This window comes from Rhyacophila brunnea, unplaced genomic scaffold (genome assembly GCF_057557595.1).
Source record: "Rhyacophila brunnea isolate RB1 unplaced genomic scaffold, BYU_Rbru_1.0 scaffold_14, whole genome shotgun sequence".
Lineage (NCBI taxonomy): Eukaryota > Metazoa > Arthropoda > Insecta > Trichoptera > Rhyacophilidae > Rhyacophila > Rhyacophila brunnea.
Genome location: NW_028232796.1, coordinates 20,866,406 through 20,938,494, shown reverse-complemented (window position 1 = coordinate 20,938,494; position 72,089 = coordinate 20,866,406). Strand labels below are relative to the sequence as shown.

Below are 72,089 nucleotides of genomic sequence, written 5' to 3'. Positions count from 1 at the left end.
GGGTCTGCATTCAGCCAACTTGATTACTTTCTTACCGTATTTAAAGGTGGTTGTTCATAAGCTACTGTTTATAAAAAAAACTAATAATTACCTTACTGTGTAATCTGGCGTCTACTTTAATAATCATTTCTTTTTGTATCCGCCAATTATTGGTACTAATACCATAATAATATGATGTTAGTGTTCTATCTGGCATGCATTGTAAATGGTAACTTGTATTAAATAAATTAAAAATAATTATCTAAGTTACGAGTAGATTAACACTCACTGGCTAAAAATAGTCGTTCTTTCAACAACTGCCGACATATTATTATTGTGTTCTGAATAATATCTTTGCATCCGGTGAACGGACTGCTCATCGGCCATTTGTTTTTCTCGGTTTTCCCGCCAAACAGCACGAATCAATGGATGCGATAAGAGAGCGCAGTCGGGGGTGCACCGCCCGTTGATTGCAATTTAATTTACCCGCCATTTTCACCTACCCACTCACGATATACTTTTTCTAGCACATAATATATCTTCACCCCAGTGGCATTAATACAGAAACATTCTCAATGATTAATTTTGTAGTTGTGTAGGTATAAATAGTATATAATAATGTGGAGTTTTATCATTGTCTATACTTTGTCCAATTTCAGTTACTTTAACTATGCAGTTTTTAACATGGGACATGTTTTACTCATGATCTCTGACGCAAAAGCGTTACGAAAAATAGACGTTGAATAACTATAGACGTGCAGCCCGCCCGCGGCCCACGCCCCGCCCCAATTACTTATGCGCGCCGATTATTTTCATTTTACGTTCAGTAGCCCACATTCTGTGCGACGTATTGTTCGTCTTTTATTATTATTTCTTTAGTTTTATTATTGTAATTACATAATTTTCAGAAAAGTTAAATTGTTTGAATCTTTTGAATTCTGTTACTTTGACAAATAAATTTACTTTCGAATTTGGACAACCAGCATTCAAATAATCAGTAGGCAAAGCATGTTCCATGATAAATAATTTTAGCCGTCAGGGTTTTTAAGTAACCATCATCTGAGGGGGTTGGGGGGCTCCGCCCGAGTTTCTTATTCATGGTAATCATTATTACATAGTTTGTTACACAAAATTATTATGTCGAAATAGGCAAGCATGTCGTTGAAGTTAATATTGCATTTTACATTCATACACTGTGAAAAAAATAATAGTGTTTTCAATTTAGTCAGCGTCAATTTTCACCTATGATTATTTAAATATCGTTATTTTTATTTTATTTATTTAAAAAAGACACATTGAGCAGATTACAAATTATTCATTTAACACGTTCACAACATGACATTTAGAATAAAAACTACAGGTAAATCAACTTAATAGAGAGAAAAAAACGACTTAAACAATAAAATAGAATTTTAAAAACAAAATATACCTACATAATGCATCGCTAAAAATGTATTCATATCTAGGGAGTGCATTGACAGTTTATTATAAAAACAGTTTTTTTTATATTTTAAACCTGACCTTTATTTGCTTATCATGTTTTGTATTTTTATCGGAAATACTATATTTTCGAAAATTTAAAGAGTAATATTTTTATATAGATTTAATTATCAAAGATATTATTAAATTAAACCACCAACACCCAAGTCTGATTTTTCATATATACTAACTACCTCAAATGCTCCAAAAATCATTTATAATATTGTAATACATAATATATATTGATTGACCTATACAAAGATTGCTCAAAAATGGCTGACGTTTGCCTCGCAGTCAACTGAATGCCATTTAGCGAGAAATTCAAAATGAAATTTGCACCTTCATTTTTAATGTTTTCCAATATTACTTCGCCTTTGTCTTTGAGTTTACGAATACAAAAATCATAATAAAATTGACAGCTGTCCGGCGACTTTTCTTCCCATTTCCCTCGATGCAACCGAAATGTTTTCACGGGAAGTATATTTTTTTGATGTCACGGACTTGTCAAAAATTTATGAACTGGATTATTAAGATTTTCAATCAAAATAATATATATAATTTTACATATTTTTAACGTCGATAAGTAGAGTCTATACGTTTTATAACTTTCCACTTTTTTGCACATTTTACTACACCGATACGCTTATTTGCTTGATTACCTCTCATAAAATTAGATTAAATGATATTCACTTGCATTAATAAAATATTATGTAGTAATAAATAAATAAATAGCTAATATGGTATGTAAAAAAAATATTTTTAGAATATATTATATCATTTTCATACCTGAGCCGGATTGCAAAGTTATAAAGCATATAACCAACCGTTTTCATTGAAGAATAATTGTCAACGGACATATCTTTCCACCAACAATACTGACAGTCAACATCAATAAAGTGTTTAATATACTAAAATCACAAATTATGCACGCAAAATAGGTATTATATTTTTATGTAGTTTTATTTGCTAAATCTTGCTGAATTGACAAATAAAATTGATATAATTGTATAAAATAATATTGAATCATCTTGGTTTATATGTCTGAGAAAGGAATCATAATATTATAAAGATACTTATTTGGTTTTCATTCCAAAACTATTTTTATTATTATTAAAAAGAATTTTATTTACCAAAAATATATCATAATATCCGAATATTCGTGTAGTTATTTTAATATTTTTAATTTATAAAAATTAGCCTATTTAGGAAAAAGAAATGTAATATGACAAAATGTTATAATTTATGACTTTTATTTTGTATCGCGAGGAGCTCAAAATCAGTCAATCCGTCGACCTTCCACATCCTCAAACCCGCCACTAAGTAGGTAGGTATACATGATTGTTATAAAATTTGAAATTATTCAGCAAACGCATCAGCATCATTAAGTTGGTAAACTTCACAAATATTAACATCGCTTATTTTCCATTACGATTTTCCTGTTCACGAAATGGCTACCATTTTTTATGTTCAATGTTATTACACATAAACGATTTTACACAAATTCTACAGGATTTTTCAACTGAATATTAATTGCGATCGGCTCGCAACATATTGTCTTTTCATATGCCCTACAAATTGAGAAAGGAATTTCACAGCAGTAGTGTAAATTTATCTACCATTAAATTTGTAGTTAACTTAATCAGTGGACCAGAGGTCCTTTTTTGCTTAATTTTAATACATTTAGACACTGTATGAATGGAAGAAGTTTTTTTATTCAAAAGCTTTGACCATTACGTATTCACAATTACTTAATCAATTGGGCTAATAATTTTTAATTAAAAACTATAAATCGCAAATAATTATCGCTTCTTGTGAAGAAAGTTATTATTCTCTCTATAGTATTCCGTGCAAGATAGTTTATGGCTATACGTAAACCGTTGTGCAGTAGATGTTTCAGGTATAACTATCTCTTTGAGCAGGTGAAGTTAAGGTTGTGTAAAAAGTGAAGTAAAGTCTCGCTCAACTGAAAATCAACATCACTCCACGACTGATGGACCAACTTTCTTCATTTTTACGCAACTTTGGTTGCCCAACGAGACGAAAGTTTCTTAAGTCAAGCTTCCTGCTAACCTCCTCTTCCCTGACTTCATTCTGTTTGAACGCTGGCAGTATTTTTTTACAAGTGCAGTTTGTTTTTTATACGTTCAGTATCCACATTTCTTAACAGTGACTACAGTGGAATTCGTGGATTTTAAAACTTTAAAGTTCACTTTACCTATCTTATGTATCAATTTATTACACACAATGCTGACAAAGTACGCTTTGATTTCTTATGCCGTGTCCACCTCGATAAATTTCGATTAAAATAATTTTTGGTCAAACAAATTTTGATCGTCACAATACATCAAATGGTCTCATTAGAGGTCGTCCATAACTGACGTCACATTATTTTTATTTTATTTTACCTCTCCCCCCTTCTCTAATCCGATCTTTACAATTCGTCAGAAAAAAACCTTTTACTCCCTGTCAAAAATCACTCAAAAGTCACATGTTTTTTCTTTCTCCACATAAGTCGATTTCATTATAATGATAAAAAAATAAATAGCAAAAAATAGTTTATAATTTGTTTATCACAAATCATCATGTCTGTCAGACGGTTGGAGCGGACTCTTTTTTGAGTTTCTCTGCTCCAGCTACGCTCCAAAGTCTGCTTCACTCCGGGTAAAAAGTTTTAATAGGTATTATAGGTATACAAATGTTAAACAATTTAAAAAATAATTAGTTTTGAAATAAGGTTGATTATTCGTCCTTTTCGTTATTTAACAAAACCAACATCAAATCGTCTTTCACGATCTGCCTCTTCTGTCAAAAAAGTGAGATTATTATTTATCACTCGGTGGTGTTGCTATATTTCAAATAATTCCAGTGTCGCAAAGTGTAAGATATAATATTTTCATTGGTTTTTAGGACGATAATTTTATAATCACACGGAGCAGTGGAGCACTACCAATTTTCGGTGCTCCGGGTAAAACCCCATTGCCACTCTGCTCCTGCTCCAACGCTCTGATTTATATCATGCCCCTCGTTTGTAAGCATTTTCTTTCGGACATGCTATCATATATGGACGACACCTCATTTTATAACGTAAGTAGGTATGTAAAATTAAGGATTTGAAATACTATTTTTTTATTATGCATTATACTTACTAATTTAGTTACATTTGAGTCCATCTAGTGCTAAAAATCGACAAAACGTAAGCGTGAACGTAAAGAGGTCAAATTATTCATAGTAAAACAATTTAGATAGTTATCAAGAACTTTAGGTGCGTAAATAACTGGCCAGGCTAACTAGCCAACTAGAGAGTAAAATTAAACAATGCATGTAGATAACTTATCCATGCCGGAATTCCGTTGCTGGAGCCAAACTCTCTAACAGACTGCTTTAGATGGTAGCATCGAATATTTAACATACAAAAATATAGTTAATTTTGTTAAATAATAAGTAGGTAACTTTAAACAGTAATTATTATACTAAATATGCAGTTAAATTTTCTGTTATATACTATTTATATCATAATAATACATAACAATCATATTATATTTTAGTAGTATTCACTCGTTTCATCTTTCTAATGGTCTTTATTCAAATTGTAAATTTAAATCTTTGAGATACTTTCATATCTATTACAAAGGTAATTGAATTCGAATGCCCACATATATTGAAGATAACCTTTTATACTAAGTATCTGAAAAAACAACTGTTCGGATTCATTTGTAGTAATACATGAGTAATACTCTTTGCTCTCTTATAATGTTGCTAACCGTACTACAATTTTAATCCGCGTACCACGTGTACGTTATTTAAAAGGTATAGTTAACCTTCGCTTAAAATACTATAATTTTGAATATCGGGAAAAGGTATTTTTTCTTGAAGATTTAATTTTTACTTTTAAAAAAGCTTTTCAAAAAAGGTAAAAACAGAATTTCTCAAACCCCCGTTATATTTTTTGTGATAAACAAACAATCTGTACATTTTCAACATAAGGCAACACGTATTATAATTTTTACCGAAACACTATAATTCAGTGTCAAAAAGGTGGCAACACTGCTCTAGTCTGTCAAAAACCCAAAACATGTCAACTAAATTTTAACACAAATTTTCTTTAATTATTATTAATTTTTGTTATGCCCAATTCATGACGTTACCGTATGTATGTAGTTTTAACTTAAAATGGGTAATATTTTTTATTTCTAAAAATCAAAACAAAAATGGCAGCTATGATTAGGTATGTCTCCATGTTTCAATTCTATTGTAATGCGCCAATGTACGAAATATAGTTTTTTTCTCCGGCTAGTAAATCAATAATATGACAAATATTACAGAACTAAGTGTTCTAATACTAAATCTTTATATGGCTCCATCTTGTTACGATCAAATTCTTCGCGACGTTTACTTTAATACACAAGAAGCTCGTACGCATATGTGGTAAATTTATTTGTGCATGTGTGGTGGATTTTATTTTAACAAAAGATTTAAGGTACCTACATGTTTTTATTTCTAAAATGAAAATATTGTTGACAACGATTAAAAGCTTTATACAGTTATACTTTACCAACTCATAAACAAAAACAAAAAATAAGTCTAAGTACATGATTGAATTCTGTGAACCACGTTATTTGTGTATATTTATTTGTGCAAAAATTGCAGTGCGAAATAATTAATGAAATATTAAATGAAAATCTGCGAAAAGCGACATAAGACGTTTCTCTTTGGGGTCTTCAATAAAACTCCCTTCTTGCGAAGTAGTCTGGTTGGTAGGTGAGGTGGTGGTGTTGCCCTGTTTAATAACGAGGAAAATCTCTCATTAAAAACAAATTTGCGCGGGAAACTGAGCGGGCGACAGTAAAACACCGCGGATGAATCCGAGGCTAATGTACGGGCGGGGGTGACGGGGCTAATAAGAGGAAGGGTAAGGCGGAAATGGCTGACAATGTATTTATTTATATATTTTAATAAGACTCATTTCTTCGTAAGGATTTTAAACTCTAAAAAATTAAACATGCACAGTCAAAACACATTTTAACGATCTACCTACGTAAGAAATTAAGAAATGTTTATGAAAGCTTTTGAAAAGGTAGCTATTCTATTATTCGCATGTTTATATGAGCATCACTTTCGTATGATTATAAGTGAAGAATCAAGGTTCTGCTATATTATATAACATTTATATTTACAAATAAACTAATTATAATTATATTGATAAACTGACTTTTGATTGGTACTTACATTGAAAACAAACTTGGCTACAAAATTTGATGCCAAATTGAGAAATAAAATATTTCCTATTTTTGACCGCGATTATTGTATGTAGGTACTTTTAATGGTATAAATGTATGTTAATAGAAAAAAATGGTGTCCTGAGATGTGCTTACTACTAAAATGTAAACTTCGATGGTGGTGCTAAATATTGCTCACACTTCGAATGCAATAATGGTAAATCTGTTCGTAGAAAGTGAAATCTTTGCGCATTGAAATAAATGGCTAATAGTTTTCCGCATTAGATTCGAAAATAAACAATATCTAGCACTACCATCGTAATTTACATAATTGACATTGGCTTATTATACTAATTGAAACAACACTGACATAAACCTTCCACAACAACCGCCCCGCAGGACACTCGGTCTTAATCGAGCATATCACTGAGCTCTATGTTTCAATGTAAAGCGCCATCAGTTAATTACGGCTAGTAATGTCTCAAAAGCATTTACCCAAGACCGAAGCCGCCACGCACATTAGTGTGCTTTGACTGAGTTTGTATTAACTTTTATAGTATCCATAGGAAAGAGGATCACGGTATACCTAAGAACTAACAATAAACTAAAAAATATTATATTATAGAAACAAAGCTAATTTAACAAACATTTTTTTGAAGAGATCATCACGACCGCACTAAAATGCCGCAAGCAATTAAAAGAATGCAATATACTCAAGCCTCGTATAAGTATCCTATTTTGCACCCCATCCCTCACCAATCTTATCCAGTTTATCAGTCTTTCTCTATACTGCCCTTCTAAGGAAGAAGGCAGTAACTGACTCTCACACACTTTCGAGATAAATGACATAAAGTGTTTTTTCTCAAACTTTAGTACTGTGAATTAATAAAAAACGGTGGTAATTTTTATTAGTAGGATGGTAAAATACAAACAAAGTAATAATAAACAAGCAGTAACTGCAATGAATAGGTGCAATTACTGCCTTTTTGCTAAAAAGATCTATTATTTTAGAAGATGTCTATTTTTTGACTAAAGATTTTAACGGTATTTTAGTTATAATACTGATTTTGAAGTGAACAGAATATATAGCTTTCAAAATTACCTAACGGGTGGCATTCATAAGTCAATTTTACAAATTTTGCGAGTTACTGCCTTCTTCCTTGGAAGGGCAGTATACTGCCAATCCAACTCTTTCGCGATTTTTTTTTCGAGTCCCTTCCATTTAGGTACGATTTCCTCTTATCACGTTAATAAGTTTTTCTTCAAACTTCAAATGTCCCTAATAACATCCATACTACATATGAGAAGCTTCGAGATTACAGTGTTGCCAACTGACAAAACACTTGTGACTGACACAACTGACTTGACAAAGACATGCCAGACGGCGTACTAAAACAAGCTATTCGGCAGGAAATAACGATAGAAAAAAATGGATATACTACGGGTAAAAATCACACTACATTTTCCCAGAAACTCTTTTCAAAATACAAACAATAATTTATTTATCTAACAACCTACGATAAGTAATAATTAGATAGATAATACCAGAGAGTTGAATCCCCGATAATCGTCAATCCGATGCCACATGCCTAAGCACACATTAAATTATAATATCTGATACCATTATATCAATATAACGCCAAGAATGCTCCTATTGTTTCATTGTGTTTTTTTAATTTCTCAAGTACAGACCTACCTTCATTAAATATCTATCTAGCGTTCAGAAATTTGATATAAACTATATCTAGTATATTTTCAGCACATTCAAAGCTGTTGAACGCATCAAAAAACGCTAACAAAAACGCCATAAGCTAGATGCATTTTTTGCAAGCTATATGCCTATCGAACAACGTTAGACCTGGGATGAAAAACGCTAAGTTGGCAACGCTGTTCGAGAATATAATATTTCATTGATATATTATTTCGCTATTTATGATTAACTCAACGGTATACTGAAACCCTGCTGTTCTATCGGTAGGTAAAGTATGCATTACATATTTTTAGAGATACGTAGGTACAGGGTGACACGACTTCTGCGATAGTTCTTACGAGGACACTTCACGTTTGACGACCTCCATACTGCGGTTAACTTTTAGTATGATTAGATCGCCTTTTTATCGGTCGGCGGTAACTTACAGTGCGTCCCCTTCTTTCCTTCGTAATTAATCGGTGATTGATTTTTAAATACACTGTACAATCAAATCAACTTCAAATTGAACTAGACTCAGAATTAATTATTCAAAAACGTGTTAATTAACAAGTCTGGATTTAAAACATAATTCAATAATATTTACCGGAAATTTAACCAATGAATTATTCTTCCCTCAATTTATTGTAACTTCCCAAATCTGTTTTTAAATATGTTATATTAAATTTATCGAATATTAATGTGAATTAAACGACGAATATTATTTTATATGTGTACCTACATTATTTAATATAGATTAAGGTGAATTAGATTAATTATTTCGAAAATTTACAATAATTAGGAGTAGGTAATATTGAAAAAAATTCTCGGAATCTTAGTGTAGATATTAATATAAACTAATTATTTTATTAAGGGGGGACATGCTCGTCGAAGGTCAAAATTGAGTTTTTATTGTATTTTCAAACCATGATCCTGGACACTCCTTAAACGTTGTAGATAATCTATTTATATAATTTTGAAGCCTTATTATCCTTTATAGTTATTTTAAACATTTGATGACTGCATAAAGTATTTTTGTTACATAAAATAGTATTCTTTTAAACCTCTCGCTCTAATGTTTTAGAATATAGTCATATTTCGGTACATAACTGTGCAGTGGTGTTAAGATTTTTTACATTTATTAATTTTTAAACGCATTTATAAAACCATTAGTATAATTTATTAGGAGATAATTTTTGTAAAATATTCACGATTAAAAATTATATTGATAATCTCTGTGATCCCAAATTTGACAAGAATTAGTCATTTTATTATTCAAAAAATCGGCAAGATTAACACATTTGAAGACGATTCTAAAGATAATTATTATAAGCTATGTTTTTGACCATTCAAGTGTGATAAACATCTTATGAATAATGATTGCTTTATAATAATTATTGACCTAAGAATAAGGTAGTGTTTTTTTGAAATACGCCATTTCTTTTGTCATTCCCCAGTGGTTAAGCTACAACATACGGCCGTAGCCATAAATTGACAAACTATAATTGAAGCAGGGAGTAAAATGATATAAACGCGCGTGTTTGAACATGTACCATTTAAAAAAAAAATAAAAAAAAAATCGGTTAGGTACATGTTCAAACACGCGCGTTAACATAATTTTACTCCCTATTTTAATTATAGTTTCTCAATTTATGGCTACGTCCGTATGTTGTAGCTTAACCACTAGGGAATGACAATAGAAATGGCGTATTTAAAAAAAACACTACCTTATTCTTAGGTCAATAATTATTATAAAGCAATCATTATTCATAAGATGTTTATCACACTTGAATGGTCAAAGACATAGCTTATAATAAGTATCTTTAAAATCATCTTAAAATGTGTTAATCTTGCCGATTTTTTGAATAATAAAATGCCTAATTCTTGTCAAATTTGGGATCACAGAGATTATCAATATAATTTTTTATCGTGAATATTTTACAAAAATTATCTCGTAATAAATTATACTAATGGTTTTATAAATGCGTTTAAAAATTAATAAATGTAAAAAATCTTAACACCACTGCACAGTTATGTACCGAAATATGACTATATTCTAAAACATTAGAGCGAGAGGTTTAAAAGAATACTATTTTATGTAACAAAAATACTTTATGCAGTCATCAAATGTTTAAAATAACCATAAAGGATAATAAGGCTTCAAAATTATATAAAAAGATTATCTACAACGTTTAAGGAGTGTCCAGGATCATGGTTTGAAAATACAATAAAAACTCAATTTTGACCTTCGACGAGCATGTCCCCCCTTAAGTATATTTCACACTTATTTCGCGTGTGTTTTATGCGACAGTATTATAATTAATATTATATCGTAAATTTCTGACTAATTTAACATATTTATATCTCACTATAATTCAATAATCGCCATCTTCATATTGGTTAATTGCATTACCAACTAAGCTATGTGTGTCTTACCTAATTGTGACTAAATTAACTAGTTGTTTTGGCAGTCGGCTTTTGTCACTAACCTGTGTCAGGATCTCTCCAAATTTTAGTTATAACGTTCTTGCAAATAATAATAAAGTATGGTTTTTTATTCAACAAATAATTCACAAGATATGTGAATGTAACATTCTTTATTGAACATTTTTATAGAATTTGAGCACATTTGAGATCACATTGACGAAAATCCAGTGAACGCGGGTTAGACTCCTGCTGGGCGTCGTGTTTTTTTAAAGATTTTTTCTAGCAGTTATTATATATTACTTCTCTGAAGTGTTTCCAATTTATGTATGTTCAATAAAGAATGTTACATTCCCAAGTCTTGTTTCAAATTTTTGTAGATAAAAAAGTAGTTTATTACTGCTTATAATGTCGTGGGTCCCAGGTTCGAATCCTGGGTCTGGCAAATTTATATAATATTGTTTTTCAATTTGTGTCAATGGACGTAATAGGTTGAGCAAGTGACTAACATCCATTTCTCATAAAAACAAAATCTGTTAATACCAACCTCCACTCTGTGGGCGCCTTATGATCGTAGTAGGATTGGACATGGTCAAAAGACGAAAAGAAGAAATAAGACGTACTTTAAATCGTAACTATTATCATACGATATATTGTCTTCTTCTTCTTAATACTACAATAGACTGAGGCAAAATGACAGTAATGTGGTAGTAGTGAATAGTGGCATTAGCAGTAAAACAGTTACAGAACCACCCAAGCATTGAGAAAACCACCTAATTATAATAATATGTATTGTGACATCACTGAGAATCAAGTCGACCGTTTTTAGAAAAAAGGGCGTAACCCACACAGATCAAATTTTACAGGAGAGGCAAAAAACGTTTTTTGAATGATTTTGGTACAACATTAGACAGATTAGACACAGACATTGGGTGCATGATGATTGATGTTTTGGTGTAATATCTTTTCGATTTACTAATAATTAAAGAAGTTATTACAGAAAAATCATTAAAATTGAGGGTAAATGCTTTTTTCCTTAGATTAAAACTTAATTAAAGCTCAATTACAACCTGAATTTCGATAATAAATCGACATTTGCGGCTTACTTCCTTTTTACAGAACGTGAATTTAATTGTATAGGTACATTGTTAATATCTAATAAAAGCACTTTTCGAAAAATCGAGTGTTACGCCCTTTTTCCTAAACACAGTCAAAATGTGTAGTCCCCGGATGAGAAACCATTACTTTACGCATTGTAAATACTGATATTATAGAATATATAATTATTTGTTGTCTTCATAATTAACAACCAAACATTTTAATTATATTATGTTTTATAAATCCACACACGATAACGTTAACTTTATCTAAATTCTACCCATAGGAAATTTAATAGAAAAGAGATAAAAAATATTTGAAATACTGTTGTTACATCGTTAAAATGGCTGTTTGTTATCTAGTAAAGCTGTTATAATTTTGCTCAAAGTTTGCGACTTTATGGCTAATAAGTTGGAAAGCTTTACAGGCTATCACCGTTTAGAAACTCAATGGCAAACACTCATTTGTCTAATCCATTGTTTTGTTAGTTGCATTCAATAGGGAAACTATTATTTCCCAAGGCAATACTCGCAGAGAAAATTCTCCTTACACTTTTCTAATTTATTTATATATATATATTTGTTGTGTTACTGAATAATCACTTGCGAGATTAAAAGCTGCAAAAATGTTTAATTTACCAATAAACTAATTAACCAATACCTACATATAAAATAAAATGGCTACAATTATTAATATTTATATTTCCAAGAGATTTGTAGATAAAAATATTGAAACAGATTGCTATCAGTTATAGTTTTAAACACAAAACAAGACATAAGTACATGTATTTTATATTCCATAGTTTTATATATTTTTAATTCTTATATCTCTATGTATCCCATAGCCCCCATACCCCGAATCGATAAGGTTAAAAGAAGTGTGACGCACTACACTAGCGTTTTTCAAAATGCGTTTCAAGTAAAATTAAGGGTATCTATTCAGTGTATTACAGGTTTTTTCTATGTTTAATAAATCTACTTTAGTCATGGAGTTGTCGAGTCACACAATAATCAAAAATTACATGGCACAAAAATGTAATTAATGATCACGATGTATAGGCGACTTTTTTACTACTACAGAAAATTTGTGATGTGATCTCACTTATCTGGTCAACCCGCCACGCCGGCCTCTCCAGAGACTGGGCTCCCAGGTTAAAGCCTTGTCAGCCCCCAATCGTGCGGGCCATGATGTATCCATAACATGCATTCTTGCAGTGATAACTTTTTATCGTTTATAGGTATAAAGCGAGTCTACTGAAATTGTCTAATCACCAATTTTCGTGGATATTCGTATACCTACTATAAGAAAATTCTAATATCAATTATTTATTGTGTTTGATGTAGATGTGTTTATAAATGGCTAGTTAATATTTGAATGATTACATTATTTTTCAGGTAGTAATGGCAACTTGTGCTTACTTGTTTGATGTAAGGAAACAAGCAATATTATTTAAGTACCTACTCACACGCTTACCTTTAAATTATTCAACATTGTGACCACATTTCCACCGAATTTCGTGACAAAATAATAATTTTCTTACACTCATTTCCACGGCAATTCATTAGGCGTTGTCATTAAAATTTGATGGCCACCATTATGTTCTCGGGGTATTTGCGCCGGAGTTTTTCCCAGCGCAAAACAACAGAAGGAACGAATTTGTACGAGGTTTCCGCTCGAGTTTCACATAAAAACATGTCCCTAATAATAAGTGCGCGGCGTTTCCACGTAAATTGCAAGAGGGAAGACGAAACCTCGTGTGCAGCGTGCGGACATAGACTAGCTCAAGTTTGCACATTATGTACGTTACAAGTCTCGTATGTTGAGTCGTGCATTTTGGCCGACATTTTATGGCCGTGAAACACTTTTAAAACATTTTCCTTTATGCAAGACTGTTAAAAATACTTTACTACTTTCATGAAAAACTATTCGTCTTTTTGAAATGAGAACAATGAGCGTTTTATGTTGTGTCATCTAAATTATTATGGCTGCTAGATAATTACTTACGTTTAATTTTCTATTGACACATTCAAATTAAGAATCACGCTAATTAGTTATTTCAATATTGTCTTTGAATATTATTAACAACTAGCAGAGCCAGCTGGCGGTCGCCAGTTTGTCTCGCTGGGTCATGCAGACGGCTTGTCGTCCTAATGACATGGTGTTGGGTTTTAATATAATTGTGAAGTATGCATGGCGCCATAATTTTCCCTTCAGGATGGATTTTCATTTACCTCAGAAAGTTTGACATTTTGATTAACAATGCTTCCTCAATGTTATCCAAAATTATATGTCTTCTCTATATCAATAAACAATAATAGTTAAATGTCAAGTCTTGATTATTTATTTTATTATGTATTATAAAACTCATTAAAACCGTTCAATTGAAGTATTCTAATACATATAACCGTTGCTTTTTGTCTTTTTCCCATTGATGTAGTCTGTAGTATCATATAATTAATAGTTCTGTTGTTAACATTTTGCTTATATTTGAATGTCAGCATGACCCACCGAATGCAACGTTCGACTATCCACGTTGTAGAAAATGTAGATGCCAGTTGGCGCGGTATGCCTGCGCGGGGCATAGAGAGGTAAAGACGTAACCACCAGATGGCATAATGGGCGGGACAGCTTAACTGTATGGTATCGCAATAATACTTACCTACGTGGTGCAATGATTTATGAACCCAACAGAAATAGATGCTAAGTATTAAGCGAGGCCATCGTTGTACCTGGCCTGGCAATATTACGATTCATTAAATACAATGCTCAAAGTGCATCATTATTTTCAGTTGATTGTACATTTATTATCATACCGATTCCAACGTAATGGCTGCTTCTAGTGACAACGACGGACATCGAAAGATAGAAAAAGGAGTTCGACTACCATAATTTGCTTTCTCTTCAAGAAAATCATCAGTGGAGGTTAGCAGTATCACAGTATCATCGCCTCCGAATCTCAGATCCATGAGCAGGTACGCTCGAAGAGTTGCTGTACTCGCTCTGGCGAAGAACTGTAGGACGCCGCGTTCCGTGTCCGAAAGGAACGATGGACTTCCTTTTCTGAGGCCAGACAAATGCATTTATTTTTTTGAAAATATAAAATAGCGCATAAGTATGACCAAATTGGCTCCAGACCATTTGGCTTCACCGTTCTTCACCGAACATGGTGTTTTTGTCTCCAAGCTCTGTCAGCTTGGCCAAACAGAATCTTCGACCTACTTATGTGGCGAAGTACAGTCTCTTCACGTATCAGTCAGTCCACCCCTCAATTGCTACGGCACAGTATACATTTGCATAACGGGTATAAATACGTGACGGGTGGAGGAAAAAGCAAGGTAGTATTACTCATTAGGTGTAATAATTCTGTATAAAACTTATTTATCACTTAATGTTTTATAAAAATATTTTACAACACGTGTGTCACTCATATGATAAGCTAGTATAGCTAGTAGTAGTAAGTATGAGTACTGAAATTAAACGTGAGGGGTGGATAAATATTTATGTACGTAATTTAAAAAGGGCCACATGATATTATTGAGTAGAGGAAGTAGGATTTTTAATGGGAAAAAAATTATCGTGAATTACTACAAAGTAAGCTGCTGAATCTCTTGAAAATGGTACAGTATTGTTGAAATATCATGCAATAATTAACCAATCATTTAAAATATGAAAGCATATTTTATGTGAGTTTGAAGTATTTAAGTTATTTTAACGAATACAGAAAAGACGAGTGCTGAAGCGCCTTTGAAAGAAATTGAATAAAACGGAAAAAAACATAAAGGAAATATTATTAAGCTACACGGTTAATATAATATGACTATTTACGTCTTTCGTTTATGGTTTTCTTTTTGAAGGGGAAAAAAGTTCATAATATCTTCCCATGTTATTCGCGAATTGGTGGTAATAAAAAGAAATAACCGCAATAGGAGCTTCTTCACTAGCAGCTTTTTCATATCATACAGTTTAATTGTAGCTTTTCATTTCATATTATACCGAACCATTTTTTTATTATAATATTATTAATTGTCATTTAATTAAGTTTTGACTGTAGTGTCCAACCAAAAAATATACTTATATATCAGTAGCTTCTGCTGTCGGTTTGTATTATTTTTTACTGTGTATCAACAATAAACCTAACTTAACTTAACCCGTACACACGTAAACTTGATCGAATGTTGTCTATAAATATTGAAATGTAGATTTAAACAATATGTCCGTTATAAATTAAAATCAAAGTTTGCGGCAAGGCATTAATTAATTTTAAAATATTTCACAATTGTTAAATAACCATTAACATTTTTAAAACAACAAGTATAAATTAACATTAATAACCAACTAATTCTTATTTTCACATTCAGTGCCTACCTAATCAAATAAATGACTCGATGAAACCTTTATCTAACGAAATAGTTAGTAATTGTCTAGTTTAACTAGTTTTGTTGACTTTCTCTTAATACCTAATCTGCATAAAACAATGTTTTAGTAGTAGTTAGTTGTAACAATTTTTAATAATTGTATGCCTTTGGAAAATTCGAAATTGTTAGTTATTTCGAGAGTACCACTAAGTTTTTTAAGTTCATTTGTTCAATTAATTCAAAATATTGTCAGCATTCGATCGTTAGTTTTATAAAATCTATTGTTTGTAGATTTTTTCTCGGTTTACATGAAGAAATTAAATGTTCAAAATCCAAAAATTCTCATCACTCAAAAGGACCAAAGAACTTTCTGTTATTTTTATAATCTCTTCTTAACATTAAAATAAAACTACATACATTAGTGATTATAGATTTTTATGTATCTAAAATTTTCGATCACGAGCATTATAACAGTTTTTTTAATATCCTGCTAAAATAAGGAAAATCTGTAAACATTGTTGATAGATTTTTATCTCAAGAAGAGCTGTCAAATTTTCGAACACAAGCTGTATATTATTTTGGATCATCATTGGACAGATAGGTACTAGTTGTATGTACGTGTTTGTTGAAGTGAGATTTCTCGGTCAGAGTATAAATATATATTTTCGAGTATTGATTGTATACATAGTTTGGTGTACCTACATAAATATATATAATATGTATCCGCTTTGGCTGCGCTATAATATAACCGAGGCTAGAGGTGTATTTCACCTCGCCGGACGCCCGTCTCACTAAAATATTTACAGAAACAACTTTGTCGGCACTCCGTTCCTCGCAGAGTCGGCAGTAAGGAATACTCGCCCGTATATTTACGTGTAAAACATTGACAGAGTTTCCTTGTATCTACGTATTTCTACGTTTCAGTGTTGCCATATCGAATGATGGATAGGGTATCTGAAGTTTTCCGCCTTTCCGGTATACCACTATTTGTGTTGGATGAGCTATTATTATCTTACATGTTATACCGTCGCATACAAGATCTTAACACCGAAGTAGATATTTTTTTAGAATAAGGTCAAAGGAATTTGAAAAAATGTTAAAACTTTCATTTTTAAGAACATATCGTAATAGTAGCTAAATGCCTTGTCATCTAATTATTGATAAATATGAATGGATTAACAAAATTTCAAACATGTCTTTTAAACGCCTCTTAAACATCTTATATTATTTTTTTCGACCATGTCCGATCCTGATAGGATCATATGGGACTCCACAGAGTAGAGGTTTGTATTGACAGATTTTGTTTTTGACGAGAAATGGATGTCAGCCACTTGCTCAACCTATTAGGTCCATACCCTGACACACACAAATTGGAAAACAATATGTGTACTTGCCAGACCCAGGATTCGAACCTTCGAATCCTGGGTCAACCTGTGGCAACCACGGCGTTATAGTCCAACGCGTATACCGCGCAGCCACTGTGATAAATAAATATTTTAAAATACACACAATTTAATATTTTTTTCTTCCCTCTACTTTCGAACATTTAACATTCGCACACACTTTCAGGAACCAATTATGTGCGAAAGTCGAGGTCCTCCTGTATTAAGACAAACTAATATTTAATAAATGATAGGCAGACTGTGCTGACCACGTTCTGTGTGATGGTTATGACCGGCAATAAACCATCATTGAGGGCAAAGTCAAGTAATCAAATATGACGCAAAAAGAGAGGTAGGTCAAAAATTATTTAGTGAAATGGAGCTACCAATGACCTACGTGGGGTACTGAACTGTATAGTGGCCACAGTGCGGATGAAGAAAGTTATTGAAAAGACTCAACCACAGGCTGACGCATTCCTGATGATAATTTAGTGGTAGTTATAGTAGTTGTAATATAATTGTAATATAAATAACTAAATTTACAATATGTAGATAACAACAAATAACTACCGCAAACTCTCATAAATGTATTCAAAATAATATCACAATTGTTAATAATTAAAGCATGTTTACAATGGACAGAAATATTAAAAAGCCCCACAAAGCAGTAAAGTGTTAGGACTATTATAAAATTATAGATTTTTATGTCATTAAAATCTTAGGATCTTGAAAATTGACATATTTTGTTTTTTTGGGTTTTAATTTGGGTAATGGTATTGATCTATCATGCTCGACCTCCTCATGAGAAATGTGTATCAGTAACAACAGCACTCTTCTACGCCAGTTATTTCCACATAATTTTCCAATACGTTGTATTTTTCTTTCGAATATATTATGTTTTGTTATTTTAACAATTAGATACAGGACAGTAAGCTTGAATGATACATTTTTTGAAAAGTTACAAGTATCGTAAATTTTTCCCATGTTATAATTTCTGTAGTAAGAAGGCAAAATATGGTATGTCAATTTTTCTAAATTATGCAGGAGAGTAAATTTTAAGCTTCGAAAGAACTTCAAACAATACATGTCATATTAACACTGCTTATTTCTCCCAACCTATAAGATTTGGACATACCATATTTTGATATCTTGTAGATGACGAGTCTGAAGGTATACATAACTCAATTTGCCAAAAAAACGGACATACCGAGTTTTGAAATCAGCTTTCTACACAATTATAGTATTGAACTAAAACACTGACAAAATCAATATTTTTTGTCCGATTCGAATAAGCATGTTACAAAATATTGCTCAATTCTATTAAGTTTTATATAAATCCTATATGACAAATTAAGATACTGCGATCAGTAGTCGTGGGTACAGTCATAGCCCACGCTTTTATTCTGAACGGAGTGGGTTTCCTTCATCAATCAGGCAGAATATTATATCAATAATAATTTGTCAAAATGTTTGTGATGAATGAGAACTTTTAGTTTATTTTATTGCCTTTTCTTATTTATGGAATGAAACCAGTTCTTTGTACGCTAATGTATCTTTTGATGAAATGAAACCAAACAACTTTTCTGAATTAGGTGTTTACATCGTAAAATCTGTCATAACAAGTATCATGTTTGTACTTGTTTTAAAACAAAATTTGGCTCAGAAAAATATTTGAAATAAGAACATTTTGCATTACTTATATTGTTTCTGGTGATCAATGGAAAACATAAACAACAACAGTTATTGACTTTTCAAGATTATTTATGTTCTATTTTCAAATTTCGATACGTATTTAAGGTTGATAATGAATTATATAATGTTTCTTCCGCGGATTTCGTAATAGATGTTTATGTTGTCACATTTTTTTCCTAATTTCCTTGATATTTCAGTCACATTACAATTAAGTAATTTATTATTATGTATCAAATAATCAATTCGTAAATTATATTTCCCCCCTCAAAAAAATATGTTGCAATCTTATACTTGTAATCTATATTATACACTTTATCTTCTCAAAGCTCTCAAGCTATGGCTTATAATGTAAAATACGTCAAATTATTAGTAACCTCGGAAATTGTCATAATTTAGTCAGTCAAATCTAATGAAAATTTTATATCATGTTTAGATTGCTAATGAGCTACAAAAAAGCTTATAGTGTTAGAGTTAGAGCTTAGAGTGTTAGAGTATCCAATACAAATTATGATGAATACAGAGTTTTCATTGAAACAATTGGAGACTTTCATTCGGATATACCCGTGTCAACTCAGTATCGTCATACCTGTATCAGATACGTTAATCCTCTGTGTGAAACCGCCCTTAGCATTGCCTTTTGCATAGGTACATACATAATAAATAGTCTTCTTTTACTACCGTCTTCTACGAAGGTTGGCTACCAGTTGCAGTACATCTCCCTATTCTGGGCCAGACGTACAAAATTCCCAATGCCTTGGACACAGACCTACTTATGGAGGTTGCATAGTCAAGAGAATATCTCTTTGTAGACGCGTATGTTGCCTTTATACCTTCCCCTACATTATGAACAAATCATACTTTTCATTGCGGAAAAGATGACTTACATATTGCACATTTTCTGAGCTTTTAAAAACGATATGTAAAATATCATACAACTACAGGATTAAAAGCCACCTATTAGAATACAAATATAAAAACCTCCGCTCTATAGTGGCCTCTGTTTTATTAGTCAATATATAGCTTTAACGGATATAAACCGAGAAACTAATTTCAAATGAAGTTTCGAAATACGGCAATATTATTTTATTTTTAAACATGGCAAATTCGTAAACCCTAGTTCTAAATTTAAATCTGTTTCAAGTGCACTGGACAGCTTTATTTAGTGTGTTTACAAGAACGAAGAAGCTGCGAACGCCGCGAGAGCTCTCGCCGTCCCACTCTGACACGCGCATTGTTGTCAGACCGTCATCCCTTAATTTACATTTAGATCGAATTATAATTGGGCGAGTTTAGAGGCAACTTTGGTCACGTCTGGCACTTGACTTGCGCCCTCTGTCGTTGCGTCACTCACTCAAAGAGAAATCAATCCCTGAGACACTTTGTAATTGATAGGATGAGATTCGAAGTTGGGCGAACGTCAGATCGATCGGCACAGATACCCTGCCTTTGATAAAGATGTTAAAACAACCACTGTTTTGTAACAAGTTATATTATAACAATACAAGAACTGTAACTTCAACCTACTTTTGGACCGTTTGCCTTAAATGACCGCGAAGCATTGCAAACTTGCCCACACTATTAAATGTGTTTTGTTGGGAAATGGGTAAAATACACCAAGGCCCACAGTGCTGTGTTAACGTCGAAAATGAAGAATTTGGATTATATTTACGAGATTAACATAAATAATATGTACGCTTAGACCTTAGTATTGGAGATGTATATTTTTAAATAAAAATTTTTTTTAAATCAGATCATGTGAACCAATGAAACAGTGGTGTATTTAGTAATAGAAGAGAAACAATTACGAACACCTAGGTTTTAAGAAAATCACATAATTATATTGTTACCTCACCGAGATCCAACTCGGGACCCCCAGATGAAAGATTTTAATTCTAGCTATAAACAATTACTGACCTGCGCCTTAAGCCATTGGTACGGTACTCAACTTCGAGTCGTTGCAATCTTTCGCACCCGTATGCAGTAGTTATATGTGGATTATTAATCTCACATAAGCTTATCTAACCTAACCTAACCTAAACTTACAATAAACAATATGAAAGTCGAAATAAACCTCATTGAGAATAATATGTTTGAATAATCGTTTTAAAAATTACAAATATATAATTGTTGATAATAACCACATATTAATGTCTATTTGAATGTTCAAAATGACATTAATTTGCTATATTGGGCCTGCTATATCATTATTGTACACTTCATAAAAAATAAATTTAGTACTCGTATATTATAGACCGCTTAGTTTTATAACATGCATTTGTCATAATGCCGTGTTTTTCGCAGCTAATAAGTTCCTTAAATGTTAACAAACCATATCAATAAAATGATCACCATGTAAAATTTATTCAGCGCGTATTAACATCTTTGCCAGTCTATGTGTCAAAAGCTCTCGCAAACGACATTAAACACCGCTCTTAAATCTACCCTCGTTAATATGTCTATTTATATTAAACACGAAAGCTTGTCCGGAATTAAGCTCACTTCCATCTATCAAATATGTTTAAGCGAGGAAAATACTTGAAGGAGAGCGCCGGAAAAACTTTTCATAATTAAATCAGCGCTGGTGCTGCGGAAAAATTTTCAGCATTTTCAAACTCCAGTAGAAGCTTTTTGATATATAATATGCATTTGTGTGCCATCAAATTATTTTAAATACAGCCACTCTGTCTAATAATATCAACTGAACTAAATCATGAATTCAATTCGTGGATGTATTTATATTCTGTCCATTATAAGTGGTAATTGGCTCGGACTATATTGTTTCCAAGCATGGATTTAAAAGCAGGCTAATTGCGTTATGTATACATCTTCTTCTTTTGACCATGTCCGATCCTAATAGGATCATATGGGCCTCCACAGGGTGGAGGTTTTTATTAACAGATTTTTATTTTTACAAGAAATAGATGTTAGCCACTTGCTTAACCTATTACCTCGGACATCGTAGGCATGTATGTATACATAGGCTTACCATAATATTTTTTTCCATAAAATAAAATAAAATCGTCAAATTTTGGAATTATTTATTGAATAAAAAAAACAAGATTAGAATTGGAAACAATTATGAATTGTCTATATCAAAAACTAACCATTTGATTTTGACCATTCATAATATATTGTTGCTATTACTAATAAACTGCTTGTGTTTCTTTATTTTATTTTATTTTTCAAAAAAAATACACTATCTGACGACGTTACCACACTGTTTTTTGAACGTCAGTTATTCCTCAAACAATTATAATTGTGACCAGTTCCAAGACTACGTAAAGTGGAATAAATTTTTTTATTATATTTCACATATTCGCTGTCTATAATGGGTCTTGATTTCGCAATGGATACGATAGGGAAATATGGAAAACGACAATACGATTAAGGTAGTATGGCATTAATCATATCGACTAATGCAACCATAAACCAGGATTAAACATATTTTAATTCTGGGATAATGTAGTGCTTAGTAAAATAAAATTAACGACCTACTGCAAATTTTAATTAATATAAAAAAATACACGATATATTTTACAACCAATTGAAGTTCTTAAAATCTGTATAAAACTTCCAATTATTCCACATTATTACTTTATCTGCAGTATTTAATTGTATAATTTATTATATTTTTATGTAAGTATGTGCGTAGTTACCTTAATAAATAAAATAATAAAACAGTGCAATTGCCTTTTTATATTTTGTCCACGACAAAAATTTCTAATTTCTAATAACAGTGTATGTTTTATATTTTCACATTACCAGAATTGTTAAGTCATATAAATATTTAATATTTATTATATTTTGGAAACATTACATAGTTTATCGCTGCGGCTATTTTTATTATATGCTAATTACAGAACGGTATAAATCAGCGCATAATATTTTTGAAATCGTAAGTGAAATAATAAAAATAAAATATTATTACATTAACCAAACGACCCAAAAATTAACATGAAAACTTTCAGGTGTTATATTTTTATATATTAAAATAAAAATGAGTATATTTTGCATAGCGACGTAAAATAGTTGCTAAGTTTCTGAAACTAGTCAAATTTCTGCTTAAATTTCATCGTCTTCGAAACTTCATGACTGAAGGTCGCGACCCACTTGCTTAAGCTGTCGTATATCCTTTTTCTAACCTCGGGTGTTCAGCGACGAGTAGGCGTATGATAATGGAAAACCCGCATTATTCCTAACCATGGTCATCTTCCACTTCCCCGCTGATCAAATATTACGAGTTTTCCAAGCCGCCTTCTTTCTCGTATTTAAATAACCGGCGTAAACCAAGAAGAGTCTTTCACGGGTGACCAATTCGTTGACAGTCGACTCGTTCGCGAGACTCTCATCATTCGCCTTTGTTTTAATTGAAAATAATCTAGGTATGTTTATCTTTTACAATATGCACGTTGCATTGAGTATGCAGTGGCGCGCTTAATGGCCCGACACAGTAACCGATCGCATTGAAAGATGATTTCAAATTTCGTATAATTTAACTGTTTTGACGCCCCTTTTTAAAATTCCATAACGAACCGATAGCGTCATTTGCGTCATAGAAAATCGTCGCTACGCCTGTATATAGTAATATAAAACGAGTATAATGATGGGTTTTATACATTATATTTTACTAATTTTGTAATACATAATTAATTCACAGCCCGTGACTTTTCGTAAATAAAACAGAATTAAATGGACGTTGAAGAACAACAATTTCCACAAACATAAATCAATCGGCTACGTCCAAAGTTAGGAAAACCCGTAATTACGTTTTAATTGGTCCAAACTTAACGATCTGTTTTGGAAAACTTATTCTTTCTGTGTTTTTAGTCATTCGGATACGCCCTGCCCTGTTCAGTGTTCCAAAATAACTAAGGAAGTAAGGTTGTATTTTATAAAGTTTGCCTGTATATATACAATAACGATACCTCTTTTTGGCTCTACAATAAAATGCTTCATTCAATATTTACAAAACGTCCATCATTTTCAGTGGCATTTCACCGACTAAATTCAAATGGGTTAAGGTTTTCATGGCATGCAAATTGAGTATTTATAGACTTATTACCATATTAGATAATAATGTTGGTATGTGATTTTTTAATAGTCAATATTTTTTAATGAATTCTACTCATAACGCCATTTTACTCACCTTAGCACAGTTGTATTAAGTACTTACTATAATCTTACCATTTTATCATAGCTGCAAAGTATTAGCAACGATCTGCGGAACTACAAATCACCTCCCCCTCCCCGCTCCCATCCAATATATTGCATACTGTGCTACGAAATCACAGCCATAACAATATGTTGGTTGCAGAATATTTTTGTCTACTCTTGGAATTTAACACAATCAATTAATACAACATACTTATATAATTTACATTTTAAATTTTGTATCTGTTTCAGTTGTGTTGTTTATTTTACCTAAACGTTCATCAAATTTATATTCAATAAATTCATATTTATAATATTATGACAACTCTACATGTTAAGATGCCTTTAGAGCAGTGCTTCCCAACGTGGGACGTATGCCCCACGGGGGGGGGGCAATTTTAATGAGTTGGGGGGCAATATTTGTTACATTTTTGTTTGTTGAAAACGCATTTTAATATATTTTTTTTTGATAACGCAACCCTGACTTTCCGAGAAAAAGATGGCAGCACTGTTATATTTGTACTTTTCCTTATTATTTTTACTGAAAAGTGGTAGGAATATGAAGGAGAAATTTGAAAAAAGATCAACAAAACATTCATTATTCTTTTGTTAGATAACTATAAAATTTTGATATGAGGCATGGAAATTTTTGAAGCGTAGAAGTGGGGCATGGCACAAATAAGGTTGGGAAACACTCAGTTTAGAGGAACAAACCAAACGTTTAACATAGTCTTGAACAATTTCTTCGATGTATGAATTAAGACATATTAATATGGAAACCAATATTCTCTGAATTCCAAGATTATGGCTTGGTTATGGCCATTGATAACGGCTACGTAACCAACGCAGGGGGTGGTGGATTCATCATCATTATTATAACAATAACCTCGCAAAAACTGAATTAATAATAAATCTATTTTCGAGGCCAGAGTAATGAAAGTACACGATAAAAAATCTTTATTTAATCTAAATTTATTGACATTCTTTCAAAGCTTTATTTTTTTTAATAACTCAATTTATGTGATTGTGTTATTGTGTGAAAACTGCAAAACCAATTATACAAATTTACATTTTCAAATATGTATGTAACTCGTACGTAGAAATGGGGTGTGCAAAATGAACATATTTTAATCTGCTTGGCTTTGCTCTTAATTAAAGAAATTTTAACGGCTCATTGGCGTGTTTCTTTTAATTTCTTTGTTTTTGTATATCAATAAGAATTAAACGCAATATTAATTTTGTTTATATGGCAGTACTGTGATGGCATGAATGCAGTATGGTAATAGCAAAAATACAATGTAAAAATGCCGCAAAGAAAAAAATGTTTATAATCTTACCTTCCCTTGTTGTATTTTTAATTAGCAAGCATTGTAAGCACGCCACTCTTTAATAACCCTCCATATAATAATATTACCGTTGGATTTTCCACGGCCAACTAGACCCGAATTTTCGTTGTTGAAATAATTTCCCTAATGACTTTTCCTCGTTGATAAGCAGCGGCCATTTTGAGTGAACTTCTCAGGTAGTCACGCACGAAGGCAGTTAAGGTAGGTTTGCACGCACGACCGCCATGATTGCTGTATTTAACTTTATCGACGTTGGCGGGAAAATAACTGGCGCCACTATAGGGCTTGCTTGTTGTTGGCAGCCATGATGGCATACATGGTGACCTAAAATTTTGAATACTTTATAATGCATCATTAAATCTCAATTACTAGAGCCGGCTCAAACGTTATTCGAAACGATCAGCTATGCTAACTTGATGTCTACAAGTCCTAATAATAGTGTGTATTTTTAAACTGTAGCTCCACATGGAAGCCGATTAGCTCCCAACTCACATATTATGCTTTTAGATTAGTTATATACTATCATATGCTACTAACTTTGGACGCTGAAGACGCACCTGGCGCGTAATGACCAGGCGGCCGATCGATGTAATTAACGTGCATGTTAAAGGTGGTAATTAAAAAATCATTATCTAGTTAGCAGTGAATAAGTTACAAGGGCCATCAATAACTAAGATATTCTAATCATAATTTTCCTACATTACAGGACACACAATTTATGAAAATAGTGACAGTTGTCGAAGCAAAAAAAAGGTGGTTACGTCAACGGGCACCTTAAAATATAATTTGAAAACATCTCATGCATATACATACTAGAAAAAAATCATTTATGTAGAAAAAAATACGACATACTGGCACGAATCCAGCAGATACATGTTCAACTCCTGTCGGGCGTCGTATTTTTTCTACATTAACGATTTTTTCTAGTGTGTATATGCATGAGATGTTTTCAAATTATGTATATTCAGTATATAGAACGTTACATTCTGAAATCTTGTGTCGTATTCGTTGAATAAAAAAATAGTTTATTAACCTTAGTATATTTCTAAAAAATAATATTTATTATAAAATAATGGCAACTGTAAGATATTTAAATATTTTAAGATATTATGTGTGCTACTGTATATTTTTTTATTATTTACGTGAAATTTAGCATGGTAGGTAATAGGTATACTTATAGTGTTATTTCATCATAATAATATTTTGAATTTTAGCTTTAAGCTTAGTTTCTGAAAACAGTCTTGAATCGAGCATATTTATTTTCTTAGGATTATGGGATTGGCAACTTTTTTTTCCAAACTTTAGAGCTTCTTTACTATTTCAGTATAATAAAAAATAATTAAGTATATCCAATTATATATTTATTATATTATACTTACTTATTAATACAATTAATACATTGTTTCACTAATCTCGGGATTAAGAATTGAAAATTCTGTCTGGCATTATTCTGACATAAAATCTTTACAATTTCTAACCAATTTCTAATCTTCCTTAGATATTCCTATTTCAAAAGAAAAAAATATTAGAATATTTAAAAATACTTTCTATATAAAATTTATTAAATAATTTAAGATTTATTTTACAGAAAGAGTAATATCATTGCACCATAAAATATGGAATCGTTATGTTTTTTTAATACTTTGTATACTTTTAGCAATTTATTATAAAAGCTATTTAGAAATAGATTATTAGTATTATCACCTTTTCTCAGAATAAAGATTGAGTTATCTGACCACTCTGTACATTATTTTGAGTTGCCATGCGGTAAAAAAAATATATCCTTTTACCATCCCCATTGATTTATGGCCGATAATAATGATCAATAAAAAGTTAATACCGTTTATATAAACTACGTCGACGCCAAAGCTTACAGCGAAAAATGAGGTTTCTTTGACAGTAGCATTTTCCCAGACATTTATAGAAAACTATAACCCGTCTTACTTTTCACATTACAGTAAATCAATTTTAAATAAAGCCTTATCTCTGTGCAGACAATCTGGCAGCTGTCAAAACTCGGAATATTTACGCTGTAAACATTTTATTGCGTCAAAAATATTATTTTAAAGAATTTAGGCACGTACTGCATTTACGATGAGACATTGATCAGTGGTTGTTTAATAAATTGATACTTAAATAATTATTCTATTTATGTACCTACGTCATATTCTATTGACATTCATCATACAAATATAATTTAGAACTACCTAAACTCATAAAAAAATATTTAAAAAAAAAGTGTTACTAAAATGATATGTCAAATGTTAGCATGTGGCGCCCTCACTTTTAACAGCTTATACTGGTGGATTTATACATTATTATTTCCAATCTGTATTCTATTTTTAAATTATATCATAGGAATGACGTAGGTATTCGATAAAGTTTCACTTGTAAATTATTGTGTATACTCATAGCTTTGTGACTTTGACGATTATCTGCTAGTGTATTTCATGCTCCTTCTTTCCATATGTCGTGCACGTTGCAGATCTATGGATACAGGTCGCAAATTTGATCTTCGATACCAAGATACTGAGCAGGAGCTATGGGTACTTTTCGCACTTGGTAAAGAAAGTTACTGTTACTGAAATATAAATACCGGAACCCCGTAAATATTAATTGTAACGACGAATTACGATATGGTTTTCCACTCTTTCAGCAAAATCCAATGTCTGATCTGGGATATCTGATCTAATATATCACAATAACCATCACCTGTTTTACAATAGCCGTCCCTGACACTTTTTCGACGAGACACTCGTTTTTCTTTAATTCATTTACTGAAGAAATATATTATTATTATTAATAATAATTTTTAGATTTATTATAAATCATCCATACTTATTTTATACCATAACTACTTCGCATATTAATTGAATTGATTATAATGTTATTAATAGCCATGTCCTTGCTTTGGTACAAGCTGGTTGTTAGTAATCCCAGTAATCCTAGGCTTTGAGAAAAACACATAAATATTGTGTCCTCACTTGGAATCGAACCCAAAACTCTCGGGTCGAAGGCCAGAGCCTTACGCACTGCACCACGAGAGCCGCCTTTGTGTTAATATCATTAAATAACAATGCTGTGTTTTATTTTATACCGACATTTATTATAGGTAAGTTTGAAATTGTAACAGGGCAACCCAGTAACATTTGGCTAATCGATTTGCAAACTTTCTTTCTCGTAGAGTTTCACTATCATTAATTTTTAACACCGCATTCGCTATCCACATCTAAAACTGTATTCAAAGTCGAAACAACATTCCATAATGGATATCGACGGCCATAGTTAGCCCTTTTAAGATCGCTGAGAAATTGCTTCAAACAATAATTAATTAGAGTACTCGCCCAATACTTTCTTGAATAACACCTAAGGCTGTAACAATAAATTGAATTTTACTCGTTTGTATGATTGTATGAATAATTTATTAATTATTTAACATCATTGTATCGTTGGTACATCTTTAATAGATAACTTTGTGTCATTATATAGGAATATATTACAATGTATAAATTATCTACTGTCATTTCCCTGCATTTTCGAAAGTGAAAAAACAAGCTGTTACTTTTATTTTTAGTGTGGTTTTTCGTCTGAATTCGGGATGTGGAGGTGAACAAATAACACACCGAAATTGTTTTGGAAACGGCAAGGTATATTTAAGTTAATATTATATAATAGTTACATTTTTAATAATTTATTTTACGGAGATCGAAATGCGCGTGTTTACTGTTTGGCTGTTTTGCAATATAGTCACCGCCATCTTGTGTTTCGCTTTCAACGAGAGCCGTTGTCGAAAAACGGCGACGTTGCAATATTTTTCAACGGTCATAATCTACGGCATTGCCGGCTCGGCTCTATTATTATTATTTATTTTCGTAATCAGCGCTTTACTATTTTTTGGATTTGATACCGACTCGGGCCTCTCTAGATACATAGAGACATCCCCAAATGGGGACCATACGGGGGTGTAACACTGCTCTACAAATAGAAAAAGAATGAGTGAGTATGAATGGCACCCATGGTAGAAGTTCGACGTTTTTTAAGCAGGGGACTAATACTTTTACTTCAAACAAACCATCCTCAAATTAATGGTTTGTCTATAAGTATTATAAAGAATATTGTCGATAATCCGTCAGCCGGAGTGTCGTAGCGGTGACGTCGCGCCTCATCATCAATTGGCTCATTATTCAATTCCGCCTACTGCCTAAACGTCCACGCTACTGGGAAATGTTGTGTAGGTACCGCAAATAAAGTAGTTTAACTTCAAAAAGTCAGTGATATTTTATTCCTTTTTATACATTCATATTAGGAATAGATTGTTTTGTAATTGTAACAACAATGTCTGATTTTCATAAAAGAATTGTGCCAATCGAATTGCCTACCACGGTGGAACCATTTACCCATGAATGCGACACATGAATGCGAATGACACGGATGCGATTTTTTTCTCATGCATAGAAATTGGGAAAGGCTGATGTGATTAGTATTACTATTACTATTTTCGACCTGATTTACATTAACTGTATCTCGCTCGGTACCTCTCCAACTATTTTTTATTTCGTGCTAAAACTACCAACCTCATAGTGTAGTGTGGTACGTTTATAATCCTTTTTTTTATCCCAAATCAATAATTATTTTTGAGTTTGGTTAGGTTAGGATTTATGTTGTTACGTAATTGTTTAAAAATTCTATTAGAATATGTCTCGGTGAACGTCCCCTGAAATTAAATGAAACTTCCTAATCAAGCGAGCTTTTGTTAAAGAAAAACAAAGGAAAAATAATTTATAATAGTTAGGTAGGACAAATACTTTTGCCCAATATTATATCCGACATTTTGGTTATAGTAAAATTGTATGGGGAATTACTGTATAAAGGTATTTCTCTTTCTTTGTACACGATAAAAAAGAATACAATATAACATTTTACCTATATTACTCGTATTTACAACGATGTTTGTTGGATCATATTATGTATTTGAAAGATTGTCTTATTATTTTAATTATGACAATCCACTCAATTGTAATATAATATTATTATAAAAATATTATGGGATTTTCAAGGTAATTAATTCCTAATATCTATTTTAAAAAATAGATAAACAATCATACTATCTATTCCTACGTTGAAATTCAGTAGATACTTATGCGTTTTGATATTATTACAAATAATATAATGTACCACATAATAATAAATGTCTATAAATCCATCGGTATATATAATCAACTTTTGGCAACATTACAATATTACTATATTATCTTGATAATGATCTCCCTTGAAAATATTTTACAATAACTTATTGCATTGTATATTATATGATGTAAAAAATTTAATTCAATCAGATTTTTTTAATCTATCACCAGTTCGAATTAAATTATTATGTTTAAAATCCTTTTTATAATTTAAAACTATGGCAACAAACACACGACAATGCTAAACGCGTTAGCTTGAAAAACTTTTGTTCTTTTTTCAAATACCTTATTACTTATTAGATTTCGCAAAATGGCTGACGTTGCAGAAAATGGTGGAAGCTTTATCTGGCAACTTAAGCGCAGTGTTATCTGTTTTAGATTAAAACGCATTCACTTCTCTGTGAAATATGCCTGTTGTTCGCTGCATGTTTGTACGTGCACATGAAAAGCGCAACGCTTTCAGTTGTGTAGTCTTTTGTCTTATAGGAGACACCTAATTATAGCATAGGAGGTACACAGCTTTTGACATATTTCATAATACGCATTATATTTAATAAGCACTGCCATTTATTTTATGACTCGACAACGTGAAGGTGCTGTATCTATTTGTATTTACGGTGGAGATGTGGTATACTATCCTCATAGATTATTATGTGCGTTAAAAAATCACTGATTTGAGTAAATGGCTAACAATCATTTATCGTAAATATGTTTATAAAGAATTGATGGGGGAGCCACAGTCGAAAACTACCCAATCAAGACTCGCAACTGGACAGAATCTGACATTGGAATGAAGTTTTCAAAATGGTGTCCATACGGTAGTTCCATTTTTAACCGGTCTTCTGATAAGTTTGTAGGACTTTAATACAAATTAAAATGTAGTTTTATTGATATTTGTATTCTACCAAACGCGTACGTAGCTGATTATTTATTTAAAAACAATCCACTGTGTACATAAAAAATCAGACTTCAGGATGTTCACAACAAATCAAATGAGTTAAATAAAAAGATATAGTAAATATTGCTCTCGGACGATAGAACAACAAAAAAAACAAATAACAATGTTAAACAATAAACTAAACTTTCAAAACAAAATACATAGTACCTACATCATTTGCATTGATGGTAATCAAATCATTGATTAGTCTCGGACCTCTCGCTTATGGTGCCTGATAAACCTGACACGGGTAAAACAATTCTAATCTTGAAGAGGCCATGGCTGTGACTACATTAGTAATTGACGAGCACATATAAATTCAAATTCTTTGGGACGTCAGGATTGTAAACCATCCACCAGTCACATTGATAATATTGTTTGTGATTTTAGAACATAATGTCGTCAAAATTTAAATGTCACATTGTGAAGATCGTACACCATACCCATCTCCTAATTTTTCTTTTAGACTGAAAATATATTGTTGTATCTGTGGGTGAAAATGTTATTTAGTTGTACATTTCCGCCTGTATCGCTTTATCCGTAACGAGTTTCATGTTATTTCATTTGGGGCCCTCTCCAGAAAGTCAACCGCTTCATTAAGATGCCTATCTCATAACGAATCAGAGAAAAGTTTTCGTTTTGCTGACTTTTCCCGCCACATCTTGCTTGCCGCACCATCGCCTGTCAAATAATATTGTTGAGCAACCCCCTTTCGGAAACAAAAGCAAGCTCGCAGTCACAGTAATTTGACATTATAAAAATCACCATAAATAGTACTAGTTTAATTTAAAACTTCCAGAAAAGAGAGTACCACGTTATTGTACATATAACTTTATGCTAATATACTTATTTAATTATATTGTATTTAAGTTTTACACTATTCCATTTGAGTCATTTTTTGCGGCCTGGGCTTCGCCTTTCCAGAAGTGGATTTTTACTGAACTTAAGGCGATACCTCTTACCTACCAGAAGCACCTAGCAGAAAATACGATAATTTACAAGTTAAACTGTATTAATAATAAATATATATCTGCAAACATTAAAAAGAAAAATATTTTTTATTTTCAGTCAAAGATAAACTTGCAATTGTATAAAAATGTTATAAAATGTAAAATTATCAAAAGACCCCATCTCCTTATTACACATATTTATTATTATGGTAATATTTATTATTAAAATTTAGTTTATTAAGTTTTCTATGTTCTTGTCATAAAGATTTTTCACTAATTCATAGTTTTAATATATTTTTGCATTTATTATAAAAAACATCGATTTTTACAACAATTTAAATATGTATCCTAATCCCTGTAATCCTTTTTATTTATATCAAATCGAGTTTCAATTTTGGGACCATATCTAAATAAGTTAAATAAAGATAAATAACGATTTCTGTTGTATATTTCATTCAAATTATTATTATATACTTTATTATTTTTTACAAACAGTTTACTATATTATTGCATTCAACCTATAAGCAATAACTCTATCCCTTACCAACTAAACTTACAGTTTCGTGTAATGGCCTGACTAATAATAGTGGGCCTTGTCTAGACTCGTATACCTCAAAATCTTTAATAATTAACAATAATTATTATATACATCTAGGTACATCTCACTGATTACAATAGCCAACGAGTTTTTGGGATGTCTCTTCTCCCACCCTCTAAATAATGAGTATTATTATTTAACTGTGAACTATGATTTTTTTTCATAATTTACACACATAGCAATATTAATACTTATCGACCAAAGAGACAGAGTTTGAGAAAGACTGCACTAGGCACTCATTTTCCGCCATAGTTTGGCAATAAGAAGCAGATGTTCAGACATATTTAAGTGCTCTTTTGTTCCACACTCCAAAAGTGGAATGAACAAACTTTCTGTTTTTGACGTCATCTGCTCTTAACATCATTATACCTCCTTATGAACAATTTCATTCAAGTAAATGAATTGGTCTTTTACTGATTTCTGTACAAACATTTTACACCTACATTGGTTTATAATGTAGCAAATGTATATCATTATCAACATAGCTGTGTAACAATATAGGTATTAACCTCTGAAGGTTTGTTTAATTTCGTGTTTATTTTGTATACATTTATTATTCCACATTTATTTATTCAATGTATGATACCATCACCATTCCTCGGCTAGATTAGTCATTTAGGTTATTGAAGTTAATGCCCCCACCAAACCTAAACCGCCCCGCATCACACCCGGTAGTAATCGGGTGTATCATGGGACCCTATGTTTAGGTATGAAGCATATTTTTTATGACTGGGAATATCTCCCAAGTCAACCAAGACCAAGGTTGTCATGCACTCAAATATGCTTTGACTAAATTTACATGACTTCAAGTCAAGAGTATCCGTGGCAGAGAGAACCACGTAGAAGCAAATTTTAAAAGTAAAACCTAATACAAAACTGTCGCAGTATCTCGCAATAAAATTGGCCTTTGTGGCGACCAAATTCGATTAGCACAACAGCTGGTTGAATCGACGTGACAGTTCTTCTCTCTATGTGCACATTTTAGGATATTCCGAGAGGATGTGGTTTGCATCCTGTATTTCTCCACCACATGGACGGGTATGATGAGCGGGTAACGAGACCAAGCTCACAGAGCCTACCAGCGAAACCACCATACCCAGTCAAGAATTGGCTGGTGTAAAGATCCGGAGTCAAAGCGGTTATCTCCATTTGCCGTTTGATAATTGGGAAAAATCTTATGTGTGTGCCTGCCTTTGTTAGAGACATCCCATTTTTCTGCCAGGTCCCCTAGGTCATTTATAATTATTCTAAACTCTTTACTGGTGCCTACTGCGCACTTCCGCAAAACTTAATCAACTCATCAATTCAGTTATTTTTATGATAGTCATTCAATTTTAGAGTTTTATCATGTTTGTCTATTTACTGATTTTTCAATATGTATAGAACTTATACAAAAAACTGTAGGATTTTGATGTATGATCAATAGATGTTAGCCGTTATATTAAAGCTCTAAATAATTTGTATCATCATCATTATCAGCCTGAATCTATCCACTGCTGGATAAGGTGTCTCCAATCTGAATCCACTTCTCTCGGTCCTGTGCGTTGCATTGCCACGTACTTCCGCAGAAATTAAGCATTCCATCGATCCAGCGGCCTCTAGATCTACCTTGCTGTCGTTTTGTACCTCTTGGGTACCACTGGATGACTAGATTTGTCCAACGACTATCCATTCTTCGAGCTATGTGTGCAGCCTATTTCCACTTTAGGCTATTGGCGAACTCTATTGCATCGAAAATCTTTGTATGTTTCCTTCTTGGGATAAAAAATATGTATAAATACTGCACTATAATTTTCTTCAACTCCAATGACAGTTCTTAGTACAACATTGTCATAAAATAATATACAATACAGGAACAATCTGATGCTAGGTTTAAATACATACCTAAAGTACACAGCGTTCTGCACATACAGAAAATAATATAAGTGAGTCAATCGACTGCTACTTCAAAGAAACCAGAAAGAAAATAAAGTACAGGTTCCAAATAAATCTATCCTTTGTCATAATATAATATTATAATTGTTAATTACGATTTTATGAAAATCTTCCTATAAATAGTAATGAAAATATAATTCGTAGCTTTTTTATTTTAATGTGGTCGTGACAAATGTATATCAGAATACACTAAGTAAATCGATCTACAAAATATTATCTGTTACAGACCTACAAACTTATCTGAATAACGGGATGGGGGAGCCACTGTCTAAAACTACCCAATCAAGACTCGTAACTGGACAAAATCTGACATTCGAATGTAATTTTCGAAATGACGTCCTATGGAACTTCGTAGTTCCATTTTTGGCCATTCTACAGATAATTTCGTCGGTCTGTACAATGATACCTATGTGTCTATGTACCAACACATTTCTGGAAAGTAGGCATACTAACTGAAAGTAGCTACTGAGATATCCTGGGTTCGAAGATTAGCTCAGGATGTTGGTAGAACCCAAGGTTCACAAAATTAATTAATCAAATTTTAATTATTTATGGCTAATATTGACCAAACTAGTCTGTTTCTTAACAACCAATAATAAACTTTACTTATCTATTATTTAAAAAATATGCCGTACGTTTATGAACAGACACGAATAAAATGTAACCCCACCATTAATTTCTTTCATTCGAAATTCGAATAACATGTTGGTGTTATCTAATAACGCCGTCTCTGTATTATTTATGTAATATACTACCCATACATTTTGCAGCGTAAAAATATAATATAATATAATAATGACAGGGTAAAGGGATTTTTGGCCAGGCGAACGACACTCGTGATGGATGATCATAATCTATTGGCCCTCGGCTGACGACGCGATAAGTGGAAATCGGAATTATTATCGTTTTCCGATACGTGACAAAGCCTTTTATTCCACTATTTCCACGGCATTAATCATAGACAAATAATAATGGTAGGCGGTAGTTTTGCGCTCTGCACCGTGATGTTAAATAAATCGCCGTGAATGATGCTCGAAATCAAAAATATTTCGCAACTTGTCAAAGAAACGTGATACCATTAATTTACTCCCGGCCATATTATATTTACTCGGCGTTATTCCTTCACAATATTGCAACACTATCAAATCAAGCAAAAATTATTACCTTTTTACCATTTCCTTATTTATGTATTTATGTTGAATTATAACATATAATATGGAAGACTGTTTTATTTGCATAGTTACCTAATATTATATATTTTATAAAAAAAAAATGAATATTCTCAAGTATATTAGCATCTATAAAACGAGAAACTTGAATATTGAGACAATAATTTATGTAGGTATTAAATTGTAGAATATATTATGTACTCGTATCTTGGCAAATATGAGTCGCGAGTCAAGTTACGAGTCAATTCCAACCTCCAATAGAAAGTTTCCTCAATATATTTATTATGTACTGTTAAATTAACATTGAAATAAATGTATAAAGCGCCTATCGGTAAAACAATAATTCAAAAAATACAATAACCACGGATATATTATAATGAAACAAAATATGGTTTTGGTAATTGTGCCGCAGAGGTGGACACGAGCTTTTATAATTTTTTTTTACAAAAACAGTTTATTCTATGTAGACAATTATAATAAATACCTTTTTCTGTCGGCGCATCGTTTTTTCGATCCAATAATCGTTAATTAAAGAAATTTTCATACATTTTGATACACCATTATTCTATGAGGTAATATTAGATTGGGGTAGGTTAGATTAGGTTAGGTAATGTTAGGTTAGAGGTTTGGTTTGGTCTAAAAAGAAAGTTGTAAAATCTCATGTCCACCTCTGCGGCACATTTACCATGGTTTTATATGATCACTAAAATGTGTAGATTTACATAATGAGAAAAGATGGGGCTTTATAATGATAAAAATATCTTTCCTATATTTTTTTCAGGATTTTTCAGGATTCAACCCCTAACATGCTTTGAATTTTTTTTCATTTTCGACCTTTATACGACACGCATCGCTTTAAAATATTTTCAATTTTAATTTCATTTGATTTATCATAATAGTTGATAATAATAATGTACGAGTATAATAAAATTTATATTGTGCAATTTCTACAATAGTTGTTGTATACGTTCAGCCCGATAGCTCAACCGATATTCTTGAATTTGAAATTCGAATAATATTTTGCTATGATTCCAGTCAACCCTATAAAACAATCCAGACTAAACTTCTTTGGCAGTAAATTTATTTTCTGACCCCTTCGCGCTGCTAATTAGCGAGTGTGAAAATTCTTCACTTACGTAAACATGTTTTTTATGGTTATCCTCGCTAAAGATCGTTATCTACCTACACATGTGCTAACCAATTTATCTAAATCTGTGTCTGTCTTCAAACTTTGTTTGAAAACTAACCTACATACAATGCAAAAAGAAATCAAATTATTCACTAAACTACACTAATTAGGCAGTAGGTAGGTATATAGCATAAACAAATGTTGGCAATATGGTCTCCAAGTTTATCAGTCTCGGGCTTTCATGTACCTAAAACCTCCAATGAAAAGCGAAGATAACACAGATAATGTTCCCGAAACTGAATCGAATCATGTGACTGACTATATTTTTCCACCATTCGTTTTCAGTTGTCATCACTAAATTTAATCCTTGAAACTGGGAACTTAGTAGAACTTAGGTCGTGTTTCAATATTCTTATACTACCCTGATACATCCTTGTAGACAAACGGCACTTCGGACTTATTGCGTAAAACCGTCCCATATTTTTCCACTTCAGTTTTTTATTTAAACTATAAAGCTATACACTAATTCGATTTTAACAGAATAATATAACATTCATTAATCACATGACGTCAGTATACACGCGACAGCATCAAGATATTCAAACAAAACCACAGTCACAAACACGAAATCACATCGTCGAATCAGCAGCACTAGAATGTCACCGGTAGAGCCTTAAAAATCGTTCGACGCGGACGAAATGTGGTAATTATAAATTAATTAAAAGGTACGCAGTGATTGTGTTGTTAATATATTCAATCGCATTTTCATGAGCTTATTGGATGTGAGAAAGTCCCCCAGGGAAGGTGCAGGATACTTATCTTAATAAAATGACATGTTTAGTGGTTTGGAATTCTCCGCAGTTATATAAAGAAGAGGGATTTGATTCCCCATTTTGCAATACTTATGGTAATAATACTATTATGTTGACAGATAGAATGCCAAATTGGTATTACTTTAATTGATATGAAAAGGTTTTAGGGACTCGAATATTATTTATATGCGATTTTATGCGAAAGAAAAGAGAAAAGTCAATACTCAATTGAGAATTGCCGTTGGTTTTTTTTCCCTATGCCCTGCACTGAAATATTTATTAATAGCAAATATTTCAAATTAAGAATCTGATACCTCTCTATCTCATTTCTATACACCAATTCAATTTTAAATGATATGGCTGCTTAGTTCATTCTTTATTCGCCACTGGTAAAATATTATAGGATGATAATATAGGTACCTGTTCATCACATAGGTAGGTATATTATGGTTTCCAAGTGTGCAAACATAGCCGCGTTAATTAGCTGCGGTCGATGTTACTCGTTAGTTGTTGGAAAGTTTCCCCTGGAACAGTCATTGTGGGCACGGGCACCCGTACTTACTGGATGGACTCAAGCTCCCTGCATTCAACATTTTTTATTCCGAAAATATAATCCATGTCATTCGTTTTTATTGTAGACACCTTCTAATAACACTAATTACCTCCTGCAATACTAATCGCAATGATTCGTGAGAATTATTATATCCATACTACGATTGGGAATGGGGTCGGATCATGCAATGAAATGTAAAATGCTTATAGATAGCCTATCAAAAGTGTCTCCGAACATTTTGAAAATCGATCGTTACTCCACAATTCTGTTTCTGGTACAATTTTATTCTATGTCTAAATGTGAACGTCAATCGAAACGGCAATTATATTATGCGTTCAAGATTTATATTTCAAATTTCCACCAATGATGGAAAATACTCATATTTCATAAAAATGCGTAAACAATTTTTTTAATGTGTCAAAAAGTCAAGATCGCTTTGTCGCTACGCCATAGCTACGTTAAAAGGCTACGCTGCTACGAGTAATATTAACGCCATCTCGTATGCAAATGGAAAATTATTTAATTTAAATTAAGAACATTGATATACCTGCCGCTTTTTGTTTTTATCAACACGATGATAAAAATAGCAACTGAATTTTTGTCTAGTGAATAAATTATTTATTTTCAAGAATTTTTACACTGTTGTCATTTCAGAGGTTTTATTTCGTCAATAGATAATACAGCAGTGTTGCAAGTAAATATTTTTGAAGTTGTACTTCTTTTGGGATGAGAGTGAAATTGAGAGCTGCGCGCGCACATCGTTACGACAGTATGAAAATAGCTGCGAATCAGTCAGCTGTATACAAATACAAGTTTGATAGTAGAATTGTTCCGTTGCCTAGGCAATGAATTTATTATTGTCGGCCATTTGCAATTGCTTACGTAAAAAAACGATTAAACGTCAGAGCGACAGTTGTTACTTTAAAAATAAAAAAACAACGAGAAATAACAAGATAATTAAGAGCTAGTCGAATAATCTAGGTTATCACAAGTTTTTTTATTGTTTTGTTACGCCAAAGAAGTATTACTTCTAACGCGCGTAAATAGTACACGCACCGATTTGTTTTCTCTATTCTCTTTTTTTAAGTGAATAATGTATGGTACAGTCCTCCAAAATTATCTAAAGAACGGTCAAAAATGGAACTACGAACTACCATATGGACGCCATTTTGAAAACGTCATTCGAATGTCAGATTCTGTCGAGTTGCGAGTAGTTTTCGACAGTGGCTCCCCTATCCATTCTTTCGATAAATTTGTAGGTCTGTACCTAACATTTAGAAAATCTAATATTATTTATATTTTATTATTTATTTATATGAGCTTCGCTCTACAAGGTCTACGATTGTTAATAATCCTAATATTATGTTATGTTGATTACTTGATAACAATGTTTATTGTTCCCTAATGTTTTATAATATTGTTAGACGTTTGTCAACATTTGTGTATTAAATGAGTTTTTTTTTATTTTTCAGGTTCGCACACTGTTCGTCAGTGGATTACCAATGGATGCAAAACCACGAGAACTATATTTGCTGTTTCGAGCTTACGAGGTACGTGTTTTTATGCACATTTAAAAAAAATATATGTAGATATTACATTTCAAGTTTATAAATTACATACATTAAGTATACATACAGTACAAATAAAAAACAATTTAGAATAAAAATTGAGCCCCTCCGAAAAAATAGCATTATCCTTAAATTTTCATTTTTTTATATAATAGTGTCCCATTCGCTGCTGACCTTTTAATTAATATTTTATTACCACATTTAAATAACATGTAAATGATATCTAATGACCACCTGATGGGCAACGCACCAGTTGCATTGGACGCAATTTAAGCACGACATATTATACGTTATTGTACACGTTACCTAATCAGTATTACCTGCTATCAAGATTGGATAATGATTTTTGGTTAGATGCAAAGAAAGATGTACGGTACGTTATTTCAACTGATTTGCTTAAAACTAACAATATCGTGATGTCGCTCTTTTTTTAGAGAAGGGCTCAACTACCTAAGTGTTTATAATTTTTATTGAAACTATTAGTTATTTTATAATAATACAACAGTGCGTTCATTTTATGATACCTATATAGACACATTTTTTATCGCATCATTGTAAAATTAATTTTCAATATATTTTTTGATTAGGTATGATATGTTACCTTTGCTTTACATTAAAACGCAACAACAAAAAACTTCTGACAATAAAATACAATTGTATTCAGATCAATAACTAGCGCCGCAGGCGAAAAAACTACTCTCAGACATTGTCATTTTCATATGTTTTCATTAATTTACCGCCCATCAGAATATTTCGCCCCTAAGCATGAAATATCTACCTCCACCAGGCGCCACGGGATACTATAGAAAATATATACTCGCATGTCATCATTTTGCTGGCTTCGGATGTCTTTTAAATAATAACATAAAGACAAACGTTTATATCCTCTTGTTTCGATAAATTCGTCTACTATAGGGTCGCCTAGACGTCATAAATTTCGAATATGTTATTTCCTGCAGACATTAGGGTGGTACCGCCCTCCCGGAGCCAACTTTTCGGGAATTCCCGTACCAGCCCGCGATGCCGCCTACTTGAATGTCATACCATACCCGTTCTGCCGTATATCTCCTCACACAGTGCGGCGTTCTTTTATCAAATGAATGAACCACACATTAGATATATAATGTCGTTTGCCGCATATATCTATCTATTTGTGTTCTATTCAATGGCTTTTGATATTTTTCATTTTGCGTAGGTTAAACTTTTCACATTTTGATGTATTTGATCACGGCATCAATCTATTCAATATTCACTGGAAGGGTGGGTCTGTATATTTATATAATAGATCTACTTTAACTGAAAGAAACTTATTTATATATAACTAAGTACTTACTTAGATAATAATATTATATAAAAAAAACAATTAACTACTTGATTGATTTTTGAACCAATAATAGTATAACGTTTATCGAGACGAGGGCAATAAATAAACACACTACCTATGATTTTCGTTTTATACAATATTCGAATCAATTTTATTAAATAAAATCCAAACATACAGTAATTGTTATCAGGCTAGGCGCACACGTGCGATTTTTTGTCACCGATTTGTTAGTCGCACAAATAAATACTTATACGGATACGAAGAAATAGATTTTTAATTTGGATAAACGGACTGCTTTATAAATGACATTTTTTAAATGTAACATAACATCATACATAGCTCTTTATACTCTTTCTGTATAAATTAAAAAATCTGAGAATCTGGGGAAAAACATGAATTTCATGATATTGTTAAACGTTTCCTTTTTCTTGTAAGCGCAACAACAGATTTTTTCTCCTCATTTTTATTGCTCTCACGTGTAATTTCCATTGAGGTACTACGGTGAATTTTATCTGCTTGTCCTAATGGATCAATACTGTATCCTCGTTTTCAACTTATCAGTAGCGAGGGCTTCGAGACTAATCAATGCACCCCCTAGAGACGTCGAATTTTAAGCCAGTCGCAACTCGCATGTGGGCATATCAGCGGGAAAATGCGTATCCTGGCCTTATATTAGCGCATACTGCGACGTAGAATGTTGTCAGATTCTTGTGGTGGTACAGGCGACTCATTTAAGTATTGGTATGTATCGTTACTTTCCAATGACACCAACACTATTCCAACGTGATTTCGTCATGCCCGCAATGCCAGAAAATCTGTCCTTTATTATACGACCTTTTCATATACCAGTGTAATTGTGATATTATGACATCTTTCACATGTCTGCTATCGCTCTCAAATTTTATCTCGTGACAGGAAAACTCATATCCGTAGCAACAACTCGTACGTCATAGCTTTTTTCAGTCGCGAATGCTGTCATCCAGAAATTTTGTTTATTATAGATCTGATTTTTGTTGCCGGGTAGACAGTAGACTGCCATTTTCTTTAGAAAAGATCTTACACTTCTGAAAGTTCACTTTGACATTGTCTGGCTTCCCTGCGAAACATAAAACAAACAGCGTCACAGCAAAAGAGAGAACAATTCGACATGACGAGTGACATTTCAATGGTGTGTACTGTCGTGTACAACAGAACAACGGCGAATTGTACATCCAATCCAATCGGTAATAAAAACGTCAGAGCTACACAGACAACATGGCAGCCATATCCCGCCCTTTTAGTAGCTGTCATTTCAGTCGAGAAAATTGTAGAAACAATCGTGCCATGCTGCGGGATCGCTTTCGCTCCATTTCATGCCTATATAGTATCCCATATTACATTTTTCATGCCTGTCGATATCGAGAATCTAAGACCGTGTGCCGTTTCGAAACTAAGTACCTACTCGAGATATTATTGAAGGGAAAAGTAGGTAAATTGATGGGGCACCGTCATTTCCAATAACACGTCAAATACGCTTTATTTTATTTTAGTAGACCTTCCATATTTGAAAAAGACTAAAATGGAATACAGTGTTGCCATTGCTATAAATATGATATTTAAGTTATAAATATACCAACAGTTCAATATATGCCATACCGGAATATTGGTACGCGTGACATTTCTTTACGTGAGCTTCTGAATAATTTCTCCTCATTATTATAAATTTGAGAGCGTTTAGGATTTACCATGACTATAAAACTTTATCGTATTTCTCAATACATAGTATCGAAATAAATATATATGTGTATATAAAGCATTCCTAACGACAAGAGTTTTTTGTGCTTAAATTTTTGGCGGAAATTCCAATGTCATTCATTACACATACTCTACTTACCGTTACCATCTTTTTGTCACCAAGGCTTATAGCGCCTGTACACATGCATGGAATTACTGTCGGCAATTGTGCTTATTTTAAACTGTCTTGACAATAACTGTTTACACGTAAAAATGCTGACTGTCTCTCCAGTCTCATTCTTAAATAGTAAGCGAGACACGAGGTAGTCATTTTATACTACTATCTGACAGGTCGTATTGAAAATCGGAGCTCAAAATGAGGAGTTCATTTTTTCACTATCGCTCTACTGCGCAGGCGCAAATCGAAAATAATCTTACTTGCGTGCAATAAATCATCACAATTTGGAATCTTCCAATCTTGTTTGATTTATGCACGCAATCTTGCCAACTGCAGGATAATACATGTTTCCCCATACATTTTCTTACTGTGCACAGTACATCCATGCACGTGTAAACGGGGTAATAGTACACGATCCGACAAATTATATTACTTTAAGAAAATTATAGTACGCTGAGTGTTCGACTGACAATGTAATAATTATTGTCAACCTTCAAGATATATTTTTTTTAAATCGAAAATTTCCGTTCAGAATGAGGTCGAAACCTTTTTAGCTCTTCTAGCCAAAAAAAAAATACCCACGAATTTTGGAAATTCCGTTCGACACTTCTTTTTTTATACTTTCGAAAAAAGATTTGGGACCATTATGGGTATATTTCAAAAGTATAGTATTTTACATCAATTTATACGGCAATCGCGAAATTGTTGTACTTTTGGCGTACCATACTTTCTACAATATCGTACATAGTACGCGGACCAAAAGTATAGTACAAATACCATAACTATAGTACGGTTAGCAACACTGTGACTACCATTATCTTTTACAAGTTTTAAACACCCAAAGAATGGACACAAACCTAGTTTGCACAGGAAGCTCAAATTTCATACCAAAATCTAAATGCTAAAGCAATTCCAGTGATAAAGAGACATTTTATTGTTATTAATGTGACTCGGCTCGGTATTTTTAATTTATTAATTGACATGCTTTTTTTAACCGAATGTTTTTTTTATATTTTTTCAGGGATATGAAGGATCACTCCTAAAAGTCACAAGCAAAAATGGAAAAACAGCTTCGGTGAGTTTAATTATAATATATGTCCAGAGATTTTAGATATATTTCAAAGAAACCGAAAATCAAATTATTTTATGCTAAGCACATTTTATTGTTGTTTTAATTTAATAAAACGCATTTTTTTTTTGTTGTACTTACTCCACTTTTAATCAATAGATTAGGACCGGTTTCGTCCGCCTCATTAAAACAACAATACAATGAAGTTCCACCATGAATTGACAGTTAACAAAATAAAAGAAGAAAAAAACTAACCACATTTATAATAATATATAGATGGGTATTGCTTATTTGTTAGCCAGTTTGCACAAACAAACTCGTCTCGACTACAACACGTCGAATTGTCATTGTAATTTTGTTGTCATTCACATAATACACAATCAAGTTTATGTCATGTAATTTAACATATTGCTTATTTCATAGAAAAAAAACATGATCTCACATATTATGTGACTAGGAAGAGAGTTGCAACATCACCGGTTATTTTGATTTATGACCATGTTCCAGTCAAGACGTTTTTGTACGTGCGATCGGGCTTAGAATTATTTCCGTACCTACTATGTATCTAAACAGCAGAAGCTACAGTTCTCTGACAGAAATTTATGTTTACATTTAAATTTCCCGACCTTTGATTATCCGACATCCAGATTATTTGAGCACAGTCTATATCTAAAAAAATATATTAAATCTCAATATAGTACTACATAGCCAAAAATCAAAAAGTATTTTTGTTTATTAGACATCTGTTCAAAAGCAAATATTCAATAAAAATATGTTCATGCCTCAGTTGTTACAAAATATTCATTATATTATGGCAGTATAAGTTTAGTATCCACAAAACTGATATATAAATTCAATGACACGCCAGCTGTCTGGTACTGATCCCTATAAGAGCAAATGCTCTGTGGTGTGGGACTTACTATTTGATAGTCTCTTTATCATGCTTTGCAAACAGTTCTCCATTATTTATATGTCACCACTGCATTCATTTGTTTTGAAAATCTGTCATCGATTATTCAGTATAAATAACTAATTTCAAAATTTGAATATCCGGCTTACCAAAAACCTGATCTCAGAAGACACCACACGCAATTGTTAAATGTGACATACTTACTTATGTATATATTATGAAAATTTACCTTTTTTTAAATCTGTTTCAGCCTGTCGGTTTTGTAACATTCCACACCAGAGCAGGCGCCGAGGCAGCAAAGCAAGATTTACAGGTTTGTATAGGAATACTCTCATTGTAAACAAATCAATTACATCCATCAAACAAAGTTTCCATAATAAATGACAAAATTATGTAACAAAAGATAGGATAATAATAAATTAACTTATGACAGGATTACTTGCTTGTCATTTTATTATCGACAAAAGAAATAGATATTTACGTCTGAAAAGAACTAAATAAATTTAAAAAAAACCAATTATTAATATACCTACATACATCATAATAATCTTATATAAGTATAGATATTTTAGTAAGTTGATTTGATAATAATTATTTACAAATCTTACTAACTACTCACAATATTATAATATCACTCGCTATGTTATTATTACAAAACTACTATTTTATTTATTTTTAGCGGTTGCTGTTATCTATTTTTTTGCTTAATTCTTTTGCGACATTCAAAAGAAACAAAACTATACATTGTTTTCTTCTAAAATTACCACGACGGTTCAAATTTGCCTATTATCTCAGCAATACATTCACACCGGCATAATGTTGCATGAATAAAAAAAATGACAAAACAGTTTCACCTAATTATTAAAAAAGACAAATTTTAATATATGTAACTATAGTATTATAATAGATATAAAATAAGAGACATGTTTACTATATAACGCCTAGTCTAGACCAAGATAAATATATGCATACACCAATCAGCGAGCGAGCATTGTATAAAAACTATTTAAAAGTTGTATCACAATTGTTTACAAACATGAGAACATTTTAAATTATGTTTTTTTTATATATATTAACACTACTAGTGTATTCGTGTTTGGGAGGAAATTTTTAGTGTTTCATCGGTAGCAACGTGTAATCTTGTAGAATGTTGTTTTGATTAAAACGTGCAAATTTAATTTAATAGTAATTTTTGCATGTGTTAACGTGTACTGAGTTTCACAACTTTTTAACAGTGGACTGTACACGGACATGCGAAAGAAGTTTACAGAACGTTAAGAGCGCGATGCAGAACCATACTTAGGCACGTAAGTCCCTAAAATACATGCCTAACTTTAAGGGGTCAATTTCAGCAACCTAAGTTCCGTGAGAAATACATATATAATTCTTATTAGTACATTTAAGTGGAAGAGAGAAGGAGGATGTGACTTATTTTTCTTGTAAGAAGAACGGCTGCTTAGTGTCAACGGTTCTGCATCACGCTCTTATTCTATCATTTATTCATGCACAGGTGTGTCTTGGTCTAGACTAGGCATTACAATTTAGTGCTTTGGTCATTCTGCGTTGTCTTATCTCGATCAAGCCTTTTCGTCTACATAGAAACAGCTTATGATAGTGTCTAATAAAATTAACATTTAGAGAAATCTGCAAATAAATTTGTCATTTTACCTTTTTTAATTTCTGAAATATAGGCTAGGAGTTTTAACTGAAATATTTAAGAAATACGATAAATCAATATTTTTATAATTTATGTTAAGTATATATTTATTCATCCAGTGATACCTGTTTTATTTTTTTTATTTTTGACAGTATTTTTGCCTACTTTTAGTGTTGTCATTTTAAAATGCTTTATTAATATAAAATAATAATTAATAATTAAGATAACTAAAAATATGAATATGTATACTTACTTTGTTATAATTGCAACTGCTACAAATAATAATGTATTTTTTTAATATAACTCCGCTTAAATATTGATGAGAGATTATACTGGAAATCCTTAATTTGAATTGTACAAAATGCTGAAATTGTATCTTTGGCACCGAGTGAGCTTTATTACCCCATAGACACAACATTATATTATTATATTAAATATCTATATATCTCACTTACAAGTGGGGGGCAAAGAGGTTATATGGCATAAGTCAACGTCTCATAATATTATCATCAGCTACAAAGTGGGTCAACTTTGTACCTATCCGAGCAACTTTGCACCGTATGCAGTTTTTATTAATTTTTTTGTAAACAATAAACTCTCAATACTTGATCATAGTGTACATACAGATTTTCTATTCTTTTATATTTTGTGACATATTTCTTGACTGAAAAACTATGATTAGTCGCTACGATCCCTAAAAAACTCAGTCTAAAACTAAATAGGGCGGATTGCAAAGTTAACCACTGAGTGCAAAGGTGACCCGCCTTACTGTATTTAATAACATGAAAAATACAGTTAACATGGATGTACTTTTCTCATCGTTTTCAGTTTACTCTGAAAGGGGAGTATAAAAGTATTATGGACATCTATTGACAAAATTACAAGACATGCAATTATATACAGCTTACAACAACAAGCTTTTAATTAAAAATATTCTTATAACATACACATTCGTTAAAATGATTCAATTAGTATTTCTTTGTTTTTGTCTGTATTTATATCACTACATTTTTTTTAATATTATGAATGTATTTTTTTTAAATTTCTATTCGTTTTTAAGATTTTTCTAATAAAGAAAAATGTTTTTAAGTTGCAATCCATCATATTTATATCTAATCGATCGATGATCCTGTGAAAATATTTTTTATTTTTTGAGATACTTATTATATAGTTTTATAAATAATATCAATGAAGTTTCTAATGTAACAAATTCAAATTTAAATTGACGCTATTCTGACAAAAATTAGATTATTATCTTTGTTTTATAATGCATATTATATTTATTATGTTATTGTCTCTAATTGCATTATGCCAAAGGTGGGAATGTACCTAGTTTTAAATAAACTATGTATTATCGCATGTCTTGTTATTCCATCATTAGGTATCGCTAATATATATACTACACTTCATGTTGACTAATGTTCTGTTATGATAATATGAGAATTGACCTACATCACTTGAGACCTAAGTCCCTTTAGTATTAAAATATTGTAATAGGTATTCTTTAAGCCGAAGGTCTTCAATGTATCTTGCATGACACGGTTTTCTTATTGAGATTTGAATACACTTCCCTTGGCACAGTGTTCAGTCACTATCAATTATTATTGCTCAGTGGTTGGTTGTACTACATGAAATAATTAATATTATCTTAAGTATTTTAATAAAACAAACCGACTATGTATATCAACCATTATATATTTAGATTAGAAAATCACACAATTTTTTTATTTAATATTGAAAGTTATTCAGGAAAAACATATTTCTTTGCATTATATTGAATTGATTTGGATTATTTCTAAGTTAAATACAATAAGTTTGTTCAAACATTTAAATGTGGATAAGATAAGTCATTAAAAAAATGTTAAAGTAACCAAAGTAGTGAGTAAATGAATACCTTAAATTGCGTCAATTTAGTATAGTAATGTAAAAATTTTAAAAAAATCAGCTTTAAAATGATATTTTTTACACTAACATAATTATTATTTGGATTCGTTCAAAACAGTGGTCAGAAAATTTCAGTACTTACTTACGTACTAATTTTTTTTAAATTCATTTAATTTTCGTTATTTAAATTATTAAACATAAACTGTACATTTTTTTAAACATCAATAATAGTTGATTTACCGTTGTTATGGTTATGACATATTACAAACATAGACAACCGAAAGAAGGCAAAAAACATTGTCTACCATAGATAAAATTGTGATATGGTGGTGCCTACCATTTATTATAGCGCTTGTTCTGCCAAAGTAGATAGCTTAAAACAATTCAATTAATCCATATACAGTGATCAATTTTAAATGATAACATCACTTCAATACGATTTGATTTCAAATAGATAACAATGCCATTTATCTATGGCACCAAAAACAGTTTAGGCTAGCAATTTAATAATTAATATTGAATATAATATATTAATTACAACAACATTTGAAACAAATATATACTCTTTTGTGTTCTAAGAATAAATATGACATATTCATTCAATTTAAGATAAGAAAGGCAGATTTTAAATTGTTTTTAACAATACCTAAGGACCCATTTCACAAATGTTGTAGTTTTGGTACGTTCGGAATATTCTTACCACTGTTTCAGAATAGTATTGACAGTGGCGGTTTACACCACAGGCGCTTCAATAATTCGTCACATGAGAATGTCAACAGCGCCTGAAAATTTCAAACTGTATTTTTCCATGTTTCTAAGTGATAATCTCTACATAGTACTGTTACTTAATTTTCTGTTAATTACATCATTACAACGGACAAACAGATTTTTTTCAAACTATCTCGAATAATCGGTGGGTCTGTGTCCAGTTACCCGAGTCGGGTGAATATATAAAAGTTCTTTCGATAGCCGATGAAGTTTCGCAAAACAATCATTGGAATTGATTGGGATTCAGATAAAAAAATAATGAATGTGTTTGTGTAAGCCAAAAACCAATCTGCAATAGTGGATTTAACCAAACACATAACTAACTTTGAAAAATCACAGAAAAATCCTTGAGCCGAGTGAGGTTTATACACTTTCACTTGCCAGATGAGTGCGCTAACCATTAAACAACCAAAATATGTAGGTAACTGAAGATGTTTCCCGTATTCTCTTAAGACATTACTAACATCTTTATATTGAACTAAGAAAATATTCATTACTTACTAAATTTGATATTTAGCAGTGATTTGGATTAATTCACAATGAAATTTAATAAAGATTATATTATTATATATCTACATTCAATATGAAGATAGTAGCCATCTGTTGGTGGAATTTTAAAGTCTTCTCAGTTACGTAGGTAATTGAAAGCTAGGTTTCTCGCTCGTTTTGTATGGTGGCAAGTGAGAGGTCGCGAATTTGTTAGCAAAAATAAACCTTATTATTTTATTTTTTTTTAAATATATTGAAAGTTTATCATAAACACTTACCAATCATATGCTAAATGTCTCATTATTGGACCAGTATTCTTCTGAATTTTAAATTATTCAAAACAAACGCCCGAGACTGGCATTCTGTCATCAAAGACAGGCGAATAAGTCCGCGTTTTTTGTATGGCCGGCACTGTGTGCCCGACCATATCCGCGGAATAGTTCGCTTTAGCACGGAACCGGTTTTAATGGTTAGAGAACTCACCTGATGAGCGAAAGTTGAGTGTTTGATTTTTAAAGTTATTTTGTTTCAACGAAAATGCTTTTGCATATATTTTTTTATTATTTGTATGGCCGGCACTGTGTGCCCGACCATATCCGCGGAATAGTTCGCTTTAGCACGGAACCGGTTTTAATGGTTAGAGAACTCACCTGATGAGCGAAAGTTGAGTGTTTGATTTTTAAAGTTATTTTGTTTCAACGAAAATGCTTTTGCATATATAATTACTTTTAATACATGGAAAATATAACTTGTGCCACTGTAGTATTTGTTATTTATTGACATTTTCACTACGGTGTCTCAAAATCAGTTTGCACCCGTCCGGGTGTCTTAAACCGCCACTGACTATTGACAAATTATCGATAGTGGGTCGATGTCAAAAAAAATGACACATCCACGGTTGAGCACGCAATTACATAGGGGTTCCGTTCACAGCAAGGCGTCAGGTTTGATCCCGACATGCCACAAACAATTCGGCTGGAGTTTGCCAAAAGCAACACCAAGGTGAGCAAACCGAAGCCGGCGGTCGCCACAGCCGCGCCGCCTGCACATCCCGCCTTGATGCACCCACTCACTGGACGTAAGTACCCCCCCCCCCCCTCCACCCGACCCTTACGCCTTATTATCCTCTCCCTTGTATTCTTTCGACCCCTCCAGTACACTATGCAAGCACCTATTTTAAGGGTTCAATTGTCTCTTATCCTCAAGCGTAACTCAGATATAATAAATATCCGCACTTCATGGGAATTGGTGTCATCCCAACACAATAAACGAATTTCAGAAAAAAATTGAGTTAGATAATGGATCCATTACAGTGTGACCTGTCTTTTCTCAAATCACAGTTTCAATTCTAAACACATTAAGTAACAATACGCACAAAAATATTCATTTACATCCTCAACTTTCAAAGTAGGTATAAACATCTGTATAAGTAATTGAAAATAATGACAATAGGTAGGTCTCTATTTCAAAACAATGATATAAATTTTGGTGAATTTATGGCGAGGAGGATTAATTTGTGCTCTTATACCATAAGGACTTAATAACTAAACATGTACCTAAATAAACTGAACAATAGCAATTCCATGTCACGGAAATGTCAGTTGAAAAAATTAACAATCATGGTCATGGGACAGTTTGTTCTTTTTGAAAGGATAATCAAAATGGTAGCACCATGTTGATTCCTAGAATCAACTTAGCTAATCAGGCAAATGATTTAGTAGTAGGTAATTGTATATAAACATATCATTTACTTATAATTAAATCAAGAAGGAATAGTTCGTAATAACGTAAAACACCAGTGATTAACTGGTTTCGATATTTTAGTGATGGGTGTAATATTTTACATATTCACCTATATTTAATGTATTATAGAATATTGACATATTCAAAGCAGGGCCCGTTGACAAGCCAATAAAGCTTTTGAACCTTTAAAACAGGTACTGAATTGTGAATTCTGGTTTTAAAACAATGCAGTCACTTCTTGTAATAAATCTATATACACAGTCCACTTTTTCATACTTGTTATCAATTGTTTTTTTTTTTTGCAATATCCTCTTTCTGAAGTCTGCATTGTTTTAATGCCAATCTATAGATTAAGCTACTTTCACAACAATGCAAAATACCTACCAACTAATAAAAATTTATAAACATTACAGTTTTTGTATTAAGTAGAGCAGTATTTTTGAATATAAAACCTGAAAAAAATATCACAACAAAAATTTCAGATTATAAATTATCACACATACAATAAATAAATGGGGAACTTTTTGAGGATCATTGTTTAATATTATTTAGAGATTATTAACATAAATTTAGTATTTTAGCATTAAGTAACTTGAATGATTTTTATACCATTCTCCTATAATGTTCGACTCCCTTGAATTATATTTAAAATTCTCTACACTTGAATGAAATTATTGTTTTAATTTTATCAATATGAGACACATAACGATATAATGTCAATTTAGGATTGTTGGTGTAGATGCAAATTTCCTACAAAAGTTATTTGAAGCACATTCCTATATTATTATTATACGCATTGTATAGAACCCATTTGCTATTCACAATACCTACAAAAAACTCACTTTCACCAAATAGCTTCGGCGATTACCTACCCACACATGTGTACACACACTAGCTTAGCCTAACCTGTATTATTTTATAAATATATATTAAAAAAAGATTATTCAAACTATCCCTAGCCTATTTCTAATCACATGTTCTTGACACAAAAAGTTACAAACATTATACAAGTTAATTTTATTATCGATGTAATCAGAAACCAAGTTTTCAATCAAAATAATTTGAATATGGAACATAGAATAGAATAGAATGGAATGGAATGAAACTAATTCGAATTTTTAAAAACTTTTTTTGTTTACATGTGGTTAAATTAGGCACAATATAGATTTTTCAAAAATATGTAACGAGAAACGTAAAGATTCTTTTTACATTCATATCTATTACATTTGATCACTTTACTGACTAGGTATTAGTAATCATTTATGTTACCTACATCTATATAGAAATACAGAAGTTGGGAATTATATTCAATTATTCTGTCACAGATTTACTTAGTAAAAAGTTGATAGTTTTTCATTATTGATATCAACATTATACTGTCTATTATGGAATGTCCACACCAATAATTTAATTATCTGATGATTTTCTGATGTGGACCCTTCATAATAATAAATATATATTGATCAATTCTTTTATTACATTCATATAGAGAAAATCGGGCTCGTCTATTGTACTTAATAAAGGTACAATAATAGGTCAAAAATCGTTGAAAGGATGGCCTCTGAAATAATTGATCTATGTGTATTTAATTATTTGATATATTACTCAACAAAAAATCTCTGTTATTACTGTCAGTTACATTTTTTTTATGTAATATTCATGTTAAAATGATAGATTTTTTTATGTAGTGTAAGGATTTCCCATAAGTCCCTTTGTCCCTTATTGTATTTTGATTTTTTATGTACTATGTATTTCATAACAACTTTTTGGTCGCGGTCAAGAATGTTCATGTGGGCCTTATCGCTACCTGCCCGGACAGTGGGGCGCCGACACTTCGACGCTCCGCCTCAAAGGTAAAGGGACTCATGAGACGCCTTTACTTAATCGCATCGGCCGCAATGCAGCAGCCGTCCTGTCTTCATTTATAAATGTATAAATGAATTATTCTTAAAATTCAAAACTCACATCGAGACATTTGCCGGAACCAAATTTTTTAATCATACCTACCTCATGAATATCTTCAATAATTTCATTCTATTTATATTTTGGTGCAAAATTCATTAACTATTAAAAATTTCTTGTAATTTCTGTAACTCCATCATATTATAATAAATTTAATTCCAGATGAATTTTTATTGTTATAAATTAAACCAGATGTGATTAAAATGACATCTTGAATTCTCAAGCTAATTTTTTCAATTTACATTCATTCATGTAAAATTACATTTATCAGATATTGCTAATCTAATGGTCTGATTATTTAACTATCTCAAACTTACGGGACACATCCTAAATGGAACATTAAAACAGCGCAGCTCTGCATTGCGTAGGTTTCAGAACAAACGTAAAATCTGCATAAACAACATGACAAATCACATCGGACGGAGGTGTAAATGAATAATTATCACCGGGGATAAGTGAATTAAAAATTTAGGCAGAATTTCCGTCGGTTCGGTAACCTGTCTGCCAATTTTTACTGTGAGATAATTATTACTTATGCCAGTTTTCCCAACTGAGTTATCATATACAGAGATATAATATTCTTATAAAAAGTCACTTATTTTTGTGTATAATAAATAAAAGTCTTATGCTAGTAAAAATATATATCAGTTCTGTAATGTTATTATAAATATTCAGGTATTGTAACCCGGTATAAGATAACTCGGTGACGAATATCCGCCTCAGGGCAATAACACGGTGCGGTGAAGTCAGGCGGTGAACTGTGACAATAGAAATGTCATTTTGCTCGACCTCTTCGCTTCCCCGTGTCCCTCACGCTTTGGAAGGCGAGTGTTGAAGTGTAACATTATGTTGTTGTGCGAGCAGACGCATTCATGCCGGCCGAGCTGGGCGGGCCGTTCTTCCCGGGCGCGGCGGAGCTGTGGCCGCACGCACACGCGCTGTACGGGGGAGGCCTGGGGGCGGGAGAGCTGCCAGGGCTGCAGCACGCGGGGCTAGTTCATCCTGCGCTGCACCCGCAGCTGCCGCCCGTGCGCTCCTACCTCTGACTAGCTGCCGACCGACCACACCATCATGTGAGTCTACCCATTCATTCATTTTATTACTCCTTACATTCCTGACATTATTATTATGTACCTATGTAATTCTCTGAACAACGTCGAAATGTATTCAACATAAGAAACAAATTTACCTCCAAACCGCATGGATACCGTTGAGCTTAGATTAAGATACTCACCAGCTCACTCTTTGATAGTAGTGAAGTGCATGTTAATGTTACATTGGTTTCCCAGAAAAAGGTTTGGTATAATACTATATATTATAATATGGATTTTTTAACGATTATCAGTCAAAAAATTATATTGACACAAATTAAACACTTTATATTTTTTTAAAACAAATACATACATAATAATATCATCACTGTTCTGGCAGAAGACACTAATTCGAAAAAATGACATATTGAGTTAGTTATACCAAAATGTTCCTTATTTCAAACTTTACCGTCTGGAAACCTTCTTAATAAATAAACAGTCTTTATTTAAAGTCATCCTTTTTACGATTACTTAATAAACTCACATTATAGACCATTTCAAACATTTTAACAACTTCAAAGTCAAATTTCTCAAAACTAGTATTCTCCAGTTAGTGTGTTCTGCCAGAACAGAGACGATATATATATATTTTTTTAATAGTGAGGATACATAAATGCTCTTATTTTAGATAATATTGTTCTTTTAAAATGTGGAAATATGAAAAAAACAAAAACTTGTCTGTTTTCTGTTTGGCAAATTCACATGTTGTTTTTCAATATGTATTAGATCTAGAATATGCTCTGAATTAATAAGTTGAGCAAATACAGCTCTCCTTCATAAGAATCATTGTAGAAACCTCTTGTAGCCGACGGGCTTCTCTAATTCTCTAATCAAATTGTTGAGCCAATAACAAAAAAAAATCATTTGACATATAATAAATACTGCATGCATTTTAAAAGAGGTAATTTTTTACCTCAAATGACCGTCTTTTACTTTCCTTAGTGATAATTTAGTACCATAATAACAGTTATCAAAGAGAGATGTTTGTTTTATTCGCCAATAAAGAAATGTAATGTAATAGTTTATGTTGTACGTTTCAGCCCCCCCTGTCGGTGGGGTCGTGCCTGCTGCCGGCGCCTGCGCTGGGATCTCCGGCGGGCGTGGGCGGGCCGATGGCCCCCGTGCCTTCTGCCGCGCCCTGCTCCACTCTCTTCGTCGCCAACCTCGGACAGTTCGTCTCTGAGCACGAGCTCAAGGACATTTTCAGTAGGTCAGTTGCGAGCTTACCCAAATCAGCACCCTAGCACCTTCACCCCTTACACCTTTCTCCTTTCGCCTCTTCTACCCCTTTCATAGCTACAAAATATATTTATCTACAATACAACCTTATAATTATTTCAATATATTTGTTCCGGAGACGGAAACTTTAAAAAAAAAATACTAGTTCTTTATAATATTGTAGGTAGCAAAATAATACAACTAAGACTGTATTTTCTAAATTTTGACATGCTTTAAATAATTTACAATGCAGTTTCCTATAATATCTGTATGACTATAATATTTCCTTAGTGAAAATAGTGGACATTATTGAATCCACGTCTGTGTGTTTAATTGAATGGCAGACTGTTTGAAACAAGATTCTCAGGTAAAAGAAAATGACCTGTTTGATTTCAATCTGTCCAGGATGTTGAGGGTTCATTTAGACAACACACAAATAAGTTATAATTGGAGAATATTGTGAGCTTTATGTATACATGACAATTCAATATGTCAACTGAAATAAAAGTCTGGCCTATAAAAGAAAAGTCATATATAAGTGCCAATTATGAAATATAATATCTCCGCTTTTTTGACAATTTCTATGTACTACTTCGAGGCAAATCGTTAATGTAATATTATCACTGATTGTCTAAAGTCCTCTATAGTCGGGTCAAAACACGAGGAATGTCAGTGATAACGTCAACATAGGTATTGCAGCAATTTGAGATTCCAATTGCTAACATCGACAGATTTCCGCTCGTCCTGCATTTTATTGCCAATAAACCCATGAAGATCTTTCAAAACTCTGAATTCTAAGCTGTGAACTTATTTTATAATATAATCAACCATTATTTATTTCACATACATTTATAGTGTCTTATTTCACAGTATTAATTTATCCATTCTTTATAGATGGCTGTAATGACGTTAAATTTATTTAATAATGTAGCAACAGACATAAATAATGCTTTCCATTTTATGATATTATCAACGTAATACTTCAAATAATGACACATCACATTAAAAATATTATACCCAACAAAAAACCCATTATATATCTATAAACATACCACATAAGCATGAAGCTCTATAGTTTTGACAGAAAATATGACGTAGTAATAGCGCCTGAAAACGTGCATGGATTTACTTATACAATATTGTGTATTTTAAGCGTCAATTACATTGAGCTTTTTTACGAGCTGCTTATTGGCGAATTTAAAAGCGGGCGGTTCAGCTACTGCGACTTCATGATTACACACAAAACTTTCCATTCGCTGATAAGCCACAAGCCAGCGAGCGATTTTGACGGAACGTAGTTCGTTTTTTTACCGGGAGGTCGCTACGCTCCATAACAATGTTTCCATTAAACGTCAAAAATGTAAATTTCAAAATGAGTAGTTCGTTTTTCCACCACCATCGCTCTACTGCGCAGACGCAGTAAGCCCACACGCCGGCGTGTAGTGTGAAAAGTTGACCGGCTTTCAACTTTTCTAGGTGGAGTGTTTACAACCTGCTTATTAGCTTATTCGATGATTACACTGGGCGAATTTACAGGCAGATTATAAATTTGCCAATAATCAGCTCATAAAAAAGCTCAATGTAATTGACGCTTTAAACTATTGCGATAATAACTGTTTACACTTAAAAATGCTGACTGTCTCTCCAATCTCAATCTTCAAGAGTAAGCGAGATGTGATGTTGTCATTAGATGGTGTTATTTTACTGGTCGTGAAAATCAGTAAACGTTTATTCCGGTAGGTTCGCGACTATTGTTCTACAGCGCGAGCGCAAATATCGTACAGTCCAATTGTCGCCTAAAAATTCAGAAGCTTCTGAACTTTTTTGATCCATGCCTGCACTCTTACAACTTATACGATAATACGTGTTTGTTTACACATGCATTTTTTGTTATGGCCACGATAATAAGTACTGTCAGCAATAAATCCATGCACATGTAAACAGGGTATTAGAGTGACACCGAGCAAGAGAAAAAGATGCAATAGGGCTCATGTAAGAGCAGTCAGAAATTATATTGATGACAATAATTAAATTTACACTATGTAATACGTGCGCGGTGGAAGAAATCGCAATCTGTGTAATTTAAAGGTTAAGTTGTTCCACTATAACCAACACTATGATTGAAACTCACAATTTCGTACATAGAGGGCAATACGTATTGTTATAATTTAGAAAATACAGTTCTAAGTGTATATTTTATTATGTAATATTAAAATTATTTCAGTTATACCTGTTCATGGCCAAGACAAACTATGCCAGCTCCTTTATTCCATTATACCGACCGTGACTGGAATGTATCGCAATTGCCTAGGCCGTAGGTAGAGTAACCGAGGTAACAACAACTCAACAATCCCAGCACGATACATTCCACTCACGGTGGGTACCTACAATGGAATTAGGGCACTGGTTAATTATTATTTTTTGTTGTCTGTACCCTTAATAAGTTTCTTACCAAATCTAATTAATTTTTAAAATGGTATTTTTTATAATTGGTATTACATGCAATAATAAGATACAGAATATTTTCACTCTCTTATACTATTATATTACAATAAGTACCCACCTATATATTATTCAAACTATTTTTTATAATCCAGACAGATAACCATGCCTATTATTTTAATCTAAAACAATTTTAACATTTCTTTATTGTTTAATCATTGTTGAAGCAAACTGAACTATTAATTTCGTTAATTGTCAATGTACTACACATCCATACATAACTCTTGTTAATTTCCATAGTTCAGATAGATATGTACTATATTTTCTTTGTTTTGAGAATGCATAAAATACAATCATCATATTATTATCCTTTGTGTTTGTTTACAAATGCACAGTATTTCTACATAGGCACAACACCGTATCGTATTCCCTAAAACGCTTCAAATATGCATTTCAAATGTTCCTCGCAATTCAGAAAAATATTGCCTAATTATAATTATTGATTGTATGGTATCATTAATTCTTTATATTATTTTCAATCAAATTTCATTCAATTTATATAGATTCTTAATAGATTAATGGCAATAATGAAAATATGTGCTCATTAATCATACTGTCAAATATGTTTCAAAACTTTCTTTGTCCAAACTAGCAAACTATTCAGAAGATAATAATTTAATCATTCCAAAACTTTCGTGTCGTTTTTCCTATATTTCATATTTATATCAATATTTTTATGACACAATAAATTTAATATACGTAACTTAATTTTCATAATAATATGGAAAAACTGCACATTGTCAAAACATTAATAAACAATGCATTGAAATGCACAGACGTTTTCTTTTATTGAAGTAATTATCCATTCGTTATAATATGTAGGCCATTGTGTAACAATATGCAGAAAATATGAGCTTCATAAAATATTCAGTAGCTTTTCAGTAGCAGGAATTAGTACCATTTAAGCCAGCAATATTCTCACTTAAATATTATATACATAACGCTGTCAAAAATCAGAGTAACAAAAGAATGAAAAGAATTTCTTTTCATTTGTTGCAACAATAGTGAAGGGATAAGGCACAATGCATACCTGCAAACACAAATAGTATGTCCATGATATTCAGTTTAACGTCTAGTATCTATTGGAGAATACGGTTTGAATACTGAATTTAATATATTTCTTACGATGGGCATCAGACGAAAGAGGAGTTTTTGAATTGCATAGGAGAAGCGAGTCGAGGCGCACATGTATGCGAATGTTTGTGCACGACACGTTATATCACGTCACCCTTCACGGTTGTTGTTTGCACGCGGGCGCGTGGGCAGTTGCGCGGGCTTCTCTCGCCTGCGAATGCTCGCGAAGCAGCCGGGGGGCGCGCAAGCTCCCGTAGCGTTCATCGAGTTCGCCGACGTTCAGAGCGCGGCTAACGCCATGGCCAGCCTGCAGGGGACTTTCCTTCTCAGCTCAGACCGCGGCGCCATTCGAATCGAATATGCCAAGTCCAAGATGGCCGCCAGCGAGGGAGCGGCCGCCGCCGCCGCTTACCACAACGGCTGGCACCACATCGCATCCCTAGAAGTATGCTGACACGCTCACTCACACCCTCACCTCACCCTCACACCTCTACACCATACGCTATGTGTTGCACGCCATGCCACGTCCAGCCCGCTCTATTGCACTCATTTTTCAAACATAAATGTGAGGCAAATCTCAGTTCAACTATCCAAATTTTACCTCCAGACTCAACTCAAAAATTTACATTATTCATGATGATCGAAGATAGTTGACATTGGCGCTGTAATCAGCAATCACCTGTTTTACGGATAAATTAAATCAAAAAATGTTATATAACATAAGTACCTACCTAGCTATTAGAAAAAAAGAGACTCAAACCTGCGCATTCATTAGATTTTTCATGATTTTTCTCGTAAGTAGGCATGTTTGTGAGGTATTTTCAATAAAGAATGCAACATTTTTAGATCTTGTGAATAAAAATTGGTAGAACATTGTTGGCAACACAAGAGGAGTAACTTTAAATTGCTCTTTTTTAATTAAGACCTACTGCACATCCATGCTGTAGTAAACAAATAATCTCTCGCCTGCTGTTTTTATTTTTCAATAAACCTAACATGGAAATTAATTAATTTTATTATGTCATAAAGTTCAATTAATAAATTTTACAACAATTTATTCTTTATTTCAACCTTAACGTAGTTTTATTTATCTGATTATCTTCGTCATAATAAATTAAGTAGAACGTTAAAAAATACGGTTTAACAAGAGGTATATAGGTAACATTAAATACTGCAAATAATTATGAAACATACAAATATTGAAGAAATAAATTCAATTTATGCGATATTTTTTACAATATGTATGCAATTAAACGGACTGGACAACTAATCAAATATAGTATTATATAATACTAACATGGAAAACCTTCCAAATGCCATCTACTATCACTAAATTCACCGTATTTGCATGAAAAATTACTTATACTTTATCATATTATATATTAGTTTCAGGATAAATATCATATCCTAAATTTATAGGTTTATGGCTATTTAATCCACTGACAATTTATTGATTTCATGATACAATGCCCACTTATTATATTTTGTCATCAAGAATGAAATTATCAATAGGTACATAATACCATTGATGATCAATAATTAGGTATCCAAATTATTTGTAATTTGATTTTGACAATTTGAAACATTTTGGTAAAAATATTATTTCATTTTTATTTCAATCAATTAAAATTTTTGGGCCAGTTGCAGAGATTTCACCGTTAAATTAACCTAAAGTTTAGGTGAGATGCTTAGTCATTCATATGTGCATAGTGATGCCATTGAAACCTGAATCTCAACTGAAATTGAAAGGAAATACAATATTAAATTATTTGCTAAAATTCTGTGCGTATTTTTTTGATTATCTTGACAGTTTTACACATATGTTTCTCAATTCTGACACTATTTGAAGTGTTAGTATTATAAGAAATATTAATAAACCACAGAAGAATAATCAACATAATCTAGAATAATATAAATTTCTTACTGTCTCGAAGCCTCGACTAAATATACAGTAATATTATTCTAGGAATAACAACTCACATGAATATTTTGTCAAATGCAACATTGTTCCAGCCGTAGCTTAATTTAGTAGCATCACTAAACGAACACCAAAGGCTAATCGGCAATCAATACCACTTATGTATATAGGTATGACTTTGCATCTGGATTTTATATTAAATATCCCTGTCATTATAAAATTGTGGAAAGTAATATTTATATTGTATCATGAACAAATTGTTAAATACCTAATGACTGTTGTATGTTTCAGGGACCCAAAATCGGAGAAGAGAGTGAACAGCATTAACTCTTATGTGCAGCTTACCACCTGACAACCCAATTCAACTAAAGCAGCCAATTGAGAACTTTCCACCAAATTATTTCACTACAACTTACTAACTCTATTTCTTAGGTACAATTTAATTATCGTTATTATTAATTTAATTCCTTTATTGTTGCTTTTACTAAATATTGATAATACTTTAAGTCGAAAATGTTTTAACTGAAATTTAATTTAGCTGAGCGTCCACCACTTCTCACTTTTACTATAACATATTTATATAATTTATTATGAACCTCTTTTACCCCTAAATATAAAAAACCAAAAAAAAAACTACCCTTATCTAAAACAAACAAAACAAATAATTAACATTCTACTTAAAGAAATTCTTGCATTTCAATTGGACCTTGAAAATGATATATTTAAAAAAAAAAAAACATTTATAAATAAAACCTCTTCAGCTTACACAAGAAATTTAAAAAAACAACAATATTAATCGGTGTTACTTTATAGTGTTGCAATTTTAGCACCATTGCGTAGATTTAATAAATGCTAATTTTCTACCAATATAACTTTCAATTCATATAAGAGTGAGTCAATTAAAATAATTTTCAACAAACTAAACTACCAATATACATAATATTATATTATTTCGAGAGTATTATAAATTAAACGTAATTGCTCAAATTGAAGACAAGTTTAAGACAAAAAATTGAAGCAAATTATTTTAGCGTCACATAAATATTGTGTGATCTATAAATTAATATAATATGTTGTCCAATTGAAATTAAAAAGATTTGCTCTGTAAGATAATAAAATAAACAGAGGTGTATTTATGCATGTCATAATTTTATACCATTAGCAGGACAGTTGGAAATTGTCGGATGTTGCTTCAGGTCAAAATTTTTATTTATATTCTATTGTAAGTTTTACAAATTGATTTTATTTAATACGGTGGACGCTTAGGAGACTCGTGTCTTGATTTTCTATAATAAATGACCTTCGATGACTTTCCATTTTTTGTAGACGTGAATAGCGTTAAATCGATTGAAGGACTGTAAATTAGTTCACTGTAGATTTGTTATGTTGATAGTGATGGCTTCTTGTTTTTTATAATATGGTTATCTTTAATAATTATTATTCTGACATAAGCTATAAACCAAAGGTGCCCTTTAAAAATTACTTTTAAGACTTAACATTGTTATGACAAAAATTTACATTTTTTTGATCTTTGAAAAATATTAATTCATTAAGTGAAAAAATTATGAAATGTTAATGGAAAATGTTTAGCTTTATATTGATATCAATTTTAAAAAAATATGAATACTTCTAACGATTATTATTACGGGAATTAGAGATCTATCGAAGTCTCAGTAAAAAACATTTCAAAAATTAAATCACCCTGATACACTATACGCTAAACGGATGTCTTCACTCATTTTTACATTCTGTCAAAGTCAACAGAGATCTCTTACATACCTACCGTGTAAATTTAACATTTTGTAAATTATTTTGTTGTGTTGATAGATGACTCTGTTCTGTTAAGTTCTGTTTTGAATGGGAGCGAGGCCGGTGTCAGGTGCTTGAAGGTTTTTTTTTTGAAGTCGGTTTTTACTATTTTCAGTATAGTTAATTACTAGAAAAAGATTTGCCTTATATGAAAAAAATACAGGCATTTGATAATTACATATTTACCATCTCTTATACTTTGAATTGATGCGTCCCCTGTCTGGGGGAATATTAATAATTATTATGCTTGTCGAGCTTTTTGAAAATTATTAAAAATAAAATTTCTATCTTAACAATATTACTATTGCTAGGGTATATTTAATTGTAAAAGGTAGACCTAAGGATTTATGAATTTCATTATCTTAAATTATCGTTATATGATTGCTTCTGTAATATCAAATTAATATATTTTGTTTCCGTATTTTAAAATTCATAGTCATAAAAAAATATTATTACTAATAAATTAATTGAGTATTTTTAGGAGAAACTTAAATAGCAATAAACCAAAAATCATACATAGCGGAGGCTTAATGTAATTATACAATTCTTTTAATAAAAAAAAAAATAATAATTAAACCGTAGACTCGTAATGAAATAATGATTTTTTTGTAATAAACCACATCGAAATCTAGATCCACCGTCGATTTCCCCGAATCCGAATAGCGTAATGTTCTTAAAAATATTTTAGAAATATTTTAGCCTTCTTTTGAATTCATTTATATTTTCAAAAAAAATATCCTCTTTAAATATTATTATTATTATATGTGGTTGTAATTTAGGGTTATTTATAATTATCGTGTTGTATACATATTTTTAAACATTAATTATCCAAAGCCTTTATAAGTTAGGACCCTATAATGTTACCAAGTTTAATCAATAACATAATATTGTGGACTATGTACGAGAATGACGTAATGAAAACGCTGGCAATCGAAACGATGAACGATCAGTGAACAATCATTAAAAGGACTAATACTTAAAATACCAAAGTGATTCAACGACTCGTGTCGATTTCGAATCATGTCTAAAGTTAAATGTTAACGAAATCGCGTTTTGTTTTTGTCGATTATATTGAATGTAGTTTTTTGTACGATACAAACCAATGAAACATTGTCAATTTTTCAAAGAAATTTTATGATGTCAATTTCGGAAAGTCGTCCAGTGTTAATTTTATCATACGGTATTATAACGGAGTGCGAAAAGGCGGTATTGCAACTTTACACCGAGGCATTCCATCGATGCTCGTTTAGATCTACACTTAATAATAATGTTATCGTACCATCTTATAATGAATTAATTAATGAAATGTTCACTCGCATTTTACTATTGATTACCGTTATTAGATTCAATTTTGCCGAATAGATTACCGTAAAGTAAAAAGCAGACCAAGTTGCATTACCAGCTGAATATTTCTTAATTATTATAGACTTATAACGATGATGAAACATGATCGATCGCTCACATCTCCCGGGCATTTTTAATCAAAAAATGGCGGTAACAAACCTGATCAGGGCGTTAGAGGGAAACATCCCTATGATTTCATTGCAAAGACGGATTATCGTAATAATTCTTAAAGTGAAATAGAATATAAAAAATATTAAACTAATTAGCTTATGTGTGTGGTTTGATGTGATATGGTAGTAAGCATTATGATAATTGAATGTATTACATTTAATAATATATAAATTTATAGAATTATTAATAATTTTTCTGTAACAAATGTTGTAATATTTAAGTATGACGTTTCTTGAAAATACAATTCTGCACAGCATTATCGAGTCGGCGTGAGAAAATTAATACTAATTGACATCAGATCGATTTCGCGATCAAATCAAATCATATTATTATTTACATTTTAAAATGTTAAAGCTTTTTAACCAAATACCCAACCAGATCGGTGGTTTAATGAAATTTAAATATTTCACTTAATTTAAGTGTTGACTTAACTGGTGAAAATTGTTAGAAGATGATCTCTATTTGAGTGAGCGCATGACATTACTTCGTTATTAAATAAATAAATAAATATATATATATATATATAATATAATTACATGTATGTATTTATTAAATTATTGTTTTTTTACATCATTTTGTACGATGTATTTTGATTGATTTTGACTTTCATAGTGAGTTATAATTTCGTCCGTGAAATTTGTTGAAATTATAAAATATGCTCGCTATAGACAATCATTCTTGAATGTTAATTTTTTATATATAATCTTTTTTTTAATGATAATTTGAGACTATGAAATATGTATGAATATAAATAGACGATATAACATAATATATATATATATAATGAGGAGTTGGTCTGTGCTCACTGATGATTCCGTCCAATTGTGTGTGTAGATGTTTGTTAGCGAGCGACTCACCGCAGCTGCAAAAGCGGCAACTTACGGGGACTACATTAAACATATCAGCTTAATATTAAACAAATTAATAACTTAATAAAAAAAAATATTTCATGTATTGAATATATAATATATTAAACATAGTGTTCTAGTTTTAGATAATCAATTATTAGCAATTTGAAATATTCTATAACATTATTTCAAAGAGTACTTCGAGAGGAAGTGCCGAGAGCATGATTTGATCTGTGTACATTGCCATGTCAATGATTTATTATTATTGCGTGCTTTTATATAAATTATGACATTGTTCGTAATGCAGGCGACATTATTGTATTTAAAGAATTTTCTATTTCATAGCTAATATCGCTAAACGTGCACAAGTTGTTAAGCTTCTACGTCCTACGAGAACAATCCTTTTTCATTGAACATCCCGCAACGAAAAGAGTTGTGACACTTTTGTTCGCGGCTTTAGCGCGTTTTCCTTTATTTCTAGCGTACAGGCAGACAAATGTATTTGATCGGTCCTGAATAGATTGAACCGGTTCAAAGAAACGTTACGGCCGATGGCTATCGATGAATTCGAATGATAATATTAGATACATTGGCAACGCAAGTGAATACAATGTGATAAAAATGTATCAGTGGTAACAAACTAGCCAGTTATACGCCTTCTTGCATTAGGATAGGTATTAATATATTACATATATCATACAAACACCACAAGTCTAAACATATCAGATCTGTGCCCCTTATAATCTTAATCGATAAATAAATATATAATGTAAAACAAAATAAATACTTATGGATATTGCGTCTTGTTTTTATCACTTACGTTGATTAGTGTAATAATTAATTGCTTATAAATATATATAATTAAGTGATTGAAAAATTACATTTGAGTTTCTAGTTGAACTGTATTTTATTGTAATAAATATTAAAAAAAAATAAACATGAAAACTCTTCATTATATTCTTGTTCTACTTATAAAATTAATTTTTAAAAGGAAATTTTATATTTTATAATTTCCCCCATTCAATCAGTAAAGAAGATTCGATATCATTCAACTCTGAACACATAGTACAGCTTGTACCTGCAGTCGCTTGAATTTGTATTCATCTCAATACAAATAAATTGCTATTGCATCTAAATTTTGGAGGCAATCGTTGACGCTTCTGCATGAAATATTTGAATTAAAGAAAGATTGATTAACAATATGAACGCATAACCTTGTGATAAGTTTCGCGATTACCGATTATCTATCCAAAGTTATAATAATAATATTTCGTTTTCTTTTTCGAGCGTCTCATTAAAGTGTTTTGTTTTATGAAATGTATCTGAAGATGCTGATTGATTTCTGTAGAATAACGAATTACTATGTAAACATCAAGTACTAAATGAACTAAATAAATTTAATAACAAGATTCATAGCCTTAATGTAGATATGTTTATGAGCTAATGATATCATCAGCAAATGCTTTATTCAAACCAAATAGTACATAAAAGTAGGTTTAGTTCAAACAAAAAAACATGTGCGACCTGAGCGGCGACTTTTTTACATTCTTTCAATCTCATTATAATTTATTTATTTTAAAAACTATTTTTTACTTAAACATAACAACACAACTGTCAAAGTACATCTTGATTTTTATTCTATTTTCAAATGAGTTTTTTTGCCATCGCATTCATTTATCACAATTTGAAATTAGAATTAAGATTACATACTGGGAGAAAGAATAGGCAACACCTTTAGTAAAAAATCATTTTCCCTAAATAAATTATGCACAATAAAATAAAATTAACTTAATTAAATAATTTCTTGGCAACAGCGTTGCTTTTCTGCCGTATCGTTTTTCTGTAAAAGTTAACAAAACAATTTGTACCGGCAGGGTCGCCCGTGTTATTTTTGCGTACTAACATTAGCTGTTAAATAATTATCCTTACTATTAATTGATGTATTCTCAAATTGGATCCGACGGTTAGAGAATCATTTTAATTGAAATATAGTACAATACAATTTTTTGAAATGTTTGCAAAGTGATGAAGCAGCGGCGGGTAATACTTGTATATTTACCAATTACATTAATTGATCATGAATAAATTGTATGGGGCTATGTAAAACATCACTAAGTATTATATACCTGACAAACTGTTTATATTCCTTTTTAATCGGGACGTAATAGATCCCCAAAATCTGACATTTTTAATACTTACTAGTCAAACTGCAATAATATGTATGTTACGTTACAGGCACCTTCTTATTACCTATTATTAGTTTTTTTTTACAATGCCCCTAAATGAAATTGAAATGATGTGTTACAAGTTAAAACACAGGATGTGGATAATATTACACATTCCCATAATGGCTGTATTACCTGGATTGTACTTAACTTAATTTTTTTAGTACTATTATTAGCTATAATGTGTATAGGGTCCAAAAATTGGGAATAAACATGTATAAAAATCTTCAAATTTGTTTTTATTTCTACATTTATACATTAAGGTCTCCATGTCTTTGCTAAATATAATTAGTTCATGATAAAATTGGAGCTCACACATGAAAATGAGGCAAAGGGACTCTGAGACCTCCAATTTTTATATTTACTACGGTGCTCAAAATGGATTAGAACACACCGGAGCACAGCTTCGGTTCCTAAAATCCTCGAGACTACTGCTCCGTCCCGTGGAAAAATTAAAAATGACACTCCGGTCCGGTTCGAGAATTATTATGTAAATCATTGGTACTGAAATGTCATTTTTTTCGGCATTAAGAAAGCGGAGATATTAAAAATATTATATCTTAAATGACTGAACGCAACAAATTTCACCACATATTTATTTCAGGTGAAAAATCTCTCAACTTTGGTTTTGGATGGAAATTACCAAGAGGTTAAAAAAACCCTGCCGATTGAAGGCACTAAGCTAAGAATTAGGGTAGGTACCTACCACCTACCATAAAAGAATGGTCTTGACATGTTTTTAACATGTAGGTATTTTTTATAATACTGGTATTGATACTGATATTCCATATGTTACTGAATACCGAATTCGATATTGCAATCCCTATCTCTGCAAATGAACCTGCAATGCAGTCACTTGTAGCTATCTTCATCTCTGAAACATTGCTCCTTTTTTTGCTTCAATTTCATACATTTAGACTCCATCTCTATAGAAGTAGGTTTTCAACATCTTTGAGATAAACACAATCACAAATAACAACAGGTACGTCATATGAAAATTACAGTATAACATCAATATACAGGCTGCCATCTTTCGATGCATCAACATATTACATAATATTATTTTTTTATGGCTACCAATTTGACCACGCTGAAATCATCATCAAGTGTTATAGAAGATAAAAACATAAGACACCAAATTGGGATATCTGGAAGATTCAAAATTAAAAGTAGTCTACCATTATTTCATTCATGCTAGAATTCCTAAACATTTTTATATTGCCAGGTGAGATCTATCGTGGTCGTCAGTAAAGAATTTTTTATTTTATTTATGTGACTGCCATTAATGTAAAACTCCATTCTATTGTATTGATAAATGATTTTTTGTTATTCATAAAACTTTGTTTAAAACCACAAATTTTATTAACATAATAATTATTTAAGTTAAGTAAACAAAGTAGGTAGCTATACAGAATCCGTTAACCGGATGACTGCACATTTGTGAAATGCGATAGAAAATTCAATTTGAATATTGATATCTCCGAGCGAAGCCAGGATGGCTCCCAATCAGAGTACTATGGCATGGAAGGCATCAGCAAGCCACCGCACTATATTCCCAATAAAACTCTAAAAAACCCTAATTTAGAAAGAAAACAATAGTTTGGAAAGGCTCATCATCCACGTAAACACCAAGAGTCGATGCAGCAGAGGTATGTCACTTACATAACGGTCTAATCAAATGAAGGATGAAATACAGGGATCATTGGAGACACTTAATGAAGAGGTTTAAAGGGAGTCATGATCCTCACCAGTGAGGGTCACGATAATGAAGGTACTATTAATAAAAATATCATAATTTTAAAAAAAGCATTAGTTTTGAAACTTGGATTTTTTTGGAATCTGTCTGTTAACCGGATATTGATTCATGATATCCGGCTAGTATTTTCCTCCCCGTTAATGGGATGCCCTAAACCGGACTACACTATTTTTAAAGTCGACCCTGTAAGCACAACCATACTGCCAATAAATATTATATAAGTGATATTAAAAGGATCAGAAAATTTAGATAAATAATTTTATTACAAATACCTTGGGATAAGCTATTATTAGATTAGGTCTCTTCAAGATATTTATAGTATTTACTTACCTGCCAAAATGAAAAATTATATACTTACACACCTCCTAAAATAACCATTCAACATAACAAATTATATGCATGCAAGTGGAAACTGATTCATAACTATCTCATGCAGACCTCAGAATAGACCAGACATACCAGAGTGCAGAACCATTTCATGTAATCCTCGAGGACAGGAAGCCCTCTCGTAAAATCCTCAAGTCTCGTCAAAATATTTAATTTGGCATTTCAGTGCAGATTGCGTTGAAATTGAGGAATATGAATAATTGGTAAGTATATACGAAGTAAGGAAGTAAGTGTATACGATATAAGTATATACGTGTCGCTACATTTCAAACTCAGCCAAGTCCACCTTTAGGTATTTTTTACTTTTTTGTGAATTGCTGCAGAACTAATGCTTTCTAACATTTCTGTATTATCAAAACCATCCAAATCCGCCTGTATAATAAGTAAATGGAAGTCAAAGATGAACAGTTTTTTCAGACTCACCCATATCCACTGAAGTGGTTCCATGTGGTGAAGTGGATCCATTCAGGCCAATCACTGAAGGCGATTACAACAACATGGCCGTCAGTTGTTTGGAAACCGTTGAGTGAGTGAGTGTCAATAGTATCTTTTTCAACATTTTTTAATAGAAATAATTAATAAAAATAAGGTTTCAAATATCAGGAGTGACCCCCGATAAGGCGAGAAAACGAATAATTTAGGCAGAATCGACAAAACGCGCCAAAGATAAGGAAAATCGATAAGTTTTATTTTGCTTAACCTGCATCCTAAAAAGCATCCAGTGTCAAGCAGGGTCGCATTTGACATTTTATTCATAGTACTGAGAATATAAATTTGGCTTTACACAATTCTAATTTACGAGACTTATAGAACCCTTTGCAGTTCTTAAAAAAACACACACCGCACCCACTCCTTAATTAATTTAAAGATTTTAATAATAATTATTCGTACATGCTTTACTGAATTAAATAGGTAATTTATAAATCCTATTAAGAATATATTTTATAATTATTTTATGATTGCCAAGTTGTAGGTATCAAATAGAAAAATGTGTAGCACTATTTAAAACATTTCAAATTGTGATATTGACTGACTAAACTGAACAAAAAAAAATTGTCACAATTATTGAATATCCATACCCTGAGATATACTTAATTGGCATTTAATTATTAGTAAAACCAACGCATTTCCTAGAATTGTATCTAGCTGAGGGCTTCAACCATTTATATTAATTATTATCCATTTGGACCATTTGTAAAATTTAATTTTTAATACAAATCTATAATTATAACAATTCCTGAAGGATTTTTTAGGTTTTTGTGTTGCCGAGCATGAAGTCACTTTTATATCGATTTTTTATGTTTGAAAATTAGAAACCATATTTTTTCCGTCGTAATCACATTTTCCTAATTTTTTGTCTAAATTAATAATATTGTTATATTGAGAAAATTTTTTGAAAATAA

At 31.7% G+C, this 72,089-nt stretch overlaps 1 protein-coding gene across 1 annotated transcript; it reads left to right on the top strand.

Moving 5' to 3' along the window:
- Positions 1-51,595: 51,595 nt before the first annotated feature.
- Positions 51,596-62,473, top strand: cpo (RNA-binding protein). The gene is made up of 5 exons (XM_085942367.1): positions 51,596-51,716; positions 55,208-55,371; positions 56,475-56,644; positions 60,421-60,673; positions 62,438-62,473. Exons 1-5 carry the CDS (start codon positions 51,596-51,598, stop codon positions 62,471-62,473), a joined length of 744 nt encoding a protein of 247 aa, XP_085798493.1.
- Positions 62,474-72,089: the final 9,616 nt, after the last annotated feature.

Coding starts and splice junctions, on each gene's coding strand:
- cpo (XM_085942367.1), top strand. CDS start 51,596: ATGCCACAAACAATTCGGCTGGAGTTTGCCAAAAGCAACACCAAGGTG. Junction 51,717..55,207: donor GATGCACCCACTCACTGGAC/GTAAGTACCCCC, acceptor TTGTGCGAGCAG/ACGCATTCATGCCGGCCGAG. Junction 56,645..60,420: donor CTCAAGGACATTTTCAGTAG/GTCAGTTGCGAG, acceptor GCGCGTGGGCAG/TTGCGCGGGCTTCTCTCGCC.